The sequence below is a fragment of the Macaca fascicularis genome, chromosome 6 (genome assembly GCF_037993035.2).
Source record: "Macaca fascicularis isolate 582-1 chromosome 6, T2T-MFA8v1.1".
NCBI lineage: Eukaryota > Metazoa > Chordata > Mammalia > Primates > Cercopithecidae > Macaca > Macaca fascicularis.
The window spans coordinates 529,914-590,029 of record NC_088380.1 but is presented as its reverse complement, the minus strand read 5'-3'; the positions used below and the strand labels follow the sequence as shown (position 1 = coordinate 590,029).

General features: G+C 48.5%; 2 protein-coding genes across 7 annotated transcripts; one reads left to right on the top strand and one right to left on the bottom strand.

The window, feature by feature from the left end:
- Positions 1 to 10,135: 10,135 nt before the first annotated feature.
- SDHA (succinate dehydrogenase complex flavoprotein subunit A) lies at positions 10,136 to 42,403 on the bottom strand. Of its 5 annotated transcripts, none has more exons than XM_045394708.3 (15): positions 42,124 to 42,403; positions 37,031 to 37,117; positions 36,141 to 36,302; positions 35,095 to 35,238; positions 34,610 to 34,774; positions 32,352 to 32,500; positions 29,095 to 29,219; positions 26,334 to 26,502; positions 24,294 to 24,489; positions 22,727 to 22,898; positions 18,232 to 18,350; positions 14,789 to 14,900; positions 14,432 to 14,562; positions 12,346 to 12,459; positions 10,136 to 10,484 (listed from the first exon to the last, which is right to left on the bottom strand). In XM_045394708.3, the coding sequence occupies exons 1-15, from the start codon at positions 42,367 to 42,369 to the stop codon at positions 10,398 to 10,400; spliced, it is 2,178 nt and encodes a 725-aa protein (XP_045250643.2). In that variant the 5' UTR covers positions 42,370 to 42,403; the 3' UTR covers positions 10,136 to 10,397. The 5 variants fall into 5 exon arrangements, with proteins under 5 accessions (XP_045250643.2, XP_073849121.1, XP_045250642.2 ...); XM_073993020.1 differs by having other exon boundaries at positions 41,966 to 42,283; XM_045394707.2 differs by having other exon boundaries at positions 42,174 to 42,283.
- A 30-nt stretch (positions 42,404 to 42,433) lies between these two features.
- Positions 42,434 to 54,813, top strand: CCDC127 (coiled-coil domain containing 127). Of its 2 annotated transcripts, XM_065546031.1 has the most exons (4): positions 42,434 to 42,491; positions 44,727 to 44,824; positions 44,965 to 45,095; positions 53,813 to 54,813. In XM_065546031.1, exons 3-4 carry the CDS (start codon positions 44,975 to 44,977, stop codon positions 54,472 to 54,474), a joined length of 783 nt encoding a protein of 260 aa, XP_065402103.1. In that variant the 5' UTR covers positions 42,434 to 42,491; positions 44,727 to 44,824; positions 44,965 to 44,974; the 3' UTR covers positions 54,475 to 54,813. The 2 variants fall into 2 exon arrangements, with proteins under 2 accessions (XP_065402103.1, XP_005556616.3); XM_005556559.4 differs by lacking the exon at positions 44,727 to 44,824.
- Positions 54,814 to 60,116: the final 5,303 nt, after the last annotated feature.

The window sequence follows — 60,116 nt, the reverse complement described above, 5'->3', positions numbered from 1 at the left end:
GGTTTAACCTGCGCCCCCGCGCTCTGCCTCAGCGCCGCCCCCGACGCCGTGCAGCTGGCAACACTGGGCGCCTCCCTGCCGGGTCCCTTCCCGCCCCTTGGTGGTGGTGCAGCCCTGTCTCCCCCGAGACAGCACTGCCTCCATGCTGGACACGGTTCTGCGGTGGAACCTGGAGTGCCTGTAGCACCAATCCCCGGAATTGGGAAGTGCCCAGCTTTGGGCCACTATGATCCCTGGGTCTTTGCCGCCTTCCACCCCAGTCCTGTGTCCTGTGTCCTGTGTCCTGTGCCCTGGTTCAGGATACTACAATTATTCTCATTATTTCGTGGGGTTTTTCCAGCTTTTCAGGTTCTTCAGTGCCTCATTCCACTAATGCTCTTTTCATCCTCGTAGCTCCAAGCATTGTCTCTGAATTTTCACTAATTTGCCTGCCAAGATGTTGAATGGACCCAGAGCCAATGACGTGGTCTTTTATCAGTGGCACCTGAGACTTTCTTCCCTGTGGACGCAAATCCATTATTCAGCACTCTAGGCACAGCTATAGATCTGATCAGCTATCCATTCTCCAAACTATCTCATCCTCTGTCCCATTTTTCTGTCTCTCTTGTCCACAAGGCATATACCTGAGAGTTTTCAAATTCCTCAAAGAAATTTAGGTATTTTGTGGCTTTGGCATTCACTTAATGTGTTAATCTACAAATCTCTTCTACAATGTGGATTTTTTTTTTCATGATGTAGTGAATTCAAGTGGTTTCTAGTGTTCTCTTCATAAAGTCGTAAACCAAACATAAAATTCTAAGGCCCCACCCATCTGAATGGACCCCTTCTCTGAGCCAGGGCACTCCAAATTAACCTGAAAACCATGAAGCGGGGGTGGGACATGGCTGACTATGCCCTCCCCCCTTTTGGAATTCAGGGGACGCCTGCTACCCCAAGGCTTCATCTGCTGATAAAACTTTGGTCTCCACCTCTTATAACCCAGACATTCCTTTCTGTTGGTAATAACTCTCAACTAATTGCCAATCAGAACATTTTTAAATCTACCTATAACCCAGAAGCCCCCACTTCGAGTCGTCCTGCCTTTCTGGGCTGAACCAAGGTATATCTTAAATAGATTTGATTGATGTCTCATGACCTTCTAAAATGCGTAAAACCAAGTTGCACCCCAACCACCTCCTGAGGGCTGTGTCATGGGCGTGGCCACTCTATTTGGCTCTGAATAAATCTCTGCAAGTATTCACAGAGTTTCAGTCTTTTCATTGACAAAGTATTCATATCACTTGTTGAAGAATCCTTTCTAGAAACTTCCACAGTTCTTTGATCTGTAGTTTCTGAAGTCCATCTTTATTCTCCTTCCCATCACTGGCTCCTGTTTTGTTCTCCAGAACTCTGAAAATACTAACAACTATGATTTTGTGACCCAATCTGGAAGTTCCTCTTACAGGGAAACCTCAGCAAGAAACAGCTCAGCGCTGGACGCAGTGGCTCACGTCTATAATCCCAGCACTTTGGGAGGCTTAGGTGGGAGGATCGCGTGAGGCCAGAACTTTAAGACTAGCTTGGGCTATTTTAAATTTTAAAAAAGTGGGGAGCATCTCAGTGACCGCAGCAGGCCTCAGCCTCCATATCCCAACAGTGAGTTGGGCTGTACTGACTGTTGGCCGAGTCTCCAACCTGGAGTACCACAGCCATCATCACCCATGGCACCCAGGAGTGTTCCCTGATGCTTTCCCTTAGTTCTAGGGGCAGAAAATGCCTTCATTCAAGAGAGGACACACTTAATGAATGCAACCAGCTAGAATCCACTCTAACATTTAAATATGTGACTTTGTTTAATCCTCACCATGCCAAGGCACCACATCCACATTTTACTGAAGAGAAAATTATAGTTCTGAGAAGGTAACTTGCCTAAAGCCAAGCATGCAGTAAGAGGAGATTCAAGCCCACATCCTTTTGTGCTTTTTCTACCTCATCTCAGTGGCAGCAGGGCTGACTCTTGAAAGGGAAGTTAATTACTATGAATTTAAGGTTTAAAGAAAAAACAGGCCGGGCGCGGTGGCTCACGCCTGTAATCCCAGCACTTTGGGAGGCCGAGGCGGGCGGATCACAAGGTCAGGAGATCGAGACCACGGTGAAACCCCGTCTCTACTAAAAATACAAAAAATTAGCCGGGCGCGGTGGCGGGCGCCTGTAGTCCCAGCTACTCAGGAGGCTGAGGCAGGAGAATGGCGTAAACCCAGGAGGCGGAGCTTGCAGTGAGCTGAGATCGCGCCACTGCACTCCAGCCTGGGCGACAGAGCGAGACTCCGTCTCAAAAAAAAAAAAAGAAAAAAGAAAAAACACCCTGGCCGGCGCGGTGGCTCACGCCTGTAACCCCAGCACTTTGGGAGGCTGAGGCAGGCAGATCACAAGGTCAGGAGATCGAGACCATCCTGGCTAACACGGTGAAACCCCGTCTCTACTAAAACTACGAACAATTAGCGGGGCGTGGTGGCGGTGCCTGTAATCCCAGCTAGGCGGAAGGCCGAGGCAGGAGAATGGCGGGAACCTGGGAGGCGGAGCTTGCAGTGAGCCAAGATGGCGCCACTGGACTCCAGCCTCCCTGACAGAGCGAGACTCCATCTCCAAAAAGAAAAGGAAAAAAGAAAAAAACACCCTGCGTGCATACTCATACGAATGCACAAATGGATGTGTCTAGAACAAGAGATACTGGCCTGATATATACACAAACTATGCAGCTGCAGTCCACGCCTCTTCCGCAACCCTGCCCTCTAAGAAACCTCTAGCTCTGAATCCTGTCAGCACATGGGCTGTGCTGGTGGGACAACATTGTCTTCACAAGTGCTCTCCACATTCTCAGAGGCGGGGGTTTTGCCATTGATGGGGGATGCTGCCTGAGTCCCGTCACCAGGGACAAAGCCACAGCGGAGACCACCATCTGCCAACAAAAAGAGAGACCATCTCCCACCCCTGGTTCTGCTGACCCAATCGCTGGAAGCATCCAGGCACCACGATCTCACCTGCCTCCGATTCCGTTTCCTCCTAGCCAGGTCTGTTCTAAGCTTTCCAGAAGTGGAGAAATTAACTGAAAGAGAACACTTTCCTCCCTGTGTTAAGGTTAATCACATAATGGATCCAAATACTGGGTCAGTCTTTACTGTGGTCTCATTTCTCTAATTTGAAAATGCCTTTTCTGTTTTCCTTAGAATTTTTCTAAGCGTTTCTGGGCGCGTGTGTTCCACAGTGCACCCTCTTGTGCATCTGATGTCTTTGGCACATATAGGCCCTCGACAAGTATTTGTTGAATGAGCGGATGACCATCCTGTCCTTCATGTGAACAAGCATACGCAAGTGTACATTGTGTCTGTACATGTATCCAGCAGCATCTCTCCAAAGCCACTTTGGTTCACTTATTTTCTCAGGATTACTGACGGCTGCATCATGACATTTGCACACAGAATCTTTCCTTTTCCAGTCACTTTTCCTTTTTCCAGATTCCGGCCATAGAATTCCAGGGACAGAGCCAACCGTGCCTGGCACCCCCTCCTGTCTTGGGACAAGGATACTTTCTCCTGTGGCTCCCGTCTTCCTTGCAACATTCTTCTGCCAGAATTCAGTATGGAAGACAATGACCTGCCACTTTTAATTTTTTCCCGTTTTGCTCTTCTACCAAATACCGCTTTTAACACAGGCTTTTCACTGAGTAGTGGACAATCTATCAGATAGGTGCTGTTCGGTGTGAGGGGGCATTTGCAAAGGTCTGCGTCAGTGCTGGCTGATGGAACTTTCCGGTGATAGCATCGTTCCATAGCTGCACTGTCCAGTGCGGAGGCTACTTGCCACTGTGTCTACTGCTCCGGACGGTGCAGATCGGAGCATCTCACACACAGCGGCCGCCGTGTCTACTGCACGGGACGGTGCAGGTCTGAGCATCTCACACACAGCGGCCGCCGTGTCTACTGCACGGGACGGGGCAGGTCTGAGCATCTCACACACAGCGGCCGCCGTGTCTACTGCACGGGACGGGGCAGGTCTGAGCATCTCACACACAGCGGCCGCCGTGTCTACTGCACGGGACGGGGCAGGTCTGAGCATCTCACACACAGCGGCCTCCGTGTCTACTGCACGGGACGGTGCAGGTCTGAGCATCTCACACACAGCGGTCGCCGTGTCTACTGCACGGGACGGTGCAGGTCTGAGCATCTCACACACAGCGGTCGCCGTGTCTAATGCTCGGGATGGGGCAGGTCTGAGCATCTCACACACAGCGGCCGCCGTGTCTACTGCATGGGACGGGGCAGGTCTGAGTATCTCACACACAGCGGCCGCCGTGTCTACTGCTCGGGATGGGGCAGATCTGAGCATCTCACACACAGCGGCTGCCGTGTCTACTGCATGGGACGGTGCAGGTCTGAGCATCTCACACATAGCGGCCGCCGTGTCTACTGCTCGGGATGGGGCAGATCTGAGTATCTCACACACAGCGGCCGCCGTGTCTACTGCTCAGGATGGTGCGGGTCTGAATATCTTAAACACAGCTCACCTTTTTGGTGCCTTTGATCCGTGTTAGCAATTACCCACATCTTCTCTCTGGGCAATATTCTACTTTCATTTTATATTGACCCAATTATTTTACTTCTTTGGTGTGTCCTTTCTCCTAACACATATGGGTTCACTTTGAAACCTTGAAACCCACATTTACAAAATATTTTCGGTATGAAACATGGTTCCATGACTCATTAGTGGAGTACCATAAACATTTACATTTCCAGACCACCCACTGCCCAGTGGTTTTCTTGGTCTCAGTACTCATGAAAACGGTCTGAAGGTTTGTTTTGGGTTCCTAAGCAGTAGACACACACACAACACTGCCTGTCCAGCCTTCTGTTGCCATCCTATCATGCTTCAGGGGTGCCTGTGCTAGTTTTTAATTCTTTGTCCTGACACTTAAATGTCTGCTCAAACGTCCATATTAATACTTCCTCTTAGTTTACAAAAGGATTTACTTTCTTACTGGTTGGGATGAAGCTGAGGTTGCCACCTGTTATTATTCCTTCATTTATTGGACCATGTCTGCCATTGGAGGTTTTCAAACTGTGGTCCCTGGACATGTTAGAAATGCAAATTCTCAGGCCGAATCAGGACTGAATCAGAAGATCTGGGGTAGGGTCCCCCCAGGACTGAATCGGAAGGTCTGGGGTGGGGTCCCCCGAGGACTGAATCGGAAGGTCTGGGGTGGGGTCCCCCGAGGACTGAATCGGAAGGTCTGGGGTGGGGTCCCCCGAGGACTGAATCGGAAGGTCTGGGGTGGGGTCCCCCCGGGACTGAATCGGAAGGTCTGGGGTGGGGTCCCCCCGGGGCTGAATCGGAAGGTCTGGGGTGGGGTCCCCCCGGGGCTGAATCGGAAGGTCTGGGGTGGGGTCCCCCCGGGGCTGAATCGGAAGGTCTGGGGTGGGGCCCCCCGGGGCTGAATCGGAAGGTCTGGGGTGGGGTCCCCCCGGGGCTGAATCGGAAGGTCTGGGGTGGGGTCCCCCCGGGGCTGAATCGGAAGGTCTGGGGTGGGGTCCCCCCGGGGCTGAATCGGAAGGTCTGGGGTGGGGTCCCCCCGGGGCTGAATCGGAAGGTCTGGGGTGGGGTCCCCCCGGGGCTGAATCGGAAGGTCTGGGGTGGGGTCCCTCTAGGTGATCCTCTTACACAGGTTAGAGAACCAGGGCATTAGGGGTGGTAATTTGACAATTCTTTTTTTTTTTTTTTTTGAGACAGAGTCTTGCTCTTGTTGCCCAGACTGGAGTGCAATGGCTCACTCTCGGCTCACTGCAACCTCCGCCTCCCGGGTTCAAGTGATTCTCCTGCCTCAACCTCCCAAATAGCTGGGATTACTACAGGCACCTGCCACCATGCCCAGCTAATTTTTGAATTTTAGTAGAGATGCGGTTTCACCATGTTGGCTACGCTGATCTTGAACTCCTGGCCTCAGGTGATCTGCCCGCCTCGGCCTCCCAAAGTGCCGGGATTACAGGCGTGAGCCACTGCACCTGGCCAGAAAAATCTGTTTTAGCATTAACATAATTAGTTATTAGCTTTAACTCCCACCCCACATAATTTCAAAGGATTAATACCAGTAAGACAAGTAACAATGATTGATTGAAATTTAGGATTTCAGTGGCTCTATTTGTCTTTAGACTATGGCTCACTAAATCTGCACACTTGAAGTGCTGTGTTCTAGCGATGTTCTGACGACACACGAATAGGCTGTGTGACTGTCACCAGCCTGATGTGCACTTGGGCTGCAGAAACCCATGATGCTGCCTAGCCCAGCCAGCCCCCGGTCACTCATCAGATTCCAACTGGATTCTGACACCACAAGCACCCGGGACGCTGCCTAGGAGCTTTCTCTGGTGGCAGGAGTACATCCTGGAGTAGGGTGGGGGTGCCTGGAATTGACCGTCCTGAACCTGTGGAGCGTTGGCTGGTGAAGGAACGCACCAGCTCCCACAGTGAGCACGGGCCCAGCTGCCCTTGTGGGACCTGGCTCCTGGACGCCCCACGACACCACCTCTTTCCTGTCCCACCTCCTGCTTCCCTTCAGCTACTGCTCAGGGCCACCTTCCAAATTTTGATCTCAGGGTTGGTGCCTGTAGAATGCAATCCAAGGAATTTAGATTCATTCATTTCAGATACTATTCTTTCAATTTTAGGGACTATCTTAAAAACTTAGTTTGGTAATATGTAAAACATTTAAAATTTCAAGGTCCAGGTATTACTTCAGAGTCTATTTCAGTCTCACTTCCACCACTGACCCCTGTCCTCCACAGCAACCACTTTAGTTTTCCATCTTTGTACTGTTTTAAGAAAAAGCAAATACATATTTGCATTATATTATATGTACTCTGCTCCTTATTAATAGGCCTTCCTCATTCCTCCTTCTGGTACTGAGTTCCCCACTGTACAAATTAATGTTCCTAATCCCCTACTGATGGACATTTTGATTGTTTCCGGTTTTACAAATGCCACAGTGAAGAACTTGGTTGCAAACACATTCAGGCTGTCAAAAGAACTCTGTGCAGGCCGGGCGCGGTGGCTCAAGCCTGTAATCCCAGCACTTTGGGAGGCCGAGACGGGCGGATCACGAGGTCAGGAGATCGAGACCATCCTGGGTAACACAGTGAAACCCCGTCTCTACTAAAAAATACAAAAACTTAGCCGGGCGAGGTGGCAGGCGCCTGTAGTCCCAGCTACTCGGGAGGCTGAGGCAGGAGAATGGCGTGAACCCGGGAGGCGGAGCTTGCAGTGAGCTGAGATCTGGCCACTGCACTCCAGCCTGGGTGACAGAGTGAGACTCCGTCTCAAAAAAAAAAAAAAAAAGAACTCTGTGCATAAAGTCCTTTCATTTCTTTTCCAGTTTTTTTGATGCAGATTCCAGAATTGCTGAGTCAAAGGGCAAATGCTACATACTTTCGTTAGACGCTGCCAAATCCTCTTCCACGAGGCTGCAACGTTCTGCATTCCACAGTGAGGTATGAGAGTCCTTGTACCCCACAGCTTCATAAACAAAGCATGATGGCAAACCTGCACGTTTACCAATCACACAGGTAAGAAATTTCATCCTAGTTTCACGAATTTTTGGTTAGCATTTTTATTACCAGCTTTTTTTTGGTGTAATGCACAGAAGGTAATGAACACATTCTACCTGCAAGCTTCTTCCTGTGCCTTTGGAATCTGCTCCTGCCAGTCTGCAGGGAACCATGGATCTGCTTTCTGTCACACAGGAGGCATTCTCGACACCCTCTGTACACAGCATGCACTTTTTTATTTGGCTTCTCTTACGCAGCATAGTGACTTTCAGATTTATTCAAGCTGCTGCATGTGCCAACAGTCCACTCCTTCCTAGTGCTGAGGCCCCATCACATAAGCACAACTATTTCCTGTGTGTGATGTGTTATTCTCTGGCTGTGCACTGCCAAAAAAGACATCATTTAAAAAAAAAAAAAAATCTAAATATAATGTAAAACCTGCCTTGCCTTAGGAAAGTTTTTCTGGCAGCGGCTCACACCTATAATCCCAATACTCTGGGAGGCTGAGGCAGGAGGACTGCTTGAGCCCAGGAGTTTGAGCTCAAGCAGTCCTGGGCGAGATGGTGAAACCCCGTCTCTGTAAAAAATATAAAAATTAGCCAGGCATAGTGGCTCACACCTGTAGTCTCAGCTCCTTGAGAAGCTGAGGTGGGAGGATTGCTGGAGCCCGGGCGGTGGAGGTTGCAGTGAGCCGAGATCACAAACCACTGCACTCCAGCCTGGGCAGCATGGCAAGACTCTGTCTCTACCAAGAAAAAAACCAAAAAATTAATAGAAGGAAAAACAAAAGGTTTTTCTTACCAAAAATACACTTTAAGGAACAAATTTATCATATTAAGTTGGTGCAAAAGTAATGTGGCTTTTACCATTGAAAGTAATGGCAAAAACTGCAATTACTTTTGCACCAACCTAATATTATTTTCTAATGACGAACTTGGAAATAATTGTCATTATTCTCTAAAAAGAACAGTCTAAAAATAAAGCAGCAGCCCATTTTACTTCTACGCCAGTTCTTTTAGTATTTGGCTATTTAAACTGGCGGTCCCTAACCGTTTTGGCACCAGGGACTGGTTTCACGGAACACATTTTTTCCATGGACAAGTGTGGGGATGGTGGGGATGGTCTGGAGATGAAACGGTTCCACCTCAGGTCATGAGCATTAAATTCTCAAAAGCGGCGCATAACCTAGATCCTTCGCATGCGCAGTTCACAACAGGGTTCGACTCCTATGAGAATCTAATGCCACCACTGATCTGACAGGAGGCGGAGCTCACACAGTAATGATCTGACAGGAGGCGGAGCTCACACAGTAATGATCTGACAGGAGGCGGAGCTCACACAGTAATGATCTGACGGGGGCGGGGCTCACACAGTAATGATCTGACGGGGGCGGGGCTCACACAGTAATGATCTGACAGGGGGCGGAGCTCACACAGTAATGATCTGACAGGAGGCGGAGCTCACACAGTAATGATCTGACAGGAGGCGGAGCTCACACAGTAATGATCTGACAGGAGGCGGAGCTCACACAGTAATGATCTGACAGGGGGCGGAGCTCACACAGTAATGATCTGACAGGGGGCGGAGCTCACACAGTAATGATCTGACAGGAGGCGGAGCTCACACAGTAATGATCTGACAGGGGGCGGAGCTCACACAGTAATGATCTGACAGGGGCGGGGCTCACACAGTAATGATCTGACGGGGGCGGGGCTCACACAGTAATGATCTGACGGGGGCGGGGCTCACACAGTAATGATCTGACAGGGGCGGGGCTCACACAGTAATGATCTGACAGGGGGCGGAGCTCACACAGTAATGATCTGACAGGAGGCGGAGCTCACACAGTAATGATCTGACAGGAGGTGGAGCTCACACAGTAATGCTCTGGCAGGGGGCGGAGCTCACACAGTAATGTTCACTGGCCAGCTGCCCACCCCCTACTGTGCCGCCCAGTTCCTAACAGGCCATGGAGTGGTACCAATTTGTGGCCTGGGGATTGGGGACCCCTGATTTAAATAATCGAGGACACACTGACCTAGTAAACCATCTGCCAAGAAAAGGGAGGAAATACTAGTTTTCTCCATTCGCTCTCAGGCACCAACATTAATTTGAACTTAGAAATAAACTACAATAAGGCCAGGCACAGTGGTTCACACCTATAATTCCAGCACTTTGGGAGGCCAAGGAGGAAGGATCACCTGAGCCCAGGAGTTTGAGACCAGCCTAGGCAACATAGTGAGACCCTGTCCCTACAATTAAAAAATAAATTAGCTGGGCATGGTGGTGCACACCTGTAGCCCCAACTACTCAGAAGGCTGGGTTGGGAAGATTACTTGAGCCGCCCAGGAGTTTGAGGCTGCAGTAAACTGAGACTGCACCACTGCACTGATCCTGTCTCAAAAAAAGAAAAGAAAGAAGAAAAAAAAGAAACCACAACAAAATATCTGGATTTTGATGTAACAGAATACAAAGATTATTACATTTGATTTTTAGGTCAACAAATATGACTAAAGTCATAATAGTAAAATATTTTAAATGGATTTGGAAATAAAAGAAAGTTTGTTCATTTGTATTTTATTTAAGAGCTGTGCCCAGTTTTATCATCTCACAAGAATGAAGCAAGGGACAAAGGTAAGTGCCACGTTCCCTGGCCACTGGGTTCCTGGCAAGCTACCAGCCACTGGGTGCCAATCTCCCTTCAATGTACTCCTTTTTCCCCAGAGTGCAGAAGTGTATAAAGGCAGTTATGACATGGACACATGCATGAGCTATTATACATAATTACAAAAGCTGATTCTGTTATCACTGCATCTTGTCTCATCAGTAGGAGCGAATGGCTGGGGGGACGGTGGCACAGTCAGCCTCGTTCAAAGTTTTGTCGATTACGGGTCTATATTCCAGAGTGACCTTGAAAAGAAGAATCAGTGGTAAGCATAAAAATGTACAAAAAGCCATCTCATGTATTCCTTTTGAAAAATTTAAACTATAAAAGTAGATTAATGGCAGGGGAACTTAAAAGTATTTGCCGCAGTCTTTTCCAATAACAAATTCAAAAATGATCTACATGCGCAACAGGGGACTGTAAATGGCGGCAGATCCCTAGAGTGGAACAGAGCGACGAAATGACCCTGTGCCAGATTCTCAGTGCTTTACAAAAATGCTCCCGTCATGAAAAGTGGGAGAACCCTTGTCTATACCAAGACACTTTATAACTACCTACTTCCAGTTCAAAGTAAATATTTACATAGGTTGAACATCCCTAATACAAAAATCTGAAATTCTCCAAAATCTGAAGCTTTCTGAGCACCAACATGACATTCAAAAGAAATGTGCTATGGAGTCAGATCTTCCGACTGGGGACGCTCAGACAGTAAGTATCATGCAGATATTCCAAAGTCTGAACAAGCCTGAAATCCGAAACACTTCTGGTCCCAAGGATTTCAGAGAAGGAATACTCAAGTTGTGTATTAAATATGCACAGACAGGAAAAGGTAGGCACATATACAAAGAAACTTAAACCATAATGGGTCATCTCTGGTTAGTGAGCTCTTATTTCAATCTCTTTGTACTTTCTGAAATGAGTATGTATTTCTTGAAAAATCACTAAAACTGGCTGAGTGTGTTGGTTCATGCCTGTTGGGGAGGTCAAGACAGGTGGATCACTAGAGTTCAAGACTAGCCTAGGCAACGTGGCGAAACCCCATCTCTACAAAACATACAAAAATTAGCCAGGCATGGTGGTGTGTGCCTGGGAGGCTGAGGTGGGAGGATCACCTGAGCCAGGGGGAGGTTGAGGCTACAGTGAGACAAGATCGAGCCACCACATTTCAGCCTGGGCAACAGAGATGAGACTGTCTCAGAAAAACAAAAAACCCGAACCCGGAAACATTAAAAATAGACTTGTGCTAAGCGAGTAAGGTGTGATTTCTATATACGATCAGGAAATGGCCTTCATGATAAATTCTGAAAATGACCTACTGCCTGAATTACAGACACACTAGATGATAGTGAGAGTCCACAGGTAACTTCCACAGACACAGATAAGTGATTATACGACTATCTCTTACAAGCTACGAAAAGCTTAAGGGTAAAAGCTTTCTATCTTCATTATTTCTGAATCTTAATGCCCAGCGGAAATGCCACACAGGTGAACTGTGCTTGTGTGGAACAAGGCTGCAACCCCCCTACCACACCCTTGGCTGGCTGTTCCCAGGACACTGCTCACCACAACCCCTCTGCTTACCCCAACCCCTCCTCAATTTCTGCCCTTCCCTTCTCTGCTTGCTCAGTGCCCAGGGGATGCTACGCGCTGCACCACATCCCCTCGGCTCCCCTACAGATGCTTCCAGCTGGGCCAGCCCAAGGGAGGAGAGGGGAGGGGTCTCTTCTGGGCTCCCTTGGTTTGGGACTGGTTTCTGGTAGTGGCTGTGTCCCCACCCCACAGACGCTGACTTTCTCCCTAAGTCCACAATCCTCATCTCCTCCCCGCTCACCAGGCCTTGGACACTTGCTCCTGCCCAGTGACTTCCATCTGGCCCACACCACGGAGCAGCCCTTCCTTAAGGCTCCTCTGAACCACCTGCAGGCGCTGGATTCTGTTTCCAGCCAGAAGCCTGACTGCTGTCAGAGGCCTTTTTCAGTGGTGCCTCAAATCTGTTGATTTAAATCTGGCCTGCTCCTCCCCGTTCACCATCAGCAAGGTCGGCCCGTGAACCTGGGCAGGGCCGTGCGCATTTTGGGTTGTGGTGAGAACGAGCTCCACACTGACCTTCCCAGTGCTGACGTCCACATAGGACAGGGTGTGCTTCCTCCAGTGCTCCTCAAAAGGCTTCTTCTGTTGCCCCTGGATGGGCTTGGAGTAATCGTACTCATCAATCCGCACCTGAGGCCAGAAACACCATCACATATCTTATTACTCTAACAGAGCAATACAGAAAAAACACAGCAAACATTAAAATGATCTAAGAGACAGATGCCCTAGAACTCATTCCATTTCCACTTCAGCCCCGGCACCATCAACATGTTCAGAACCCAAGGAGGCCACATGGCTGGTCAGGGGGTGTGCAGCCAGCAGTGAGTCCAGAGTAATCCGTGTCCGCACGTTCCCTTAGACACCCTTTATGTACCTAAGAGTTTACCAAATACTTTGTCTTTCTGCTGCATGCGCTGGGAGACTACCTACTACCTCAATCTTTTCTTTCAGCCTGTTTTTATTTTTAAAAAATTTTTCTTTTGAGATAGGCTCTCGCAATGTCACCCAGGCTGGAGTGCAGTGGTGTGATCACAGCTTGCTGGAGCCTTGACTTCCCAGGCTCAATCATCCTGCCTCAGCCTCCTGCACGTACCACCACGCCTGGCTAATTTTTTGTGTAGAGACAGGTTTCGCCATGTTGCCCAGGCTGGTCTAGAACTCCAGGCTCAAGTGATCTGCCTGCCTCAGCCTCCCAAATGCTGGGATTAGAGGCGTGAGCCACTGCACCTGGCTTCTATTCTAATTAAAACTCATTGTGACCAACTGAATTTATACTACTGGCCAGGCGCAGTGGCTCATGCCTGTAATCCTAGCACTTTGGGAGGCTGAGGTGTGTGGTTCACTTGAGGTCACGAGTTCAAGACCAGCCCGGCCAACATGGTGAAACCCCAACTCTACTGAAAATACAAAATTAGCCAGGCACGGTGGCGTGCGTCTGTAATCCCAGCTGCTTGGGAGGCTGAGGCAGGAGAATCACTTGAACCCTGGAGGCAGAGCTTGCAGTGAGCTGAGATTGCGCCATTGCATTCCAGCCTGGGGGACAGCGACTCCATCTCAAAAAAATAAAAATAAAAGTGATAAATTTATTATTATTCTGTATTCTGGCAAACACGGATTCATATACTTCGCAGGAAAGACTCTTAATATGTACAAGGAGGCAAGAGCAAGTTCCGAGCAGTGATCACAGCCATCAGCATATTCCAGTGGAGGGTAAATCGGTGAAATTTCGTGGTGAATAAAAATGATTTCCCACTCACCGCGCTCAGCGGGCTGGAAAGGTCACCAGCCGCCGCCCACACACGGTCCTGAACCAGCCTGTGTGCCTGCCTCGTGCAGCCTTTGTCCTTTCGCTGATGTGCTTTATCCTGAACTTGCATTTGTACCCCGAGCTTCCCTTTCCGTGTTTTTCTGCTATCGTATGTGAGAAACTCTTACCAGGCAGAATCCAACACGTGTGCTCTGCACAAAAATCAGTTCACCTGAAGAACAAGTGACCACAGGGCAGGCTCTATAATACCTTTTCCAAACCACAGGGCAGGTCTGAAACGGTGGCTTACTCGTTATTTAATAAACTGGCATTTCTTCCACAGGGCAGGTCTGAAACGGTGGCTTACTCGTTATTACTGGCATTTCCTCCTTAGGGCACGTTTGAAACGGTGGCTTACTCGTTATTTAATAAACTGGCATTTCCTCCTTAGGGCACGTTTGAAACGGTGGCTTACTCGTTATTTAATAAACTGGCATTTCCTCCACAGGGCACGTTTGAAACAGTGGCTTAATCGTTATTTAATAAACTGGCATTTATTTCCTGGTCATGCCACTCTGGCTGCACTTCTAAACTTGGCCTTCTAACAGCAAAGCACATTGGCTTGGAGATGCCACTGCTGCCATCAGTGGACGCTGACCCAAAGCAAGGAAAAGGTCACAGTGATCCAGAGGATGGCGGGAACCCAGGGATCAGAGTTACCAGGGGGAAAAAGGCGTTTTTTGGATTTACTTTTGGGGAAATGAAATAAAATGCAGAGAAAATGCAGGGGTGGGGCTGAGTCCCACCAGGTGGGAGGAAAAGGCAGGTGCAGGTGGGTGTGGCGAGAAGGCGCACCTTGTAGTCTTCCCTGGCGTGTGCGCCCCGTGACTCCTTCCGCGCCTCTGCTCCGTAGATGGTCTGCAGCGCACACAGCATCAGGTTCTGCAGCTCCAGGGTCTCCACCAGGTCCGTGTTCCAGACCATTCCTGGGGACACAAAAAGTTCCATCAGGGGCAGGCGGGACCCGTCACAGGGGCCTTCTGAGCTGTCAGCCTGGGCCTGCTAGTCCGTGGAGCCACTGGTTGTGGCTTTATGGCTGTGGATCCGGACAGCAAGCATGGAACTAAGGCAGCACTGACGGCACAGACACCAGCCCACCCTACAGAAGGCAGGGCCCAACACTGCACAGAGCCCGCTGTGCTGTCTGCTCACCCCGGTCAAACGTCTTCAGGTGCTTCAGGTCTCCGTAGAGCTTGCTGATTTTCCCACAACCTTCTTGCAACACGCTTCCCACACGGAACACGGCAGCATGATTTTGCATTGACTGTGACACAAAATATTATTGGTAAACTTTTAATTCATAGAAGCAGCCACACCAAGAACTGCTTAACTTTTAGACTTAACTGTTGTTTTGCATTTCATTTAAAAGTTACGTAAATTAAACAGAAAAATTAGGAAATTCAGACTATGAGTTTATTACTCTGAACTTAAAAATGAAGTTTTGACTAAAGCTTCTGAATACTGTTTGTATTACATACACATCTTAGACCCAGACACATCCTTTCCAGTGGGATACAGCCAGGGTCCAGGACTCCAAGCAGACTGCCTGTGAGGTACCATGTTCCACATGGCTCTGCGGCCAACCAGGCAGTGCTGCCTCCCCACACCCCTGGCGGGACTCCTGACGTGGGGTCTGGTGGTGAACGTGACACAAGCCAGCAGCCCTGTGGTGACACACACTAGGAGGAGCTCAGCAGAGCCCTGGTGATGGTGGGGTTGGAGCCAAAGGTCTTCAGTGAGAGGGAGGGGCGTGGGTGGCTGGGGCCCTTGGCCCATCTGGCTACTGTCTTCTGCCTATTTTGTAGAAGCTTCTTATACACTGACTTCCTTCATAGTTTTACTGTGGCAAGAAACGTGCCATGCAGTGGACCTGAAGTTTACTGTAGGTGTGCTGGCAACCGGGCGTCAGCTTTTGCTTCCTGTGGGACAGACAGATACCACCTCCGTGATCCCTCCTCCTCCTTGCTTCTCCCTCTAACTCTGCTTTGCTCCACTGACCCTAATTGTTTCCTCCTCTACCAATGCACTTTCATGGTTTAATTTGGACATTTCATCTGATTTTCCTTGGACTCATACATAATCATGACACTGCAATGCACATCAACCTAATGGTTTTTCAGGAAGAACAAATGAAAAAAGTTGCATCTCAGAATCTAGTATTACATTCTTTCATGTCCTTTAGCAGCCACGTTTTCATATCCTTTCTTGTATTTCTGGTTACATTATTTCAAGGCATTTTTAATTTTTTGTTTGAAATGTGAATGAGATATTTACTGATGTCTAAGCAGATTACTGCTGGCACATCGCAAAGCAACTAATTTTTAGATACAAATCTCTTATCCAGACACCTTACTGCATTCTTGTTTTGTTTCTGTTAGTTTTTTCAGTTTATTCTCTGGGAATTTTTTGGAAATTATGTTGGTAAATAATAGCAATTGTATCGATTCCTTTTCAATATTTACTGCCGAGACCAACTCGATCGTGGAGACCCTAACCCAGCAGCACTAGAGGAATTAAAGACACACACAGAAAATAGCTTGTGGAGCGGGATATCAGGGGTCTCACAGCCTTCAGAGCTGAGAGCCTCGAACAGAGATTTACCCACATATTTACTGACAGCAAGCCAGTCATAAGATTTACTAAAAGTATTCCTTACGGGAAACAAAGGGATGGGTCTGGCTAGTTATCTGCAGCAGGCACACGTCCTTAAGGCACACATTGCTCATGCTATTGTTTGTGGTTTAAGAAACACTTAAGCGGTTTTCCACCCTGGGTGGGCCAGGCGTTCCTTGCCCTCATTCCGGAAAACCCACAACCTTCCAGCGTGGGCGTCATGGCCATCATGAGTATGTCATGGTGCTGCAGAGATTTTGTTTATGGCCAGTTTGGGGGCCTGTTCCCAACAATTTACCTCATTTCTTTTTTTGATTCTTACTATTAATAGCCAGAGTCAGCAGAAAAATCCCTTCCCCCAACAAAACGCATTTCCACAAGCACAGGAAGCTCTGTTTGTTCAGTGCTGACTCCAGCATCTCACGGAGCCTGCGATACAGCAGGCACCAAGACACACCTTGTTTGGTGAGAATGTTTCTAGTATTCTTACTTCAAACTGTCTCACGGATTTGCCATTTCTGTATCCTAAGGCATGTTCCCATTCTCTAATACAATGGTTCCTTCTCTCACAGCTGGCCTCCAACCCTACAAAAGTACTGCAAGGCATCACTCAGCCTTCTGTGCCTTAATCACGCTATTTTCTCACCGTTCCAGAAAGCCTCCCTCAAGCTCAATCTTACTTCAAGACTGAAGGGCACAGGCCTCTGAAAATGTCAGCAGGGAACCTGTTCTCTTGTGTCTTAACACCATATGCCTTTCAGAATAGGACTAAAGCAATGGACTTCTTTTTAGAAAATACGCAGAAATTCTTGCAAATAGTAGACAAGAGATCTCATTCATGGACAAGAATCCTTGTTATTAGAGGAATTCAGTTTCTCAGACTGACTATATATCAAGTTCTCCACAGCCCTCTGTGGCTAATGGCTGCCATACTGGACGGCAAACACTCGGAACATTTCCATCGTCACAGACGGTCCCACTGGACCGACTCCCAGCAGCACAGGCCGCACACATCAGTTTCCACCCACCGCCCACTCTCCCTCTCTTCTGAGTATATTCAGGGGCAGCCACAGGCCCAGCTTAAAGACATTTCCAAGCTGCTGGAAGTCAGGCATGATGACATGATCAATATGTGGGCCTGAGATGTAAGCACCAGTATTATGTTGAACTCCAGGAAACCTGCGAAGAGAAAGCTGCCCTGCTGGGGACTGAGCTTCTCCGGTGGTCCTGCTGCTCCCTCTCCTCCACGCTGTGACTCATCCATGACAGCCTGCGACGGTCAGGGCACGGAGGTCACGCCCAAGCACACACGAGTGAACCGGAGAAGGCTGTCCTGGATGCTAAGCAGTCACTAGTTCTGCCCTAGCCTGCTGACCTGCTATGTGGAAAAGTGCACTTCTGTATAGTTCAGGCCTCCTGGTCTCTTTCATATTCTTGATACGGTGAGGAGTACGTCCTACTGCTGTTTACCTCGATACTGGTGCAGCCTCGTATGTTTATCGCAGCACTAGTCACAATAGCAAAGTCATGGAATCAACCTAAGTGCCCATCAATGGATGACCGGACAAAGAAAATGTGGTACATAAACACCATGAAATACTCAGCCATACAAAAATAATGCAATCATGTCTTCTGCAGCCACACAGATGGAACAGGTCACTCTCCTAAGTGAAGTGACTCAAGGTCAAGTGTCACATTCTTACTTGGAAGTGGAAACTGAACGGTGAGTACACGTGGCCACACAGAGTGGACTAACAGAGACTGGGGGCTCCAAAAAGCGGAAGGGGTGGGGATGAGCAATTACCTGCTGGGTACAACATACACGACTTGGGTGACGTGAAAAGCCCAGACTCCACCACCTCATGGTACATCCACACAAACTGCACCTGCATCCCCCTAAATCTATTTTTAAAAAAACAAAACCAGTGCAGGGCCAGGTATGCAGCCAGCCTGCTCACTCCAGAGCGAGTCCAGGCTCTTACCTTCTGCATGCTGAGTCGAAGTTCTGACGTTCTTATGCTTCCGTCAGCAAATCTCAATTTGTCAAGATTCATGACAGATTCTTCTCCAGCATTTGGTTTAATTGGAGGGACTTTATCTCCTAAAACAAAAAAAAAGTTAGAATTTAACTTTTCAAAACTATTTTAAAAAACCAAATGGATTTAGAATGACACAAAAATACATAGCACAGCCGCTCAAGGAGCTTGGAAACTGCGAAAGTCTTCTCAGCTAACACACTGCCAGCCCACCCTACATCTGAGGCCATCTGTTGAGCTGGGGTCAATTTTAAAGAACATACATAAAGGCAAAATTGTTGGCACACAGTAGATATCCATTAACTTATCTTAGAGTGAATAAACTAGAAATCATCTCTAAAATTAAAAAATTAAATGAAGGCCGGGTGCGGTGGCTCTCGCCTGTAATCCTAGCACTTTAGGAGGCCGAGATAGGTGGATCACTTGAGGTCAGGAGTTCAAGTGCAGCCTGGCCAACGTGGCAAAACCTCGTTTCTACTAAAAACACAAAAATTATCAGGGTATGGTGGTGTGCGCCTATAATCCCAGCTACTCGGGAGGCTGAGGCATGAGAACTGCTTGAACCCGAAAGGTAGAGGTTGCAGTGAGCCGAGATTGCGCCACTGCACTCCAGTCTGGGCAAGAGCGAGACCCTGTTTTAAAAAAAAAAATTAAATGTATACAAATTTATATACATTAAGTGTATATAAACATCACTCCACTAAGGGAAAAAACAAACACCTTCCAGATGGTGGTCCTGAGGGGCCGGCCACCCCACTGTCCTTCGCATAAGGGGAAGGAAGGTGGCTGCTGTGTGCTTGAAAGTCACCTGCTGATTTGGACTCTTGTGTGCTCTCACCTACACTTCAAGATTTGCAATTTTTTTTTTTTTTGAGATGGAATTTTGCTCTGTAGCCCAAGTTGGAGTGCACTGACACCATCTCGGCTCACTGTAACCTCCACCTCCTGGTTCAAGCAATCCTTATGCCTCAGCCTCCAGAGTAGCTGGGACTACAGGAGTATGCCACCATACCTGGCTAATTTTTGTATTTTCAGTAGAGATGGGGTTTCACCATGTTGGCCAGGCTGGTCTCAAACTCCTGACCTCAGGTGAGCCACCTGTCTCAGCCTCCCAAAGTGCTGGGATCACATGTGTGAGCCACTGTGCACAGCCAAGATTTGCAACTCTTGTGTTTCTAAGATGTCTTCAAAAAAATTTTAAAGTTTTTTAAATAACATTATATATATTTTCTTCAACAGGTAATACATGCAGAAGGTAGGAGGTATGAAATGCAGGAGTCAAACAGGCCCCGCCCCGCCCACCACCTCTCCAGGGGACCAGGGTGTGGGTCTCTTGAGGGCCTGCTCAAATGCTTCTAGGATTGCTGGTGTTTCTTTTCCTTTTGATTATAATGCTTTAAAAATTGATCATTCAGTAAAATTGACTTTTTTCTTTCAGTGGACCGTTGTACAATTTCTTTTTTCTTTTCTTTGAGACAGCGTCTCCTCCCTCTGTTGCTCAGGCTGGAGTGCAGTGGTATGATCTCGGCTCACTGCAACCTCCGCCTTCAAGGCTCCAGCAATCCTCCCCCCTCAGCCTCCCAAGTAGCTAGGGCTACACTGGTGTGAGCCACCATGCCCAGCTAATTTTTGTATTTTTTGTAGAGACGGGGCTTTACCACCTTGCCCAAGCTGGTCTTGAACTCCTGAGCTCAAGCAATCTGCCTGCCTCGGCCTCCCAAAGTGGTGGGATTATAGGCATAAGCCACTGCACCCAGCCTCAGTTCTACCAACTTTAACACATGTATAGATGCATGTAACCACTTTGGGAGGCTGAGACAGGAGGATCACTTGAGGCCAGGAGTTCAAGACCATCTTGGGCAACAAAGGGAGACCCTGTCCCTACAAAATATTTTTAAAATTAGCCATGTGTGGTGGCGTGCACCTAATTGTACCACTGCACTCCAGCCTGGGCGACAGAGGGAGACTATCTCTAAAAAATATATATATGTATGTATTCTTTTTTTTGGGGAGTGGGGGAGAAGTGGTGATGCTACAAGCATTTTTTCTTTCCTTTTCATTTTAAAAAATTAAAGCACAAAGATACAGTAAAATAAACTCACCATTTTTAGTGTAGTTTTTCAAATTTTAGTACACAGAGAGCTGTGTCCGTATCAGGAAACAGCCTCTGGCAACCACCAATCCCTTTTCTTCCCTAGATGTGCCTTTTCCAGAATGTTGTATTAAGAGAGCCACAGGTGTGCAGCCTTTTGAGTCTGACTCCACAGCATTCTGCGTGAGATGCTGCATGCATGAGCGGTTTCTCAGATGTAAAGTATAGGGTATTCTTTTTTTTTTTTTTTTTTTTGAGACCGAGTCTTGCTCTGTCACCCAGGCTGGAGTGCAGTGGCCGGATCTCAGCTCACTGCAAGCCCCGCCTCCCGGGTTCACGCCATTCTCCTGCCTCAGCCTCCCAAGTAGCTGGGAGTACAGGCGCCCGCCACCTCGCCTGGCTAATTTTTTTTTTTTGTATTTTAGTAGAGATGGGGTTTCACTGTGTTAGCCAGGATGGTCTCGATCTCCTGACCTCGTGATCCGCCCGTCTCGGCCTCCCAAAGTGCTGGGATTACAGGCTTGAGCCACCGCACCCGGCCAAGTATAGGGTATTCTTACAAAATGTTCTTTTTTTGCATTTTCAGAGAAAAAGAAGCTCAAAATTTCTACATTGCTCTGAGAGAAGTGGTATCAGTCCTCACTGCTACAAAGTGCAGGGCTATGGAGTGAGACAATCACAACCTGTGGCGTCAGAAGCGATGGACCTGAACTCCGCCTTCGCCCATGGTCAGCAGCGACTTGGGGTAAGACGCCAGCTCTGCGTGTGCTGGCCTCCCGAGCTGTGGTCAGATCCAGAGACAGAGTGTCTGAAGTAAGCTACCTTTTTAATACTCTCCGTACCTTTCTAACTACAGATATAAAAGCGGGCATGTTTATAAGTTACAGCAGTCCTAGTTTTTATTTCACTTGAATCCACACAAAAAGCACCTGTTCTATTAAAACAGCAGAAAGGATGCCAAACAGTTAACACCAGAGAAAGGTAATGGGAAGAATGTGGGCCTGGGGTCCCACCATCCTTGCCACACAAACATCCACCGGTGCTTCATCCACCTCACACTGTTCTGAGCACATGAGGCTGGATAACCACCGTGAAGATCTCTGGAGGTGAGAGTGATGCTAACTGTCCCGTTCTTAGTGCACATGAGACTCACACTCCCACACATGGTATTTCTTCTCCTACACATTATTTGACGCTATCATGAAAAGAAAACCAGCAAGTGAAATCCAATCTGTCCGTAGAGAGTGGGAATTCTGTTCACTGTAAGTCATCCCTTCTCCTCTAATAGAGGCTAGCTGTACTTTGTTTTTAGAATGGCCTAAATTGTTTTTCTAAGTACATGTTACATATTCATTCACACCAACTATTTAAAAAATTTCATTGCAAATAAGTGATTTTTATCAGGCAAGTAATATGTAATGAACTTCCCCTAAAAATAACAACTTCCTAATAGTGCTTTTTCTTTTTTCTTTTTTTTTGAGACAGAGTCTCGCACTGTCACCCAGGCTGGAGCGCAGTGGCCGGATCTCAGCTCACTGCAAGCCCCGCCTCCCGGGTTTACACCATTCTCCTGCCTCAGCCTCCCGAGTAGCTGGGACTACAGGCGCCCGCCACCTCGCCCGGCTAGTTTTTTGTATTTTTTTTAGTAGAGACGGGGTTTCACCGTGTTAGCCAGGATGGTCTCAATCTCTCCACCTCGTGATCCGCCCGTCTCAGCCTCCCAAAGTGCTGGGATTACAGGCTTGAGCCACCGCACCCGGCCCCTAATTGTGCTTTTTCTAAGCAGAACATAATGACTACAAAATAATTTAAAAAAAATGTAACCCCAAAAATGTCACCTTAACTGTTAAGATCCCCAACCAGCCTCTATCTAGTCTCAACATTACCACCATATAACCTCCGGATTTCTCAGTTTAATCACTTCTAGGGGAAAAAACCCAGACTACCTCTATATGACCACTAAGCAAATTTCCCGTAACAAATCGAGGCTTTGTAACCTGGCTGGGTGCCGTGGCTCATGTCTGTAATCCCAGTACTTTGGGAAGCTGAGGCAGAAGGACTGCTTGGGTCTAGGAGTTCAAGACCAGCCTGGGCAATATTGTGAGACCCTGTTTCTACAAAAAAAAATTTTTTTTTAAATTAGCCAGGTGTGGTGGTGCACATCTGTAGTCCTAGCTACTTGGGACTCTGCAGGTGGAGGTGTTGAGGACTGCTCAAGCCCGGGAGGTTGAGGCGGCTATGACTGTGCCATGGCACTCCAGCCTGGGCTGACCTGTCTCAAAAAAAGGAAAAACGACTGTAACCTCCTGCGCCTTCTCAGACAGTCTGGCTCCTGAAGAAAACACTTACCAGGCCTGCACGACTCTTCGATGCTCAGGGCACATGCCCGACCAAAGACGACCAGGTCCAAGAGGGAGTTTGCCCCGAGCCGGTTGGCACCATGTACCGAGGCACAGGCGGCCTCCCCACAGGCGTACAGCCCGGGCACAATCTGATCCTGGCCATTCACGTGCCTCAGGACCTGTGGAAAGGAAGATTTCAGGTGAAATGTCAAGGTGCCCATACCTCCACCAGCCCACCTCCCCCAGCAGGGTGTCTGTGCTGCAGACCAGAGAAAGAGAGGGAAGTAGGCCAGGCGCGGTGGCTCACGCCTGTAATCCCAGCACTTTGGGAGGTTGAGGCGGGTGGATCACCTGAGGTCAGGGGTTCGAGACTTGCCTGGCTAACATGGTGAAACCCCGTCTCAACTAAAAATACAAAAATTAGTGAGGCATGACGGCGAGTGCCTATAATCCCAGCTACTCGGGAGGCTGAGGCAGAAGAATCGCTTGAACCTGGGAGGCGGAGGTTGCAGTGAGCCGAGATTGCGCCATTGTGCTCCAGCCTAAGCGACAGAGCGAGACTGAATCTCCAAGAAAAAAAGGGAAGGAAAGACCATATCTAAGAGGGAGGTAAGGACCATAGCTCCTCTTCTTCAGAGGGAAGCTTCCGAATGTCCCCCCATTTCCCTCTGCCCTGAGCACCTGCTGTTACAAGCAGGTCAGAGGACCCCTAATGTCAGCGTCTGCGACTGTCCCTGTGTCCCATGTTCCCGAGGCCCTCACCACCTGCACTCCGGCTCAGACCCGGGAGCACGGCAGGTGGAGGAACATCAGCAGGTGACACTGATGTTCCAGACTCTTCTACCCCCTGTTCACCTCTTCATCTATGCAGGGAAAGTAACAGCTGCCGCCCACCTTGCCCAACAAGGAGCCTAAGTGACTGACAAGCTCTGTGTGAACCGCAAACCACTCAAAGGTAGGAATTAGAAAGATCCCTCGATGTACAAGATCATTAGAAATAACACGAGATCGGCCGGGCGCGGTGGCTCACGCCTGTAATCCCAGCACTTTGGGAGGCCGAGGCGGGCGGATCACAAGGTCAGGAGATCGAGACCACGGTGAAACCCTGTCTCTACTAAAAATACAAAAAATTAGCCGGGCGCGGTTGTGGGCGCCTGTAGTCCCAGCTACTCGGGAGGCTGAGGCAGGAGAATGGCGTGAACCCGGGAGGCGGAGCTTGCAGTGAGCCGAGATCGCGCCACTGCACTCCAGCCTGGGCGACACAGCGAGACTCCGTCTCAAAAAAAAAAAAAAAAAAAAAAAAGAAATAACACGAGATCATATAGGAAAGTAACTATAAAATGGAAAAAAGGCTGCAAATGATGCATCTATGACAATTTACTAAGGAGGAATAAATTATTAAGCCCCCTCCATCCTCCAGTAATAGAAATTTAAAGTACAATCTAGAAAACAAGACAGAACTTTCTTGAAGAAAACATCTGTCTTTTCCTCTACGATCTAAAGAGACAACTGCAAGGTGGGCCCCGTTGTCCCAGCCTTCTATCCAGCTGCGGGAGGGCAGCCAGCACCATCACCTGACCCTTGTAGTTGGTGGGAATGCCGCCCATGTTATAATGCACGGTGGGGAGGACAGGGATCGGCTCCTTCGTGACGTCCACACCAGCGAAGATCATGGCTGTCTCTGAAATGCCGGGCAGGCGCGTGGCCAGCTGCTCCGGAGGCAGGTGGTGCAGCTGCAGGTAGACGTGATCTTTCTCAGGGCCACAGCCTCTGGGAAGACAGAACAAACACCGTCACATAAGGCAGAGAATGGCCTCTGGGAAGACAGAACAAACACCGTCACATAAGGCAGAGAACGGCCTCTGGGAAAACAGAACAAACACCGTCACATAAGGCAGAGAACGGCCTCTGGGAAAACAGAACAAACACCATCACATAAGGCAGAGAACGGCCTCTGGGAAGACGAACAAACACCATCACATAAGGCAGAGAACGGCCTCCGGGAAAACAGAACAAACACCGTCACATAAGGCAGAGAACGGCCCTGGGAAGACGAACAAACACCATCACATAAGGCAGAGAACAGCCTCTGGGAAGACGAACAAACACCATCACATAAGGCAGAGAACGGCCTCTGGGAAGACAGAACAAACACCGTCACATAAGGCAGAGAACGGCAACGGCAGGAGACCTCAGAATACGCCATCTTGGAAGCATGTGAGTTTCAATGTTTTGATACTGAGGAAAATTTCCCCTCATTTATGGTCGCCCTCTCATCAAATCTTTCTAAGCATCTACTGTGTGCCAGGGACAATCCTAGGTGCTGGGACACAGCTGAGACCCAGAACAAAAACTCTGCCCTCCCTGAACTCACACTCGTCTCAGGGATCACAGCCTGCTGCGGCTGTCCTTGGTAAGTGCATTAGAAAGGGCTCTATGCCAAACACAATCGTCCCTGCGTATCCGTGGCAGGTTGGGTCCAGGACCCCCATGGATACTAAAATCCGTGGATGCTCAAGTCCCTAATATAAAATGGAAGAGTATTTATATATAACCTATGCACATCCTCCTCTATACTTTACATCATCCTCATTTAAAGTTTTACATTTAAGCTTTACAACAACTCCAGGATTACTCACAGTACCTAATACAATGTAAATGCTACGTAAATAGTTGTTAAACTGTGTTGTTTAGGGAACAATGACGGGGAAAAAAAGTCTGCATATTTGTAAGGTTGCAATTTTACTTTCAATACATAGCTGGTTGAAACCACACATGTGGAACCAACGGGTACAGACGGCCACCATATTCCAGAAAAACATTTGACTTCTCTGTTTTTGTTTGTTTTTTTTTCCTTGAGAGAGTCTTGCTCTGTCGCCAAGGCTGGAGTGCAGTGGCGCCACTTCGGCTCACTGCAAGCTCTGCCTCCCAGGTTCATGCCATTCTCCTGCCTCAGTCTCCCTAGTAGCTGAGACTACAGGCGCCTGGCATCACGCCTCGCTAATTTTTTGTATTTTTCGTAGAGACGGGGTTTCACCATGTTAGCCAAGATGATCTCCATCTCCTGATCTCATGATCCGCCCGCCTCGGCCTCCCAAAGTGCTGGGATTACAGGTGTGAGCCACGGCGCCCGGCCTGACTTCTCTGTTTTTTTAAATATAAAAATGTAAAACCTCTAAAGGCCATACCAGCAGATATTACATTAAAGAACAGGGTCAGAAATGAAAGAGCTGCAACTTGTTTAACTGAAAGCCAGATAACCCACACCCTTTGAAAGCTACCGAAAAACACCTGTGGGCATCAGACACAACACCCAAGGCTCACGTGCCGACTTCAGGTTGCGTGTGCGTCTCTCATTCCTGTACTCTGTCACATACTCACCCACACTAAGAGAAATTCTGTTCCACAGATCTGAGAAAGAAACTGGCTAAAATTTTTAAAATGTAGGTCTTTAAGAAAATACCACAGACTAACAGACGCCTGTCAGCAGCTGAGAGAGGTGGCTGTGCACGTGTGCCTGCACACGAAGGTGAGGGCAAGCGGTGCTGGAACTCACAGAAGCAACCCCGGCCCGTGTGCCCACTCAGACAATGCTGGTGGTAAATCACACGGACCTTCCTTCGCGGATCTCCAGAGTCATCGACCGAGACACCACATCTCTAGACGCCAGGTCCTTCGCCACGGGGGCGTATCGCTCCATAAACCTTTCGCCTTGACTGTTAATGAGAATGCCTCCCTCTCCACGACATCCTTCCGTAATGAGACAACCGGCACCATATATGCCTGCAAAAAACCACAAACATTTATAACCTAACAATTGCTAGGTCTCTATTTCAAATGCATTATTTTTTTTCAAGATTTTTTTGGGGGAGAGAGGAAAAAGATATGCAGAAGGCATTATATGCAAAACTGAATAGAAAGAACAGTTAAGATACAGTAGAAAGTCTGGATAACAAAAAGCACTGACGAGGCTGACAGCTGCAGCAGAGGTTGGGGCAGAGCAGTGTCCCCAGCGAGGAGAAAGGCCAGCCCACAGACCTCTGGCCGATACTCTGATTACAGCCCAGTGTACGCTGCATGCCTCAAATTTTGTTTTAATTTTTGAACATTCTTTTGCACTATGATACTGTGGTAACTAGTTAAGAATACGAGCTTGGAGAATTCATATCTAAATTACCCAAACAGTGGCAAGGACAGTAATAATGATTATTTTACTTAATATTCACACTGCACTTGCTAGGGGCAGTTCCAGCTGCTTTCCACATAACTCATTTAAGTCTTACAACAACTCCGGGTAGTACTACCCGCTTTCTCAGTGACAGCAAATTACCGCTTGGTAACATCCAGTCATGCAGTTGAGGACACAGCTCAAACCCAAACCTGGGCAGTCTGGTGGTCTGTGCTCCAAACAGCGGCTCTGTGACTCCTCAAGGCGATGAGAAACAGGGCATGCCTAGCTCTCTAATTTTAACAAAGGAGATCAAAAACCCGAAAGTAAACGTATTTCAAAAGCTACAATTTTTATTAGTATACAAAAAGGGCAATCTTGCTTTTAAAACGAGAATGTGATTCTTGCATCTTGCCTGTCTTTTGATTTTCTAAGTTTCAATGCTCTTTTTTTCTGTGGATTACTTCTCACATATTGAAGACAAAGCATGAGAAGTGGAGCTCTAAGCAAATTACAGAGGGAATTCAGGGACTCAGTGACATTCTATTGATTAAAAAAAGTAATAAAAAAATACAACAGACCAGGTGCAGTGGCTCATGGCTATAATCCCAGCACTCTGAGGGGCCGAGGCAGGAGGATCGCCTAAGCCCTGGAGTTTGAGACCAGCCTGGGCAAAACGGTGACACCCCATCTCTACCAAAAACAAAACAACCCTCAAAAATTAGCCGGGTGTGGTAACGCATGCCTGTAGTCCCAGCCGTTTGGGAGGCTGAGGTGGAAGGATCCTTTGAGCCTGGGAGACAAAGGCTGCAGTGAGCCAAGACTGCTCCACTGCACTCCAGCCTGGGCAATAGAGCAAGACCCCGTCTCTAAACAAATTAAAAAAAAAAAAAACCTACAACAAATTCATTTCTTATTTTCATCCCTTCCAGGGACCAGAAAGCTGACACTGACAGAGAAAGAGAAGGCACAGGTCTGGTTCTTTAGCACCACTTCAGGGGTCTCCATCGTCCACAGGTCAGAAAAGCAACCCAGAGAAGTCCAGGACGAGTCAAACAAGAGGCAGATGTGTGTGTCTCTCTGACTCATTCTGAAGAACCTCCCCCAAACTCAAGACTTCAACTGTCATTTCTGTGTTAATGTCTCCAAACTGCACATTCGTAAGCTCAACCGTCAGACATCCCCGAGATGAGCTCATCTTCCCCACAACAAGCTCCCTCAGTGGTCGTGTGGGCGGAGCCCCAACGTCCGAACGTCACACGGGGTTCTGTCACGGCTGTGCCCTAACTTTACACCCCATTATCGCGGAAGCTCCGTGTTCTCCTACAAAGCCGAAATCTGCCCGTGCTGCTTCTGTCCGAACGTCACACGAGGTTCTGTCACGGCCGTGCCCTAACTTTACACCCCATTATCGCGGAAGCTCCGTGTTCTCCTACAAAGCCGAAATCTGCCCGTGCTGCTTCTGGGTTCCACGGCATTCTCCCAGCTCTCAGAACGCTCACTCAGCAAACCCTGATGGAGACCCTGCCACGTGCTGGGCATGGGCCACCCCAGCTAATGAGAAGACCTGCCTGCCCGAGGAGCTGACGACCTCGTTGCGAAGAGGGACACTGAACAATCCCTGCTTTACTTTTTTTTTTTTTTTTTTGAGACAGAGTCTTACTCTGTTGCCCAGGCAGGAGTGCAGGGGTGCGACCTGGGCTCACTGCAACCTCTGCCTCCCAGGTTGAAACATTCCTCCCACCTCAGCCTCCCAAGTAGCTGGGATTATAGGTACATGCCACCACGCCATGCTGATTTTTGTATTTTCAGTAGACATGAGGTTTCACCATGTTGGTCGGGCTGGTCTTGAACTCCTGACCTCAGGTGATCTGCCTGCCTTGGCCTCCCAAAGTGCTGGGATTCCAGGCATGAGCCACCGCGCCTGGCCTCAATCCCTGCTTTACTGCTGGCACAAGTATGATCAAGGCAGGGTTTAGGGCTCTTCAGAAATGCATAAAACGCTGGCCCAAACTGCCTTAGGGGAAGGAGAGTGTGGGAAAAGTCTCCTTAAGGAAACGACATTGAAGTGAGGACCTGAGAGCTGAGGAAGCTGATCTTCAACACCATGTTATTACATAAAACCATGGAGGAGCAATGAGTAGGCACCACACGCTTATAAGACACACATGAGCTGAACACCTGCCGGGCAAGGTGTCCTGCCCTACCTGTGGGGTGGAACTGAACGAACTCTAGGTCCTGGCAAGGAAGGCCTGCCCTGGTGATCATGGCCGTGCCGTCGCCGGTGCTGGTGTGGGCAGACGTGCAGCTGAAGTAGGTGCGCCCGTAGCCTCTGGAAACAACAGACAGCAGTGACTGCACACAGCGGCCCACGTCCGGACCTCCTGTCTGGTGAGATCACAGAATGGACACAGCAGCCCCCGGGCACCGTCTTCTCAGTGCACACAACCCCCTACTCACGCACACCCCACACACATCACTGGGGGCCACACCAGTGGAGCTGCTACCCTATGCATGTAGGATAGAAGCCTGGGATCAGAGAAGGGACTTCCATTTGTATTTTATTTATTTATTCTGAGATAGAGTCTAACTCTGTCACCCAGGCTGGAATACAGTGGCACGATCTCGGCTCACAGCAACCTCCAGCTCCCAGGTTCAAGTGACTTTTCCGCCTCAGCCTCCTGGGTAGCTGGGATTACAGGTGTGCACCACCATGCCCAGTTAATTTTTGTATTTTTAGTAGGCATGGGGTTTCGCCATGTTGGCCCGGCTGGTCTCGAACTCCTGACCTCAAGTGATCCTCCCACTTCGGCCTTCCAAAGTGCTGGGATTACAGGCATGAGCCGGCCTTCCAAAGTGCTGGGATTACAGGCATGAGCCACTGCACGTCTGGCCCTGTTTGTATTTTAGCTTTGTGCTGTTCAAAAGATTTCCCCAATAAGCATATACTACTTTTATAATGAAAATTTTAAAATTTTTATGGATTTTTTCCCCCCCAATTTACTGAAGTATGATTGATGAATTAAAAAAAAAAAAAAACCGTATATATTTAAGGTGTACAATGTGATGATTTGATATATTTTGTGAACTGATGACACAATCAAATTAATACACATCTATCACTGTGGGGAAAAGAAAGAGAGATCAGCCTGTTACTGTGTCTATATAGAAAGAAGTAGACATAAGAGACTCCATTTGGTTCTGTATTTGAGATGCTGTTATCTGTGACCCTACGCCCAACCTTGTCCTTGCAAGAGACATGTGCTGTGGTCACTCAAGGTTTAATGGATTTTGGGCTGTGCAGGATGTGTCTTTGTTAAACAAGTGCCTGAAGGCAGCTTGCTGGTTAAAAATCCTGCCCGTCCCTGGGCAATAGAACATCTAGGTGTGAGACCCGATTATATGCTCTGTTTACTGAGACAGGAGAAAACCACCTTACAGCATAAGGTGGGACTTGCTGTCGAGACTTGCTGGCGCAATGCTGCTAAAAGGTTTGTGGAGATGTCTGCATATGCATATCAAGGCACAGCATTTTCCTTTGAACTTACAATGTCACAGAGATCTTTATCCATATGTCTCACTGCTAATTTTCTCCCTTCGATGATCCTATTGTCCTGCCACTCCCTTATCTTTAAGATGGTAAAAATAATTATCAATAAATACAAAGGGAACTCTGAGACCAGTGCCGACGTGGGTCCTCTGTAAGCTGAGCGCCGGTCCCCTGGGCCCACTTTTTCTTTCTCTATACTTTGACTCTGTGTCTCATTTCTTTTCTCAAGTCTCTCATTCCACCTAACGAGAAACGCCCACAGGTGTGGAGGGGCAGGCCACCCCCTTCATATCACCTCATATAATTATCCTTTTTTTTGGAGATACAGACGCCTAAGGTCTACTCTGTTTGTAAATTTCAAGTTATAATATTAATGATACTCACTGTGCTGTATAATATTCACTATAGCCACCATGCTGTATAATGTTAACTCTAGCCACCGTGCTGTATAATATTCACTATAGCCACCGTGCTGTATAATACTCACTATAGCCACCGTGCTGTATAATACTCACTATAGCCACCGTGCTGTATAATATTCACTATAGCCACCGTGCTGTATAATATTCACTATAGCCACCGTGTTGTATATTAGAACTTCTGAAGTTCACCTCGTAACGGGAAGTCACACCTTTCATCAGCATCGCTGCAGTCTGCATTCCCCCAGCCCCTGGCAACCACTGTCCTACTCTGTTTCCATGAGTTTTGACTTTTTTAGATTCCACATATAAGTGACAGGCAGTATCTGTCATTCTGTGCCTGGCTTGTTTCACTTAACATAATGACTTTGGGTTCATCCCTGTTGTCACAAATGACAGGATTCCCTTCATTTTCATAGCTGAGTAATATTCAGTTGCGTATACACACCACATTTTCCTTAAACACCAACACATACTTAGGTTTTTTCCATATCTCGGGAACTGTGAACAACGCTGCAATGAACATGGGGGTCCAGGTGTCTCTTTGAGCTTCTGATTTCATGCCCTTTGGATATACACCCAGAAATGGGGTTGCTGGAGCACATGGTAGTCCTATGAATTCTGAGGAATTTCCACAATAGTTGTACTAATTTACATTCCCCCAACAGCACACAGGGTCCCTTTTCTCCACATCCTCACCAACACTTGCTCTCTTTTGTACTCTTGGTAACAGCCATTCTACCTGGAGTGAGATGAGATGATGTCTCATTGGGGTTTTAATTTGCATTTCTCTGGTGCTTAGTGATGTTGAGCATTTTTTCATACATCAATTGGCCATTTGTTTGTCTTCTCTGGAAAAATATCTATTCAAGTCCTTTGCCCATTTTTAGTAGGGTTGTTTTTTAGTTGGGTTTAGTAGGTTGTTTTTAGTAGGGTTTTTTTTTTCTATTTTAGATACTAAGATATTATTAGATATAAGGTTTGGAAAATATTTTTTCCCAACCTGTAGTTTTGCTGATTTTTTCCTTCCCTGTACTGACAGTTTTTACTTTGAAAATGGTTAAAGTAACTGACAGTGTATAAAATTAAAGTTACTTATTTTCGTTATGTGGAGAAGAAGGACTTACCCATCCCAGGAATCAGTATTAACACAGTACCCACTAAAACAAGAGGGACTGTGTCAGAAACCCCCATGGGACTCTTCGGGCTGCAGTTTCCTCATCTAAAATCGGGAGAGGTAAGCTGTGAACCTGACGGCAGTCACCCCCGTCTACTGAGGGCCATGCTTTCTCGCCGCCTGAGGCAGGTGCTCCCGTCCTTACCCTTCACAGGTGAGGAACCACGGCTGGGAGAGGCCATCACCCTCACAAGGTTATATCAAGGCCTGTGTCTGAACCGTTATTCTACAATGCCTCTATTTTCATTAAAATAAAGAAACTCTAAATGAAAGTTATTCATTTTTATAAATGAAATAAAGTAGAAATTAGAGTCCTACCCTGTGGCAACAACAGTGTTCTTTGCTCTTATGCGATGGATGGACCCGTCCTCTATGCACAGTGCGATGACACCACGGCACTCCCCGTCCTCCATCAGGAGATCCAAGGCAAAATACTCCACAAAATAGCTGGTATCGTATCGCAGAGACTAAAAGAAAGGAAAAAAAAGGGCAGGAAGTGTTAAGCCAAACTTTAAGGTTTTAAGGTGGTATTTGCTCGTGTGAATAGGTGAAAGAACCTGATCCAAATGGACCAGGTAAATCCAAGGAGATCAGCAACAGAGTCAAGGACGCTGTCAGCGCCCGAGAGGCGTTCCACACCGCGCAGCACAGACAAGGCAGGTGCGCTAGAGAACGCAGCAGCCACAGCTCCTACTTTGGTGACACATTTCCTATTTCTACACAACCCGAAGAGGCACTCCACACTGTCTGGTGGCCACAGGCAGCTCCGCTTAGAGTTTGGTGCCAGAGTGAGGTCCACAGACCATGGGGTCACAGCCCAGGTGGGAGCTGCTGGCAACACACAACCACTAAATTAATTAAAATAAATCAAATGTTCAGCTCTTCAGCTACACCTGCCACATTAGCAACAGCCACATGTGGCTGGCAGCTCCCAACGCGGACGGTTGCAGACAAGCAGATTCCAGCACTGCAGAAAGGTAGGCACTGGACAGCGCTGCCCGCCTGGACCTGCTGTTCCCTCAGCCAGTGCGAGTTGCCCTCGTAAGCCTGGGCCAGCTCCCCACATGACAGCTCCTGCTCCGGACGGAGCTGCTTTCTCCTCCCACCACACACTCGTCCATGCACTCAGCCACAGAGAAGGCACTGGTGTTCTAACAACTTGCAAATTAATGGTCTGTCCCTATTCATCAGAAAACAACAAAGTTCAGAATACTGAATACTCTGAATCAATACTGTTCAGAATATTATTTGGCCATGCCAAAGTTGACCTTGATTACCCAGTAACTATTGTCACCTCAAGTCTTTGTCCAGTGATAACAATTAAAATTAAAATAATCCATGGCTGGGTGTGGTGGCTCACACCTCTAATCCTCGCACTTTGGGAGGCCGAGGCGGGTACACTGCCTGAGCTCAGGAGTTCGGGACCAGCCTGGGCAACATGGGAAGCCCTGTCTCTACTAAAATACAAAAAATTAGCCAGGCATGGTGGCGTGCACTTATAGTCCCAGCTACTCAGGAGGCTGAGGCAGGAGAATCACTTGAACCCGGGAGGTGGAGGTTGCAGTGAGCAGAGATTGCACCACTGCACTCCAGCCTGGTGACAGAGTGAGAGTCCGTCTCAAAAACAAAGCAAAGCAAAACAAAACAAAACAAACAAACAAAACCAATCCATTCAGGAACTCAGAGGTTTGGTAAAAGAGCCTTAAAATGCTTTTTTTCTTTTTCTTTTTTTTGAGACGTAGTCTCACTCTGTCGTCCAGGCTGGAGTGCAGTGGCGTGATCTCAGCTCACTGCAAGCTCCGACTCCCAGGTTCACGCCATTCTCCTGCCTAAGCCTCCCAAGTAGCTGGGACTATAGGCGCCCGCCACCACGCCCGGCTAATTTTTTTGTATTTTTAGTACAGACGGGGTTTCAGTGTTAGGCAAGATGGTCTCAAACTCCTGACCTTGTGATCCACCTGCCTCGGCCTCCCAAAGTGCTGGGATTACGGCGTGAGCCACCGTGCCCAGCCTATTCTTTTTTTTTGAGACAGGGTCTCCTGTTGCCCAGGCTGGAGTGCAGTGGTATGAACATGGCTCATTGTAGCCTCAACCTCCTGGTCTCAAGTGATCCTCCCACCTCAGCCTCCTAACTGGGATTACAAGCATGTACCACCATGCCCAGCTAATTTTTAAACTTTTTGTAGAGACAGGGTCTCGCTATGTTGTCCAGGCTGGTCTCAAACTTCTGGTCTCAAGTGATCCTCCTCCTTGGCCTCCTCTGTGCCTGGCCTGCTTGCTCGGTTCTGACATGTTGAGTGTCACATACCCCAAGTTAAAAATCTGGTATATAAGATTATCAATTCAACTTTCCAAAATAGATACAAGAAATAACATATTGCCTTAGGGACAGCTTCTCACAGCACATGCCTGGTCCTTTCACATCAACAGTCGCTGCATGTGTCCTACACCGTTGTTCTCTGTTGCTTTTTACATAATCTCTGGCGGACTCACTGGGCACGTTAACCCATTCCCCACTGTCACCATAAGCCCCAGCACTACATGTCCTGTCTCAGCTGGACCAGGGGCAGCCTTACCCTTCCATATAAGGTGTGCAATAGTGAGTGGCCGGTCCGATCAGCCACACAGCAGCACCGATGGGCCTGCCCGCCCTTTCCAAACTTGAGGCTCTGTCCACCAAATGCACGCTGATAAATCTTCCCATCTTCAGTTCTGCTAAACGGCATGCCGTAATTTTCCAGCTGTGAAAGATAAAAACAAACAAAAACCTTATTACCTTAAAGGAGTCAAGATATTCATAGCTCATCTACACTGAACAACTTTAACACAAATCTGCAAATCCAAAGTAACCTATTTTATGAAAATGTCAACACTTCATCAAAGAGAAGTCTTCTTGTTACGTGTAATGCACAGTTCATGACAGAAAAAGACTCCTCTTGTGAGCTTTGCTCATCACCATTCTTTCGGCCGGCCACATCTGCCTCAATTGCTTACATGCTTTCCAGGACTCTTTTTGACTAGAAACAGACCACGAGGGCGCCCAGAGCCTCCCGCCCTTCACCTCGACCACGGCGGCAGGAGCCTGCTCTGTCATGTAGTGGATGGCATCCTGGTCCCCCAGCCAGTCGGAGCCCTTCACGGTGTCGTAGAAATGCCACCTCCAGTTGTCCTCCTCCATGTTCCCCAGAGCAGCGTTGATTCCTCCCTGGAAACACCAACCACTCATTACAAGCCACAAACAGGAAACCCCAGCTTTGTCTTCCAGGCCCAAATCCACCCACTGGGGGATTCAGAGAAAGCCAACTCCTCACACGGTGACTCCCAGTGAGGGCTGACCTCAGCAGAGGAGCAGCGAGGCCCCACAGATTCTGGGTCACGACCCTCCCCTGACTCGCCCGGTGATTCAATCCCTTAGCCTCAGTCTCCTCATCTGTGTGGTGGAGACAGAGGGAACTCCAGGAAGGGCTGACTGGAGCCGTGAGTGACAGGCTACCTGTAATATGCTTATTACCTAACATATCTGGCACAGAAAAGGTACTCAACAAAGCTTTCCAGATAATGTTAACAACAAATCTTCCCAATGGCACTTACAGGCGTGATTTAAAGACCAGAAGTGCTTCCTGCCAGGTAATAAGCTCCACACTCAGAGTCGCACTCCCCTGTACGCCTGCTTCCTTTGGCTGCGTGTGCCCACCACCGTCTTACTCCTCAGAGAGTCCCAGAGGACAGCAGCACGGGGACAAATAAAATCCTTGCCCTTTCCTTCCCCACCCTAAATTCTGATTCCTCCTCTTTAGATGATCTCCTTTTCTAAAGGTGTTGGGGCGGTGGGGGTGGGTGGGGAGGGAAGTAGGCGAGAAGGTCAAAGAAAACCCAAGTGTCACTGGAGTCCCAACTAGGAGTGACAACAAGGCTCCAGCCCTTCCAAATCTCCAGGGAAGAGGCTCCAGGGAAAGACCGCTGAGAGGGTGAGCTGAGTGAGCAAGGCACAGCAAGAGGCCATGTGGCTGGAGCATGGGGAGGAGGCAGGAGGCTGCCCAGGTAGAAAGCGCAAGGCTGTGCGGGACCTGCACAGAGTGGGAGCACGGTGGGGCACCTTTCTCTTACCTGTGCCGCAACAGTGTGTGACCTGGTAGGAAACAGCTTTGTAACACATGCTGTATTAAACCCTGCCTCAGAAAGGCCAAATGCAGCTCGCAAGCCTGCCCCTCCAGCGCCTACCACCACCGCATCAAATTCATGATCCACTACTGGATACTGAGCAGAAATCTGGAAAAGAAAAACGCACCTGTCAATCACGTGCTCCACTATGCCAACCACGAAGACTCTTGTTACAGTGAAGGAGCTTGACAAAGACAAAAGGACCAACTGCTAGGCACACAGGGCCTCCATCCTGTCCTGGGGCTGAGCCCTGAACAGTGCAGGGAGAGGTGGGCACATTCGCCCGTGGAGAAGGGACTGACGATCAGATTCTATGAATGGTAGAGGGTTTGTCCCATGGATCAGACTGAGGACCACAACTCTACTTCAGGGCCGCGCCTCTGCTTATGCCTGAGAAGCTGCCAAGGAGCATTGAGTCGCTACTGTGAGCTTACGAGAAAAGAACTTCTCAGCAAGTTTCAGTTTTCCAACAGAGAGAGAACAGGCACGCCAAATACCAAGGAACCCACACCTGAGTGGCCCCACAGTCCTCATTTCAGTAGGAATTTTATCATCTGTCACAGCAGATACTGTTCATTTTAATTTATTGCTTTACTTGATCTAAATTTAGATCTAGTTTATAGATACATAAGAGATATAAGTAAAAATGTTAACATCTATGTTTGTGTTTGTACTTGCAATTGATTATTATAACACTGAAAATAATTTCAGCATGTGTTGGACACCTGAGAAATTTTTCTCTTATGTCTATGACTCATATGAAAAGAAACTGGTACAGATCCTTACCCTCAAGCCAAAAAAAATCATTTATAATGGAACAAAAAGCATGAACTTACGGAATCTGAAACTTTAGCAGATGCCCTCTTGTTCCCATCAACAGTGAAGTGAAAACCTCGGGTTCCTGTTTGCAACACTGCTGGCCACTGGTGACACAGAAGACGCAGATGCAGAGGGTTAGTGTCCTGAAGGAACAGATGCTATGGGGGACAGTAATTTAAACTTCCCCTTGCAAACTGTTCCCCTTCTTAGGTACCCAGGTGCTCCTGTGCATCCAGGGAGCTCAGCTGGGACTCTCCACTTAACCCTGAAGGGCAGCCCAAGGGGCAAGGAAGGACGGAGCCCCCGGTTCTCTTTCCGCCCTGACTCGGCACTCCAGAAAACCAGGATGAAGCCTGTTTCCAAACAGGACACTCACGGACTCAGATGCCACATGAAAAAGGCACTGTATTCACTTCCTCTGTAAAGTCTTAATTATCTACTTAGTGGAGAAGGGAAGACATCTATATCGTATTACTGTATGTGGTATTTTGCAAGTAATGAAGCATTTTAACTGGCTCCAGCATAGCCCTTTCCACATTACAGTTCCAGTCGTCCATGAGGGCTTGTGGTCAGTTCAAAAGGCACTGGACACTGAATCAGGAGATCTGTATTCTGGAGCAGTAAAAGCTGACAGCCCAGAGGGAGGAGGTGTCATTCCTTCATCACACAGGAGGATGGTGGATGCACACTCTCCCCTGCCTGGCTGCTCCTGGCTTTTTCCTGGTCAACGTCTACAATTTGACACATCTTGCTGCCTAAATTTTCCGTCTTAGAAACTTTTACCCAAGAAAACTGGTTTTAGTGTTTAGTTTTTAGCGGCTGTGTGTGAGAGGTGACACTGTCCATATGCTAAGGTTGGCCAGTCATTTAGAGGATACATTTTCCATTCTGCTAGCTGCATTTTAGAAGACCACTGAATAGTCTCAGAAATATCATAAAGAATAGTTTTAGGGGCTGGGCACGGTGGCTCCTGCCTGTAATCCCAGCATTTTGGGAGGCCAAGGTGGGTGGAACACTTGAAGTCAGGAGTTCAAGACCAGTCTGGCCAACATGGCGAAACCCTGTCTCTACTAAAAATTAGCCGGGCATGGTGGTGGGCACCTGTAATCCCAGCTACTTGGGAGGCTGAGGCAGGAGAATCGCTTGAACACAGGAGGCAGAGGTTGCAGTGAGCCTAGACTCTGCCACTGCACTCCAGCCTGGGCAACAGAGCGAGACAATGTCTCCAAAAAAAAAAAAAAGAGAGAGAGAAAAGAAAAAAAAAAAAAAGCTTTAGGAAATAATACACTCAGCAATCAGAAGAGGGGATGTGAGGGATGTCTTCAAGTATTTAGAAATATTTGCAATTCAGAAATTACTTATTATGTGGAATAAAAAATTATTCTCCATTTCTCCAATTTCTAGTCTGTTTTTATTGACATAAGCTAATTCAGTTTTTTCTTTTTTCAGAAAATGAATGAGAAAGAACAAATATTCTTCCACCTTAGTATAATTTTTGACAAAGTAAAATCATATTTTAAGAAAGAAGTCTTTGAAATAATTTTAATACAAACTTTCTTGAAACTTTTGTAAACTGCCCTATTACCACAGGTAACAGCACCAATAACAACAGTGTATTACACCAACTGTAAGTAGAAACAGTGAGATCACTAAAGTTTATTTGTTCTTTCTAGGATGCTGACGTGGAATGCCCACTGCCCGCCCCGGCCACACACACATAGAGCCAGCTTAGAAGGGGCAGCTCCCATAACACAACTGTGAACAAATTATCACGCCATCCCCTTGGGGACAAGGACACTCACCCTCTGCGTCTAAATCTAATCTGGGGCAGAGTTTTGAATGTGAAAGCCCAACTTTAAGCCAATTTCAGTCTTTAGATAAAACTGAAAACTAGTTTTGACACAAGACTAGTCTTGTGTGCCAATTATTTTTTTAGGAGAAACTATCAAACATTTCCTCTAAGAAAAAAATGGGGAATATATAAAAGGAATATTAGACCTTGCTTAACAATATGGAATTTCAGACAACTGAATTAGGAGCTGGAGGGGGAAAAGAAGTGCAGAGACATTAATTCCGAAATCTAGCAAAGTGAGGGGTCCTCATCTAATCAAATGCAACTATAAATCATGAGCAAGAAACTAATCTGCATGTACAACCCACACAATCACAAAAGCAGCCAGCGAAGAACCTAAACACGCATGACCGTATCAGGAAGAAGCGGAAGTAGGGTAGTTTAAGTGAACTAAATCCCCTCTCCAGGCAAGAAGTCTAAAACTGATAAAAATGCACCTGCACAACCTGCACATCCGCTAAAGAAACAGAGGTCTTGCAAACACCAGGAGTCGGTATCAGAAACAGGAATTGCTTTCACGGAAAATGAACTGGGGGCGGTGGTATACTCACTGATTCTTTTACAACTACGTGTAATTATTCTCACTAGAACTTCAGTGTTTATTATTTTAAAAACGGATACTTAAAATACAGTTAGGCCAGGTACAGTGGCTCACGCCCGTAATCCCAGCCCTTTGGGAGGTTGAGGCGGGCAGATCACGAGGTCAGGAGATCGTGAGACCATCCTGGCTAACACAGTGAAATCCCATCTCTACTAAAAATACAAAAAAAATTAGCCGGGCGTGATGGCAGTAGTTCCAGCTACCGGGGAGGCTGAGGCAGGAGAATGGCGTGAACCCGGGAGGCAGAGCTTGCAGTGAGCCAAGATAGTGCCACTGCACTCCAGCCTGGGCCACAGAGTGAAAATCCCTCTCGAGAAAAAAAAAAAATACAGTTCACACATGGTTACTGTGCACAGGCTGTGAGCCCTGGTTCACAAGAGCACCACCAAAGGTTTCAAACATTACCCACAGAAACCCCACTAACCCCACGGAAAGACGGAACCTCAGAGAGGATTCAAGTAGGTCAGCTGGCTCTGGATCCTGGACTTGGCCCCCATCTAAAGACCCTTGGGAAAAATCTCGGAGACTCCCAACTAATATTAATATCCAGGTTTCATATCAAAACCAAGCCACAATTTTTCAAATAAATCAGCAAAAACATCATGAAGAATGCAGAATGGAATGCCACTGTTGTTACAATTATCCCAAGAAGCAAAGCAAATATTTACTACTATAATGGCCTAAATAATGTATTTCTAGAACACCATTAAACGCATTCAGAACAATCCATTCAAAGAAATCAATTTGTCCTAGAACCCATATACTGGATATTCATATTAAGGGATTTGAAAAACTTCACCTGAAGTAAGCAGTTAACCCAGTAACTATTTAAGTTTCTTGGTTTTACTTTTCCTCTGATTACATTGCTTTCGAACAGTTTGGAAGCTGTGTCAGTGCACCGGGACATAAAAAGAAACCAAAAGCAAAATAAGTCTGAAAAGTTCGTCACTTGAAATCAGCTGTAAATATAGAATGATCAAAAACACCACAGAACTGGCCAAAATTAGATTTAAAAATTCTCTCTGGACTTTACTGAAATTATCCTCAGCATCTGTTTTCCAAACACATTTCTCAGTTGGCTATCATGAATTTTTTTTCTGCTAATTTGATTACGCTGTTCCTTTGTAAACTCCAATTCTTCAAGAATAAAAGCCTATCTGAAATGCCGATAAATATACTGCTTGCAGGCAGAATTTCTGTAGGAAAAGCTAAGTTCATAGATAAAAAGACTTTTACAAAACCCAAGACTAAATTTTGGTTAAATTTCGCTATCTTTCCATCTTGTCTGAGGTGCCTCCGCCGCTGGCGGGGTCTGAGGCTGCAGGAGGAACACTGGGCACCATCTGGGTTAAGGACAAAGGCACCAGCCCTAGCTTTTCTCCAATCACAAGCTAACATTTCCCCTAAAAAGCCCCACTGACCATGGGCTTTACTTCTGGCTTGTCAACGCCCTCCTAGCAGCTCTTAAAAGCCCAAGATGCGGCAGGGATCTCTGCTCAGTCAGCACCAATCACAGCAACACACTAGAACGTTTACATGCTTTCTGATGTGACAGGATGGCTGTATGACTAATCTTCACATTTAATTCAACGACGTTTTTAATAACTATTTCAAAAAGGAGAAAACTGCACATTTATAGACATAATTCAAATCAATATTGCTGAATGCCTTGGTTCCTATTGACATTTTTACTCTGCAATTTAAAATTACTTCGTAATTAAGGAGGTGGGTGGGTAAGCTCATTCAAAAGAACCAAGCAACGAAACCTATCCAATTCAGCTTGATGAACTAAAACCCTAGAAGGCCGATTCTGAAGATGCAATCGTGGAGGGCACATTCAGACGAACTCAGAGAGCGAGGGCTCAGGGAAGCATAACCCTGACCGTCATCCTGGACTAAGCCGAGCCCGGCCCTCGAGGCACTCAGCGCACAGGCAAGCACCGGTCCCGCGTCCTCGCCCGGTCAGTGCGCTGAGCTCTCCGTCTGATTTTTAAAAACTGGCACAGCTGCTTGTAAACACCGACACATTTTCAGTGGCACAAGGGCCACCAAACACGACCCAAAGTTGGCACCCTTAACTTACAAGGTCGCGAAGTGGACACGCACAGATTTGCGCTTTTCTGGAAAGCGGAACTGCAAGCCTAAGCTCGGGCGCGCAGCTCTTCCCACCGGCCGCCCACTGGCCGAGCCCGGCCACTCCTCGCACCCACCCGGGCGGTTTCACCCGCCCCGCCCGCCACACCCACGGGCTGCGGGCGGCCCCTCGGGACAACCCGCACAGAGGGCGGCAGAGGCCCAGCCCAGCCAGGACGGCCACGGGCCGCTATCCGCCCGAGTGACCTTGGGCAGACACGACTCCTCCCCGAGTCCACCCGCCAGGCACTGAGGCGAGGGGCCACCTCAGCCCGCGGGGTTCCCGGACCCAGGCCCGGACCAAGGCGGCAGAGCGGACAACCAGCAAGCCCGCGGGGTCGTGACCTTCACCGGGACGCGGACTACCTGCTAAGGACCGAGCTCCCCGGTTCCCCGAGTCCGCCCCGCGGCTCCGCCTCGCACCGGCCCAGGGCTCTCCCAGCCCCTTCCCGATCCCCGGACCGGGGGCGCGGGGACCCGGCGCCCGCTCCGCTCGCACCCGCTGGGGACTGTCCCGCTCCTACCGCCGCCTCGGCCCCCGCCTGTCCCGCCCCGGTCCGCGGTACGGACTGACCGCCTTGGCCAGCGCCAGGCGCCGAGTGCTCAGCAGCCGCGACAGTCTCCGGACCCCCGACATGACTGTTGACGCCGCCACGCAGCCCCGCCAGTCCCTGCGCAGACTGCGCCTGCGCACCACGCCGGGGTCGCGCTAGGGGGATATCGCGCCTGCGCAACACGCCGGGGTCGAGCGGGGCGGTAGTGGGGGACATCGCGCCTGCGCACTACGTCACGCCCGGGCGGGGGCTGAGTGGGGGCGCCGCGCCTGCGCAAAGCGGACTCGCGGACGGAGGCGTTGAGGGGGGACGCGGAGGTCCTGGGCTCCCCGACCGAGGTAGAGCGGGCCCTATTTTGGGGAGGTGTTGGGCACTAACATTTTTAAAACGCCATGGGTGGTTCTGCGGGATCGCCCAGACAGAGGGCACCTGAACGTCCAGACCACAGGGAATGGGGTCGGAGGGGCTGCGCTCGCCCGCGGAGGTGGGCGGGAGCGACCCGGGGCCTCCGGCCTCTACTGAGCGGGAGTGACCCTCGGTCTCCGGCCTCCGAGGGGCGGGAGCGATCCTCAGCCATGTCCCTAGCTTCTGGCTTCCGGCTAATTTTTAAATTTTTTGCAGTGGCGGGATCTTGCTGTGTTGCCCGGGCTGGTCTCAAACTCTTGGCCTCAAGCGATCCTCCCTCCTCGGCCTCCCCAAGTGCGGGTATTAGGGGCGGAGCCACCGCGCAGGGCCATGGTCAGCTTTTAAAGATGCGTAGATCCCTTTGGCTTATACGCCTTTCTGCTAGCTTACCCTGATTTTGCTTCAGGTTCAGAGAGTATTTTAATATTTCTAGTGTCTTTTTGTAAGATATCTGAAATCTTTTTGTGGAATGAAGTGGCATGAAAAATAAACCAATAATCATTAGCAATTTTGTTTCCTGTCTTTTCACTTTAAATTATTAAAATCTTTCTCTTATGCGAGATGTTTAACAATGTTGAGTTATTTTAGTAAATTTGCAATGGTTCAGTCCCATTTTATTGATATTTGGGTTGTTTCCCATTTTTACTCTTAATAAATAACACCGTACAGAACATATTTGTGACCGTAACTTCATCTTTAGGATTATTTTCTTGGATGTATGCCCCAGACGTGGCCTTTATTGGCTTGCAGGGAATGGACATAGTACCTCCTAGACATTTTTTTTAGTTATGCAGTTTTGGTGCTGGGTGAGTTATCTATCTAATTTTGTTTTGTTTTGTCTGAAATGGAGTTTCGCTCTTGTTGCCCAGGCTGGAGTGCAATGGTGCGATCTCAGCTCACTGCAACCTCCACCTCCAGGGTTCAAGAGATTCTCCCGCGGACAGCGGAGATCACGCCACTGCCCTCCAGCCTGGGCAACAGAGCAAGACTGTCTAAAAAAAAAAAAAGAGAGATTCTCCCGCCTCAGCCTCCCAAGTAGCTGGGACTACAGGCCACCGCCACCAGGCCCAGCTAATTTTTGTATTTTTAGTAGAGTGAAATATGTATTTCACCATATTGGCCAGGCTGATTTCAAACTCCTGACCTCAGGTGATCCACCTGCCTCAGCCTCCCAAAGTGCTGCGATTACAGGCGTGAGCCACCGCGCCTGGCCTTAATTTTTTAATTCTATAATTACCACAAACCCGTTAGTATTAAGCTCTGAGACATATTTTTGTCATATCTTTATTGCTTATCATAATTTTCTATCTTTAGATGTTAAATATTTGTTGAAAATCCCATGAAAAGTTTTCAGAAATTGGATTGGATTTCTTGTTTATTATACATCCCTTGACTATTTTATAATCGTGTGTATTTGCGGAGGTCACATGTAAACAAATTTAAAGTGACTCTACTTTGTGAAAACGTGCAACCTCGTGTAGGTACTCAGTAAATTAGTAAATTCTTATTAAAGTTAGCCCCCCAGCCTTGCTATAGAGGGTGCATGCTGAGCCTGAGGCAGAGAGCTCTGTCATCTCTGCATTCATCACCACCACACCAGGAGGCCTGAGAAGCTTCTAGCACTGTTTGCACCTTCCCCACCACATCACCCCTCCCTGCCTTCCTCACAGTCTTCCTCCTGATGAGAAGACCCTTTCCTTCTTTCTCTGCCTGTCAGAATGCTGCTCACTCTTCAAACCCTAGCTCATAGGAAGTGTCTGGTGTGAGCCCACTTCTTTCGAATTGATTCTGTATCTTTGATACAACTGTATGAGGTTCTCCAGAGAAACAACCAATAGAGGGGAGAGATGTAAGAAATTGGTTTAAAGGTTCAAATGCTAATCTCATCCAAAAACTCCCTTAGAGACACACCCAGAAATAATGCCTAACCATGTATCTGAGCACCTCGTGGTACGTCAAGTTGACATACAAAATTAACCATCGCAGCAGCCATACATTTAAACGTATTTGTACTAGAGAACTTACCTGATTCTACCTGCACTTCAGATGCTTAAGACATGTCTGTTTTCTCCACTTTCCCCAACCGGATTGTGAGTCACTTTCCTCTAAGTTCTTGGTTTTTTTGTTTGTTTGTTTGTTTTTGAGGCGGAGTCTCGTTCTGTCGCCAGGCTGGAGTGCAGTGGTGTGACCTTGGCTCACTGCAACCTCCACCTCCTGGGTTCAAGCGATTCTCCTGCCTCAGCCTCCCGAGTAGCTGGGACTACAGGTGTGTGCCACCACGCCCGACCCTGGTCTTGTTTTTTCCTTCTTTGAATCCCGTAGGGCCTCAATGCTGTGCACACATAGTTAAAACTGAAGAACATTTCTTGAATAAAACTAGTTAACGTTTTTATTCTTTACTTCAAGGTATATCTCCATGAATAACCTCAATGATCCCCCAAACTGGAATATCCGGCCTAATTCCAGGGCGGATGGTGGTGATGGAAGCAGATGGAATTATGCCCTGTTGGTTCCAATGCTGGGACTGGCTGCTTTTCGTAAGTCATGGTTTTCTTAAAATTCATGTTTTCCAGGCTGAGAGTGTGGAGCCCCGGTGAGGGAGGCAGCATGATGTGGGAGCCTGAGGGCCGTGACTTTGGGACCTGTCAGGGACAGCCGAGTTTTATCCCATGCAGTGAACCGTGGGCCAATCATTTAACCTCTGAGCCTCAGTTTTCCTGTTCACAGAAGATGGATAATCATACTTAACCTCAGCACATTGCAAGGATTAAGTCAGCCAAGGCGTTTAGAAGCATTTTGTGTGGGGTGGGTTTTAATAACTAAGTTCCCTCTCAAGGCTTTGCTGCTCTCAATTCAGGGGGGGCGGTTCCTTGTTTCAGGTGCCTTCATAAGGACTGATGAGGGAAAAAATGGGTGTAAAGCAAATCAGTGGGCTGGGCGTGGTAGCTCACACCTGTAATCCCAGCACTCTGCGAGGCGCAGGTAGGCAGATCGCATGACCGGTATGAGCCACACAGCAAAACCCCATCTCTACAAAAATACAAAAATTAGCTAGTTGTGGCCATGCACACCTGTAGTCCCAGCTCCTCAGGAGGCTGAGGTGGGGAGATCAGTGGAGCTGGGAGGTCGAGGCTGCAGTGAGTGGAGATGGCACCACTTGCCCTCCAGCCCGGGCAACAGGGTTTAAAAAAAACAAAAAAAGAAAACCAGTTTTGGAAAGCCAGTGATGTTTAATGTTTAGGAAATCAATCTTCGGAGACTTCATCCAGGAAATCTCTGCTTGGCCTGACCAGAAATTCTCTCTAGTTTAGATTGACTTGGCATCACGTTGGGGACCTGTCAGTCACATGCAGACTTATATCTCCACCACACAATCAATTCACTGATGCAGAGGAGTGCGTTTTGTGTTTCTTCAGGTTCCATGGTTCTGGGCTGGCATTTAGGAACATGAGAGACTGAGTAATTGAATGGAAGAAAGGCAAAACTGCCCTCTAGCTGTAGTGGTACATTTTACGTAGAGGCTTTTTATCTGCTTCCATGTCTCAGGTCAGGAGTTTTGCTGTAGAGGAAGAGGAGGCTGGTAAGAGCAGGTGGTTTTTATGACTCAGTGATCTGCACAGTGCTTGCTTCTTGGTGAAAGACAGGGCAGGTCCACATCCAATGCTAAGGGGCTGCCATGTGAAAAGCTCACTCGCCTGCAGGCTTGGGAAAAAAAACACTTAACACTTGGAGAGGCTACTGTTGCCTGTGGCTAGGGTGAGTGGATTGGAAGGCTTAAAATTACTCTTACTAATGTAATAATTAATTGGCTTTGAGGCTGGGAGAGGCCCTGAAGTGACTCATTTTCCATTTGTTTTTCAGACTCATCTCTAGCTTTTATAGCCTTTCATGGTAACTTTCACTTTTGAAATTCTTACCTCCCCTTCTTGGACTTTTGAAATGATGCTTTCTGTCCCTGAAAAGGGTTGAAGAATATTTTATTTTTTCTTCTTGGTTTTTTGCTGAGGTAGTGTGGTGAGAGATAATTGTTGACTTGGCATTCTTGTAAGGATTCTCCAAAGGTGTGTTATGATGTGTTTGAGGTTCTGTTGCACACAGGAGCGTTAACCAGCCCCTAGTGTAGTCTAGAAGAAGACGCAGGCGTATGAATACTTCATAAGCGCCATTGATTGATTTATTGATGAGAAGCCAGTCCTGATCACTTACTACATTTACTAGATTTTTTTTTTTTTTTTTTTGAGACGGAGTGTTGCTCTGTTGCCAGGCTGGAGTGCAGTGGCGCAATCTCGGCTCACTGCAACCTCCGACTCCCTGGTTCGAGTGATTCTCCTGCGTCAGCCTCCTGAGGACCTGGGATTACAGGCACCCACCACCATGCCCGGCTAATTTTTGTATTTTTAGTAGAGACAGGGTTTCACCATGTTGGCCAGGATGGTCTCTATCTCCTGACCTCGTGATTTGCCTGCCTCAGCCTCCCAAAGTGCTGGGATTACAGGTGTGAGCCACTGTGCCCAGGCCATTTACTAGATTTTTACTTAATATAACATAGAAATGTGTGTAATTGTGCTTGCCTGAAAGAGCAGTCCCTGGAGAAATTCTTACCCTGAGTAGCTCCCCTGGGAGACTATTCAGTATTTCAGCGCTCCAGTGGGCTTCTCTCTCTTCACACCTCCTCTGTATTCTGCTTTCCCCCCTTTTCTCTCAGTCTTCCTGATTCCCCTTTCCCCATCTCTCTCTCCGTGCTTTTCCCATCTCTCCATGCTTTCTCCCCTCTAGCGTTCCTGTACCTCCCGTTTCCTCTCCTGACCTAGAAAACACATGGTCTTAGAGCTGAAAGGGACTGGTTGAGTTCACGGGGCCCAACTCAGTTTCTTTTAATTAAATATTTTATTTTGGGGTGATGTAAGTCACATGCAGTTGTCATCAGTAATACAGAGAGCCCATGTACCCTCTACCCAGCTTTCCCCAATGGAAGCATCTGCAACATGACAGTGCAGTGTCGCAGCCAAGACATCTGCCAGGATGCCGTCAAGATCCCCCAATCCCGGGCCCCTCGTGCTGCCCTGTGTTCCGCCCTCCCTCCATAGCCCCCAGCAACTGCTGATCTGTTCTTCATCTCCAGAACTTCGTCATTTCAAGAATGTTATATAAATGGAATCAAACGGTATATAACCTTTTGGGTTGACTGTTTTCATTCAGCGTAACCCCCTGAGGTCCGTGCAGATTGTTGCTGTATCAGTAGTTCATAGATATTTTCATTGCTGAGTGGTGTTTGATGACATGGACATACCACAGTGTGTTTAACCACTGAAAGACATCTGGGTCCTTTCCGGTTTTCAGCTGTTATGAATAAAGCTCTCATAAACATTCTTGTGTAGGTTTTTGTGTCAATGTAAGTTTTCATTTCTCTGGGATAAAGGGCCAGAAGTGAAATTACTGGGTGTTATGGAAGTTGCACGTTTAGTTTTTTAAGAAAGGGCTGGGCCGGGCGCGGTGGCTCATGCCTGTAATCCCAGCACTTTGGGAGGCCGAGGCGGGTGGATCACGAGGTCAGGAGATCGAGACTATCCTGGCTAACACGGTGAAACCCCGTCTCTACTAAAAATACAAAAAAAAAACAAAAACTAGCCGGGCGTGGTGGCGGGCGCCTGTAGTCTCAGCTACTTGGGAGGCTGAGGCGGGAGAATGGCGTGAACCCGGGAGGCGGAGCTTGCAGTGAGCCGAGATCACGCCACTGCACTCCAGCCTGGGAGACACAGCGAGACTCCGTCTCAAAAAAAAAAAAAAGAAAGGGCTGAAATGTTTCACAAGTGGCTGCACCGTTTTAGGTTCTCACCAGCAATGCAGAGCTGATCGGGTTCTCCACCTCCTGGTTGGCATTTGGTGCTCACACTGCTGTCCTGTCTGCCCATCCTGATGGGTGTGTGGTGCTGTCTCGTCATGGCTCTGCTGTGCAGTGTTGAGCATCTTTTCTCATCGTGGCTCAAGTGTGCAACGTCGAGCACCTCCTCACGTGCTCATTGCCATCAGCATATCCTGATGGAATGAGTATTCTTGTCTTTCAGCCATTTTCTTTTTTTTTTTTTTTTTTTTGAGACTGAGTCTGGCTCTGTCGCCCAGGTTGGAGTGCAGTGGCCGGATCTCAGCTCACTGCAAGCTCCGCCTCCCGGATTTACGCTATTCTCCTGCCTCAGCCTCCCGAGTAGCTGGGACTACAGGCACCCGCCACCTCGCCCGGCTAGTTTTTTGTATTTTTTAGTAGAGACGGGGTTTCACCGTGTTAGCCAGGATGGTCTCGATCTCCTGACCTTGTGATCCGCCCGTCTCGGCCTCCCAAAGTGCTGGGATTACAGGCTTGAGCCACCGCGCCCGGCGTTTCAGCCATTTTCTAATAGACTGTTTTTAACGTTGAGTTTTGAGAGTTGTTAATATGTCTTAGGTTCTAGTCCTTAGTTGCATATGTGGCTTGCAAGTATCCTTTTCCAGTCTGTAGCCTGTCTGTTCATTCTCTTCAGAGGGGCGTTTGCAGTGTCAAAGTGGTACTTTTGATGAGGGGCAGCTTCTCATCGTTTCCTTTTATGAACTCTACTCTTTGTGGAAAGTCTAGGAATTCTGCCCTAGGTCCTGAAGGTTTTTTTCTCCCTAGAGTTTTAGTTTTACATTTTACATTTAAGCACTTACTCATTTGAGTTAATTTTGTTATAAGGGATAAGACTTTAGTTGTATTTCTTCTTTCCAGCCTGTTTGCCTTTGATTTCTTGTCTTGCCTTCCGGCGGTAGCTGGAACTTCTGGGACTCTGTCGGACGGTCCCTGACCAGAGAGAACACACTCAGCCTCTCCCAGCTAAGTACAGTGTCAGCCGCAGGTTGTCTGTGGATGCTGTTTATGAAGTCAAGGAAACTCCCCTGTATTCCTGTTTTTCATAAATAGGTGTTGAATTTGGTCCTTTTTTTTGGTTTAAATTGATGTGATCGGCCGGGCGCGGTGGCTCAAGCCTGTAATCCCAGCACTTTGGGAGGCCGAGACGGGCGGATCACAAGGTCAGGAGATCGAGACCATCCTGTCTAACACAGTGAAACCCTGTCTCTACTAAAAAAATACAAAAAATTAGCCGGGCGAGGTGGCAGCGCCTGTAGTCCCAGCTACTCGGGAGGCTGAGGCAGGAGAATGGCGTAAACCCGGGAGGCGAAGCTTGCAGTGAGCTGAGATCCGGCCACTGCACTCCAGCCTGGGCGACAGAGCGAGACTCCGTCTCAAAAAAAAAAAAAAAATAAATAAATAAATAAATAAATTGATGTGATCATGTGATTTTTCTTCATCAGCTTAGTAACGTGTTAGTTGTTTGTTTTGTTTTGTTTTGTTTTGAGACAGAGGCTCGCTCTGTGACCCAGGCTGGAGTGCAGTGGCGCAATCTCGGCTCACTGCAAGCTCCACCTCCCGGGTTCACGCCATTCTCCTGCCTCAGCCTACCCAGCAGCTGGGACTACAGGCGCCCGCCACCACGCCTCGCTAATTTTTTTGTATTTTTAATAGAGACAGGGTTTCACCGTGTTAACCAGGATAGTCTCGATCTGCTGACCTCGTGATCCACCCGCCTTGGCCTCCCAAAGTGCACAGCGCCCGGCCAGTAATGTGTTAGATTACATTGATTTTTGAATATTGAACCAGCCTTTTGTCTCTGGAGCGATCCCCCCGTGGCCATGCTGTAGAATTCCTTTTACATATTGTGGAATTATGTTTGTGGCTAGGCTGCAAAGGATTGCTCCTGTGTTCATGGGGGAGTCCTGAGCCTCTGCCCGGGGCACGCTGCTCTTGCTTCTCCATGTCTAGTCCATCATTCCAGTTTTCCTCCCAGTTGTTCTGTTTTTCAGTTTTAGAATTTTCATTTGGTTCTTCTTTATGTCTTCTGTTTGTTTTCGTTGACTCTCTGTCATGGCGGCTGCTCTGAAGTCCTCGTCAGATAATACTGCCGTCTCTCATCCGGCTTTTGGCATCTGTTGGTCATCTTTGTTCATTTAGCATGACCCATCCTAACCCTTGGTACTATGAGTGATTTTCTGCTGGAACCTGGGCATTTTGGGTGTTACGTGATGAAACACTGGTTTTTATTTAAACCTTCAGTTTTAGCTGGCGTTCTTGAACAACACCCTGGCCGGGGAAGGGCCACGCAGCCTCCTTACCGCCAGGTTGGGACAGAAGTCCAGGCTCCCACTCAGCCTCTGACCCCCGTGGGTCCCCGAGGAAAGGGTGGGAGTTCCAGCCCCCTGGCCTCTACTGGTGCCCCTGGCTGGGAAGGTCTCAGCTCCCCACGTGGCTCCCCCCGACCCCACCCTGTGTTTGCCGCTGGGTGGGAGCGAGGGCCGCAGTTTTTTCTGTATTACTTGGCTGATGTAGAGTGATTACTGTTGGAATGTTTTCTCCCTTACCAGGCCCCTATCATGGTCCTTTGGGCCAAGATAGCAGGCTCTGTTGGAGTTTCTTTTTTTGTCTGCACCCGTTGAGATTTCTAATTACCTGTGTCTTCAGCTCCAAGTCTGGGATCTATGAAGCAAAATGAAAATCTAGAGGACTTGCCCCCATGTTGTTCCTGGGGTCCCAGGGACCCAAGCCAGTCTCCCTTCTCTCTACCTTTCAGAGTCATCTTGTTTTATCGATGAAGTCCAGGATTTTTAGTTCAATTAGAAGAATAGGGAGGACGTCAACTGTGTCTTCTTAGTTTTCTTAGAAGAATAGGGAGGACGTCTACTCCGTCTTCCCAGAAGCAGGAGTCCCACCTGAAACTGAGGCTTTGAAAAGTCGCATGTGCCCAGAGTCATGAGGCGTCTGTCGGGTCAGACTCGGAATTCAGGTTTTCCTGACGCCCAGCCTGTCGTGCCACATTTTCCTCTGCAAAGCTGCCTGCAGCCTCCACTGCCTGGCTCCCCGTCCAGCCCCAAACTTCCCAATAACCACAGCCTGTGTGGTGGGGTCTGATGATTAACTGTATGCATCATTGTCTGTGTTAGTTTTCCAGTGGTTTTACTTGTCAATGATGTGACTTGACTGAGATCGCCCCCAGATTGTATCAGGGAGCAGCTGCCTGTCTCCTCTTGATTTGGCCCCACCCCTCCCAGCCCCACCTCTCCCAGCCCCACCTCCAGCCCTCCACACCTCCTGGATGCTCTTAAGTCACGTTAATTCCTTTGACTCCTCATGGCTGCAGAGCACATCCCGTGCTCCTTCTCCGGGTCTCCTGGGGGCCCCTCTCATTTGGCACCTGTGACTCTCCAAAGGCAGCGCCAGCTTCTCCTTGACGTAAGCCCCGTCCCCAGGCACATCTGGCTCCTGGAACCTCTCGCTCTCCAAGGCTCTCGTCTGCCCTGCTCGTTTGACTTCAGGTAACTTCCTTGCAGCTCCTGCTCAGCCTTCCAGACTTTGTTCATTCACCTTTTTATGAAGCCTTCCTTGACTTCACCAAAACCAGACGAGCCTTCCCTTCTCTCTCCTCACATACCTTTGCAAACCCCTCAGTGCTTATCAAGTGACATTGTAGTAGCTTCTTTCCTGGTCAGGCCTCTGCCTGTGAGCTCTTGTCAAAGGGAGGAGATAAAGATGACATGAGTTTGAGTTGTCATCTGAAGTAGGACTAGCAGCTATTTTTGGTTGAGGAAGGATGAGTTTGGTTTTGTGCTTACCCGGTGAGGTGTCAACAGCATATCCAAGGGAGACTGGCTTTCAGGCTAACGGAAATCTTGCTGTCATGGAATTGCTCCCACAAAGGCCATTAATGACCCAGGAGAAAAAGGTGACCATTAATGACCTGGGAGAAAAGAATTGAATGCCAAGGACGCTGCCTGGGTTGGGGGAAGCAGCGAAAGGAGGAAGAGAACCATGAAAGTGGATGCAAACTCCAGTGGTTCTAGAAGGGGCTATGGAAGAGGGATTCCACAGAGTGGTTAGTGGGGGATGGGTTGCAGGATAGAAGCGCACGAGGGAACCCACACTGCTGCTTGGGGCCTTGGGCTTTGAAAATTTGCCATACAATCCTGTTTTCCAGAGGACTCAATTCCGTGCTGCTTTTAGAATGTCCAAGCAGAACGCATCGCTATTTGGAAAAACAGACTTAGCAGTAGTTGCTCTAACGTGTATGAAATTATTGAGCAATAGCATCAGTTCGGAATGTGGATGGAACTGTTATCGCACGGTCATTTTTTTATTGTTGAAACACACCCAACTCTTACTTGTGGGACGGGCAAAGAGTCGGTGACTCCATCTGGAGCCAGGTGCACGCTGGCCGGCAGGCTCTGTGGGTCATCAGGTCTTAGAGGCACCGGATTTCTCTGCAGCGCAGGCCGCCCTGCTGCTCCTTGGTGTGAGGGGCAGAGCCGGGCAATGCCCACTGCAGCCTCCCAGCAGTCCCCGTCCCGTTTTCGTGAGATTCCGGCAGTCTCCAGTTTGAGGAAAGAAGCCCACTGTGTCTTTTTTTTTTTTTTTTTTTTTTTTTTTTGAGACGGAGTCTCACGCTGTTGCCCAGGCTGGAGTGCAGTGGCGCGATCTCGGCTCACAGCAAGCTCCGCCTCCCGGGTTCCCACCATTCTCCTGCCTCAGCCTCCTGAGTAGCTGGGACTACAGGCGCCCGCCACCGCGCCCGGCTAATTTTTTGTATTTTTAGTAGAGACGGGGTTTCACTGTGGTCTCGATCTCCTGACCTTGTGATCCGCCCGCCTCGGCCTCCCAAAGTGCTGGGATTACAGGCTTGAGCCACCGCGCCCGGCCGCCCACTGTGTCTTGAGGCTAAACTTTTTAACCCACTTTATTTTCATGTGTCCTTATCAGAATGTAAGCAGTGTCTCAAACTCAGGCCGTTTACTCGTTGCCACCAGGCAAAGCTAAATACAACTTTTATAAGAACCCGGCCAACGGTAGTTGAAGCCGACCCCAGATATTTTAAACTTTGCCAGTTGTACTAGAGCCAGAGCAGGCAAATGGTGGTGGGTTTGAGAGGAGAAAAAAGCAGTGGGAGATCTTCTTAGCAACAAACAATTAGAAGACGGAAAGGATTAGGGCTAGGATCGTTTGGTCACCCAGCCCTTGCCTGATTTTAAGATAAGAACCTGGCCTGTGACACGTTTTTGTACAGAAGTGATCTTGGTACGGCTGAGGTCTTAAGCTTTTATTGAAATGCTATCCTTAGCTGCCTTATGATTTAAGTGAAAATTATAGAACTTCAGCCCTAACTTTTTCATTTTGTGCATTTGTCTCCATTCATGTCAGGTTGGATTTGGTCTAGGGAATCCCAGAAAGAAATAGAAAAAGAGAGAGAAGCCTGCCGTCAGAGAACTACTGCTTTTCAACAGGATCTGGAAGCCAAGTACCATGCCATGATCTCAGAAAATCGGCGTGCTGTTGCTCAGTTGTCCTTGGAACTCGAAAAGGAACAGAACAGAACAGCTAGTTATCGAGAAGCCCTTATCTCTCAGGGGCGCAAGTTGGTAGAAGAGAAGAAGCTTCTGGAACAGGAACGGGCCCAGGTGATGCAAGAAAAAAGGCAGGTGCAGCCTTTGAGAAATGCGTATTTGAGCTGCCTGCAAAAGGAAGAAAACTGGCAAAGGAGAGCCAGGCTTTTGCTGAAAGAGTTTGAAGCTATTCTCACGGAAAGACAGAACATCTACTGCAGTCTGTTTCTTCCTCGCAGCAAGCGGCTGGAGCTGGAGAAGAGCTTACTGGTGCGAGCGTCCGTCGACCCCGTTGCTGCGGACCTAGAGATGGCAGCCGGTCTCACCGACATATTTCAGCACGATACATACTGTGGTGAAGTCTGGAACACCAACAAACGCCAGAATGGCAGACTCATGTGGCTCTATCTCAGATACTGGGAACTGGTTGTGGAACTAAAGAAGTTTAAGAGAGTAGAGGAAGCCATACTAGAAAAGTAAGACAAGGATGAAATAAAACTGCTTTTAGTGACGCGAGGCCAGGCAGTCATGAGCCTTCTGGGCCTCTGGCGTCGTCTGTCCCTTGCTGCCTGTGCCATGGCCACACCGCCACCCTTCAGCAGCGACCTCCACTCCCGCCACCCTCGGAGCAGAAGTGCCCGAAGCCTCAGAGACAGAGGGTTTCCTCCTGACGCTCTGCAGCTGCTGGGGATGTGGTTTCTCTGAAGCATTTGTAAGCTGCCCGTATTGTATCAAGCAGAACAGTGTAACCTCGTATTTTAGCTCCAGGGTAAAAATGGTTTTTTAAAAAGTCAAATACAATACTGGTCCTTACCACAAGTACTTTTCTGTGTTTCATCACTCCCTAAATACTTTCTCCTCAAATTATTTTTCTCTCACCAGATTACATTAAGAATTTGTCAGATAATGTGTAGAACTGCATAACAGATGATAATAGAAAGTAGTAATATTATATTATCAAGGTTTTTTATTTTAAAAATCTCTCTCCCATAAAGGAGAAGGAAACACCAAGAGTTTCTTGTATCCAGTTGGTACCTAATGTGTGTTTGGAATTTGGCTTGTGTCTGTATTCAGCAAGCAGATATTTATTAGCAATGATATATACTCAAAAATACTTGCCATTTATGAGTAATAATGCCAGTTTTTATTTGTGTAATTCTTCACTCTTTACAAAATATTTTTATATATATTATCTCATTGTTTACTGCAACCGACGTGGTAGACAGGTATTACCGCCCCGTGTCACACATAGCTGCTGGGAACTGAGCCTGTAACCTCTTCGCTCATGGGATCCTCAGTCTAATCCTGTGAAGTAGGTATTACTATTATTCTTTGCGGGGGTGCCCCAAGGCCAGCCCCCGGTTGCATAACCTGCTGGGAGATCTCACAGGACTCAGCACAGGGCTGTACTCGGCACAAAGCAGAATCAGCAAAGGGAGAGGGTGTGTGGGTGGTGCTCAGAGGAGCCACGTGCAGGGCGCCCCAGGGGCCACTCCCTGGAGTCACACAGGACACACCTGACTGTAAGAACAAGCTCGCTGGAGACTCAGCACCCGGCTTTTGCTAAGGGCTGGTCACATGGTTCCCCCTGCCTGGCCTGTGTGGAAATTTCCGACTTGTCCAGAAGGAGGGTGGGCTTGGTGCGGTCTGTGCCAGGTGCACAAGCACTGCGGGCACAGAGCCACTTGTAGGAGTTAATGGTGCTGGGAACTCGCCCAGAATCCGAGTTCTCAGATGTCAGTCAAGGGCCAGCCTTGCACACAGGCCCTGGTAGGACACAGCCTTGGGCCTGCCGTGTGAATTCGTCCCCACGCACCTCACTTTGCAGAGCTGTGGAAGAGCTGAGCTGCCTGAGGCCACGCAGGTAGTGGTGTTGGAGCCAGTCTGAGCCCAGGCACCTGTTCTCCAGAACCGAGAGTGACCTGTGTGCAGTTACTGGATAGTTTGAGGCCAGGCGGAAGCGGGAGTGGCGTTGTCCGTCTGCTTTCAAGGGCTGTGTTCTCCCCGCCTGCCTGTCTGTACAGGAATAGGACAAACTGTTAAAAATCCTAAGCTTATAGAACCCACGTGGCAGTGTGAGGGCCACTATTCCTGGAGCACATGTTACTACGCCCTGAGCTGTACACGCTTTGCACTCGTGCATTGTTTGAAATCCTTGGAACCCCGTGAGCACGGCAGAGGCGGGCTCAGAGCGACATGCGCTGCCTGCAACAGACACGGGCCTCCCGCAGGCTCTGCTCTCGGCACCCACGCCCTGTAAGGGTGCTCAGATGCTCCTCTTCAGTGGCTGCTAGCGTGTCTTTCTGCTCTACCACCATCGCTTTATCTGAGAAACTCATTTTTATTTTTATTTTTTTGAGAGGGAATCTCTCTCTGTCACCCAGGCAGGTGTGCAGTGGTGTGATCTCGGCTCGCTACAGCCTCTGCCTCCTGGGTTCAAGCAATTTTCCTGCCTTAGCCTCCGGAGTAGCTGGGATTATGGGTGCACGCCACCACACCCACCTAATTTTTGTGTTGTTAGTAAAGATGGGGTTTCACCATATTGGCCAGGCTGGTCTTGAACTCCTGACCTCAGGTAATCCACTGCCCTCGGCCTCCCGAAGTGCTGGGATTACAGGCATGGGCCACTGCACCCGGCCCCTAAAAAGTCATTTTTTTGGTAAATCTGGACGAAACTCTTCCTCTCATTGTTCGTACTTCCTGATGCGTCAGACCCCTGCCTAGAGAGTGGTGCAGGCTCCACACCGCAGCAGTCTGGTGTGCTGGGTGTCCCGTGGGAACCACTCCATGTTTGTCTTCAAATGAAGAAAATACAGTCAGCTACTTTGTAGGTGAATGATTTTTGAGGCGAATTGTTAATCCTCATCCTGTTTCTAATGTCCAGGGTGCTGTCAGCCTAGCTTCCCTCTTTTTTTTTTTTTGAGACAGAGTCTTGCTCTGTCGCCCAGGCTGGAGTGCAGTGGCTGGATCTCAGCTCACTGCAAGCTCCGCCTCCCGGATTCACACCATTCTCCTGCCTCAGCCTCCCAAGTAGCTGGGACTACAGGCGCCCGCCACCTCGCCCGGCTAGTTTTTTGTATTTTTTTTAGTAGAGACGGGGTTTCACCGTGTTAGCCAGGATGGTCTTGATCTTGTGACCTCGTGATCCACCTGTCTCGGCCTCCCAAAGTGCTAGGATTACAGGCTTGAGCCACCGTGCCCGGCCGCCTAGCTTACTTCTATAGCGAGATAGATATGTTCAGAGCCTTCAAGCCGGTGTGGACACTGACCCGCTGACCCGGTCCTGCAGAGTTAGGAAGACGAGCTTTCTTTTTTTCTTTCTTTCTTTTTTTTTTTTGAGACAATCTCGTTCTGTCATCCAGGCTGCAGTGCAGTGGCACGATCTCCCCTCACTGCAAGCTCCACCTCCTGGGTTTGAGTGATTCACCTGCCTTATTCTCCCGAGTAGCTGGGACTACAGGTGCCCGCCACCATGCCTGGCTAATTTTTCTATGTTTGGTAGAGACAGGGTTTCACCATGTTGGCCAGGATGGCCTCAAACTTCTGACCTCAGGTGATCCACCTGCCTCAGCCTCTCAAAGTGCTGGGATTACGGGCGTGAGCCACCACGCCTGGCCAGAAGATGATCTTTCTATAGGGTTGATATTCACCCGGCCGGAAGATGGTCTTTCTATAGGGTTGATATTCACCCGGCCGGAAGATGGTCTTTCTATAGGGTTGATATTCGCCCGGCCGGAAGATGGTCTTTCTATAGGGTTGATATTCGCCCGGCCGGAAGATGGTCTTTCTATAGGGTTGATATTCGCCCGGCCGGAAGATGGTCTTTCTATAGGGTTGATATTCGCCCGGCCGGAAGATGGTCTTTCTATAGGGTTGATATTCGCCCGGCCGGAAGATGGTCTTTCTATAGGGTTGATATTCACCCGGCCGGAAGATGGTCTTTCTATAGGGTTGATATTCGCCTGGCCGGAAGATGGTCTTTCTATAGGGTTGATATTAGTTCCTGTTTGTGTGGCATGGCTGCCTTCCATCAGCAAGTTTGAGTGTCGCTGTGACGTCACCACCTTTTGAAATGGATTGTGTTAGGTTTGGAATAGTTACACGGTGCTGTGCCATTTGGTAACTCCACAGATGTACCGAAAGGTGAGCTCACGGTAGAACAGTCCTCAACCAAAGTGGTTTAAAGCTGCAAAAAAGGGTCATTGTGCTGGTTGGTGTGTGTGCTGAGTTTGTAGCGACATCAGAGTAAAGCATTATTTGTCCTGCTGCTTTCTTGGAGGTCACAGTAACTATAAAACCTTGAGCCAGCAAGGCAGAGAGGACCCTTCGGGGTAAGGAGCGGAGCGCTGGGAGATCCTCGGTTTCGGAAGCAGGTCCAGGTTCCTCAGGGAGAGGAGGGTTTGCTGCAGGGCAGAGGAGGGGCGGCGGCTGTAATCCTTGTCTGTAGTGAACATTGTATATGAAGCTGCAGTGACTTAAAAAGGAAGGACTTTTTCAGGGAGGCATTGAGATTGCACTTTCTAATTTCGCTTGCTTCAGACTTGACTTTGGAATAAATTAGAAGGCATCACGATTGACCTGGACATTCCGAAAACAAAACTGAAGAGGCGGCACTTCTCTACTAGTCTGGTTAGCTCATTTGGTAGATGCGCTTTTTCCTCCTTCGTTAACAGTCACCGATAAGGATATATAATTCTCATATATATTTCATATGTGTGCATATGTGTGTGTATGTGTGAACTGGCAGTTGTTGATTTCATAAGGACAAAATTATTCTGCGAACCTTGCACCAATTACAGGGTGTTTCAACGGAAAATCTTCACCAAATAACCTGTGTGTTCGTTAAAAGAGAAGTTATGTCTGATTAAAATGTGTAACGGACTATTTCTATGTTGGATTGTTTAAAAAGTGATTGCTTCATAGTGTACTAAGATCATCTTTTTAAGGGGAAGGGAGAAAACAGCTTTCTAGTTACTTTCATGTGTTAGGTTCGCTACATCAAAGCAAATCTGAAGACTACACCTGTGACATTGCAGAGACCAGACGGCAGTGTGTGCAGCCATCAGCGGCAGCTGCTTCCTCCTCGCAGTGCCTCGTTCCAGCATGAGGACAGGCCGTGCGATGTTGGGAGGAGCCGGGGTGTTTGGGGAGGCAGCTGCTCTAGACACTGGCTGGCTGTGATGGGGGCAGCCTGCTGTGTAGACAGCGCTGGGCTTGCTCCATCTGCCTTGACCTGTGTGAGTAACTGCGCTGGGTTTTATAGGTTGAGGCTGAAAAGGCTCCTCTCGCCATATTTCTCTGTTAATTTAGGATTCCGGTTGTAAGCAGCAGAGGTTTCACGCCTAGAAAGTTAAAGAGGGATTTAAGGCTGTCTCACGGAACTTCAGGGCAAGAACGGAGAATGCAGGTTAGATGTCAGAGAAGAACCAAAAAGGCAAATAAGGGATTCTCAGGGGCCTTGGAGTACTTGTCACTCTGTGTCATATCTCTGCATAGCCATGCCAATCCCCAAACCAGCTTCTCTGGCCATGTGGTGGGACATGGCGGTTCCCACAGCTCCTGAGCCTGCCCCTGCCTGTCCTGCCCCAGCGGGGGCTGAGTTGCGGAAGCGCTGGGCTCCACCATCCTGCGGCGTTCTAACGGAGTGGGATGAGCCTGCCCCTGCCTGTCCTGCTCCAGCGGGGGCCGAGTTGGGGAAGCGCTGGGCTCCACCATGCCACGGCGTTCTAACGGAGGGGGAACAGTGAAGATCAGGGTTGCCGAGCTTGTTGCTTTTGCTAGCTTCATGGGAAATCTTGAAAAGAGAAAACAAAGGGCTTCAGTCAGCCAACCATCGACAGCAGGCGTGTGGTGGAAGCCGAAGGGCTTCTGTGGCAGCTTCGCAGGCCGCTCATCTTCTGTGGACCCCCTGACAGGCCAAGGGTCTTGCTGTCGGGGAGCAGGACCAGACGAGCCTGAACGTGGCTCTGCGGCTCACAGCACAAGTGCCCCTTGAGAGCCGCCGCCGCCGCCTGGATGTTTGCTGGGTGAGCTCCAGATTCGCGGGAGCCCTTTGTGCCAGCACAGCCACCCCCACCCCTCACCTGGGGATCTGGCAGAGCCCTCGGGCAGTGCCCTGCCTT

Coding starts and splice junctions, on each gene's coding strand:
- CCDC127 (XM_005556559.4), top strand. CDS start 44,975: ATGAATAACCTCAATGATCCCCCAAACTGGAATATCCGGCCTAATTCC. Junction 45,096..53,812: donor GCTGGGACTGGCTGCTTTTC/GTAAGTCATGGT, acceptor CATTCATGTCAG/GTTGGATTTGGTCTAGGGAA.
- SDHA (XM_045394708.3), bottom strand. CDS start 42,369: ATGTCCCCCACTACCGCCCCGCTCGACCCCGGCGTGTTGCGCAGGCGC. Junction 29,220..32,351: donor AACACTGTTGTTGCCACAGG/GTAGGACTCTAA, acceptor TGTTGTTTCCAG/AGGCTACGGGCGCACCTACT. Junction 14,901..18,231: donor TTCGACTCAGCATGCAGAAG/GTAAGAGCCTGG, acceptor TTTGTGTCACAG/TCAATGCAAAATCATGCTGC.